The sequence below is a fragment of the Drosophila suzukii genome, chromosome Y (assembly GCF_043229965.1).
Source record: "Drosophila suzukii chromosome Y, CBGP_Dsuzu_IsoJpt1.0, whole genome shotgun sequence".
Classification (NCBI taxonomy): domain Eukaryota; kingdom Metazoa; phylum Arthropoda; class Insecta; order Diptera; family Drosophilidae; genus Drosophila; species Drosophila suzukii.
Window position 1 is genome coordinate 5,269,070 of NC_092085.1, and position 72,089 is coordinate 5,341,158.

The following is a 72,089-nucleotide window of genomic DNA, read 5'->3' on the forward strand; positions in this document are numbered from 1 at the left end:
CGATATTTATTCGCATATCGATACCGACGGTGCGGCGTTGCCACCTGCTCGTTTGCGATATTTCCACCTTGGCCGATATTTCCATTGTCGTGTGCCCATCGATCGCACTATCGTCCAGTGCCAATCGATCGCCTATCGAGGCGCCCCCTTCCCTGGCTCATGGTGATTTTGCAACTTTCTAGGTAAGTTTTCGCATTTCCTCACTCCTTTCTATTTCATACTTTCTCTCTCCACACGACCTCTCTCGCCTCTCGTCTCTCTCTCTCGCCCTTCAATCGTCCTCAGCCGGCTGAGCCTGGCTTTACGCTGGCAACACTCGAACGCTGGTGCGGAGAGGACTTCGCATTTGCTTCGCTGCAGGTAAGTATTTTGGTGTCGCTTGGCTGCTTCCTGTATTAACCCAATATTGATTTCAGGACGGCGTATGCCCCTTACTTCTGGCCCCTGTTTCAGCCGCGTTTCCCGTTCTATGTCGATTTTTTTCCTTTTTTTTTTCTTTTAAACTCTGTTTTTCGGTTTATTTAACTTTTATTTTTGCTCCTCGAACACTCTCATGCCCGCCAGCCCTAACCGGACGCGGAACGCGCGCCTCTCTCTCCACACGCGCACGCTGCGCCTGCCGCCCAGGATGCGAGCCTCCTGCACCACCGGTGTCTCCGCGATCCCTTCGGGCCACTCCGTCTCCGCGATTTCTCGCCATCGCTGTCCTTCCGGCGCCGACACCGTCCGCGACAACTTCGGCCGGGCCACCACCTCGGACACTTCGGGCGCCGAGTGCTGCCGCTTGAGCGGAGGACGGCCGTTTCCCACGGGCTCAGGCCACACCCAGGGTCCTCGCTCCAGATGCTCCGCGGTTCCTGCGCTCCCGGTAGGCGTTGGCGTCGATGGCCCTGTCCTTGGCGTTGCTGGTCCGGTGCTCGGCGTCGGTGGTGCCCACTGCTCCGGTCTGCCACGGGTCCTGGGGTCCAGCGGGCTCACCCGGGGACCACATTCTTCCCAGATCCGGGGTTCCTCCGCCGCTGCCGTCTCCTCCGCGGGTCCCTCCGGCCAGGTCCAGACGACCGTCTGCTGTCGCCACCTTACCCCTTCGGCCACGAACGTCCGGGTGCTGTGGCTCACGTGGGCCGCCGGGATATCTGTCCGGATGTGTTGCTGCTGCGGTGGTGGCTGCCGCTGCGGTGGTGGCTGCTGCTGTGGTGGCTGCTGCTGCTGTGGTGGCTGCTGCTGCGGTGGTGGCTGCTGCTGCGGTGGCTGCTGCTGCTGCGGTGGCTGCTGCTGCGGTGGCTGCTGCTGCGGTGGTGGCTGCTGCTGCGATGGCTGCTGCTGCGGTGGCTGCTGCTGCGGTGGTGGCTGCTGCTGCGGTGGCTGCTGCTGCTGCGGTGGCTGCTGCTGCGGTGGCTGCTGCTGCGGTGGTGGCTGCTGCGGTGGTGGCTGCTGCTGCGGTGGTGGCTGCTGCGGTGGTGGCTGCTGCTGCGGTGGCTGCTGCTCGTGCCTCGGCGTGGGCGGTCGCGCTGGCGTCCACCGTGGTGACCCCTCGTACCGCGGTGTGGGCGGGATTTCGGGCAGCCACCGCGGAGGCGAGGACGCCCAATCGTCTGCCACTTCTTGCGGCGTGGTGCAGGGTTCGGGCGCATACCTCGGCGTAGGTGGGTACCCCGGGTTTTCCCACAGCTGCGCCTCCTCCTCCTCGGCCATCCGTAGTTGGGCCTGCCACTCCGGCGTCTCCTCCATCTCCTTCAACCGCCGCTCCTCGTCTCGCCTTCGCGCCTCGCACTTGCGCCGAAATTCCCATGTGGCCGCTACCACAGCCTCGGCATGGCTACTGAGAGCCAGCTGGTCCTGGGGCGGCTCTTCGCTGGCCCACTCTACCTCCGCCGCGCCAGTCGGGATGCGGCCGTCGGCCCTGTTGACCGCTTTGCGAAGCCGCCATCGCCTTTGCTCCACCCGTGGGTCCTCCACCAACTCGACGTCGCTGTCGGAGCTGATTACCGGATCGGGGACGCCCCGCCCGGAGATCCGCCGCGAGGTTCGGGTAGGCCGGGCTGCCGACCATCCTTGCCCCGGGCTAGATCCTCCGGACGGCTGGTGGGCAGCCATCATCCTGCGCGCTTCGCTTCTTGTCACACGTGTGCTCATGATTGCTCGTTGATTTTGATTGTGCAGCTGGAGCCTGGGCTCCGAGCCTTCCTTTTTGCTCAATCCCGCTATTTCCATCGGCCTCTCCTTCTTACTACCCAGATCTACGGTACAGCTCTCTGCTCTGTACCGTCTTCCCTCTTCCTTCGGCAGACTTTTGATGCGTGTTTTTTTTTTTCCTCCGATCAGTCCCAATCGAGACCTTAGACGCTCTGGTTCGCTCCCTTTGTGTTAACGTTCTCCTGATGTCCTTTATGTGTTTCATTGCGCCTTTGTAGATGACCTGTAGTATCCTTGGAGGTATCCTTGGAATTTGTTCGTAGTATCCTTTGGGAATCCTTGCAGGTATCCTTGGACTCTTTCCGTAGTACCCTTTGGGAATCCTTGGACGTATCCTTTGACTCCTTTCGTAGTGTCCTTTGGTCATCCTTGGAGGTATCCTTGGACACCCTTCGTAGTATCCTTTGGGCATCCTTGGGGGTATCCTTGGACTCCTTTCGTAGTATCCTTTGGGCATCCTTGGAGGTATCCTTGGGATCCTTTCGTAGTGTCCTTTGGTCATCCTTGGAGGTATCCTTGGGCACCCTTCGTAGTATCCTTTGGGCATCCTTGGAGGTATTCTTGGACACCCTTCGTAGTATCCTTTGGGCATCCTTGGAGGTATCCTTGGGATCCTTTCGTAGTGTCCTTTGGTCATCCTTGGAGGTATCCTTGGACACCCTTCGTAGTATCCTTTGGCCATCCTTGGAGGTATCCTTGGGATCCTTTCGTAGTATCCTTTGGTCATCCTTGTGGGTATCCTTGGACTTTTAATGTTGTTTTGCATCTGTTGTGTCTGCTTGCTGTAGCCGCTCGCCTGTGTTTTCCGTTTGTTGCTGTTTCAGCTCGCTTACGTGGATGGTCCGCTCTTTCTTTGTGTTTATGTGTCTTATTTTGCAGATTACTGGTGACGCAAAACCTATGACTTGGTAAGGTCCGTCGTATCTTGGGGCCAATTTTGCTGCGAACCCCTCGGCCGCTTTTGATAAATGGTGTTCCTTGGCCCACACGACGTCACCCACCTTTGGCGTCCATTGCCTCCTCCTTAGGTTATAATGCCTAGCCTGGTCCTGGGATGCTTTCTCCAGGTTCCGCCTTACAATCTCGAAGATTTCCCTGAGTTTGTTAGCATTCTCTTCCGGGGTCTCTGTCGGTCGTCCGGTCCCTACGGTTTCTCTGTCGTATAGGGCGCTCGGTAGTCTTGGTTCTCTGCCTTGGGTAATGAACGACGGTGTGTAACCTGTGGATTCTGAAACGCTCGTGTTTACTGCCAGCATGATTTCTGGCCATTTTTCGTCCCAGTCTCTTTGGTTCTGCCCTGCGAACTGCGCAATCATTGTTTTCACCGTCCTATTGGCTCTCTCAGTCGGGTTCTCCTGTGGGGTGTATGGAGCTGTGAACTGTTGCCTGGCTCCCATTTCGGCCAGGAAACTCTTGAAGGTTTTGCTGGTAAACTGGACTCCGTTGTCCGTTATGACTATTTTGGGGACCCCATACCTCGCGATTATGCGTTCTTTGAAAGCTTTCTTTAGGAATTCGGCCGTCGCGCTTCGCAGCGGCACCAACTCAGTCCACTTGGAGAACCTGTCTATCAATACCAGCAGCATTTGGTTGCCGTGTTTCGAACGCGGCAGGGGTCCGACGAAGTCCGCACATACCGTAGCCCATGGTTCCTCTGGCACCTGCGTAAGCATTTTCCCAGCCATTTGCATCTGATTCGGCTTGAACCTCATGCATGTCTCGCATACTCGCACGTGGGCTCGGGCGTCTCTGTGCATTCCTGGCCAGTAGTACCGGGCTGCCAGACGTGCTATTGTCTTTCGGCTTCCTACATGGCCAGCCGCCGGTGAGTCGTGGTTCTCCTTCAGCACCGTTTCCCGCAGCGCTTTCGGGACGCACATCTTCCATGTTGCAACATCTTCGCTGCCCGCTCTATGAGGTATATTCCTGTACAGGGTGTTACCCTCCATCACGTAGTCTGGATACTTTTGCGGCTGGGTCCTTATCTTTTCGCGCATTTCCAGAATCCAGCTGCATGCTGCAGAAGCTTCCGCCGCCGACGTCTCCTTGATCCCTCGAAGCGTTTCCGGCAGTGGCTGCCTTGACAAAGCGTCTGCCACCACGTTGAGTTGCCCTTTCCTGTACGCTATTTCGAAGTCGTACTGCTGCAACTCCAGGGCCCATCTGGCGATCCTCCCTGAAGGGCTCTCTATGCTGTTGAGCCACTTCAGTGCCATGTGGTCGGTTACTACTTTAAAGTGGTAACCTTCCAGATACGGCTTGAGCTTTCGGATTGCCCAGACGATTGCCAAGCACTCCTTCTCGGTTGTTGAGTAATTCTTCTCAGCGCCGTTGAGCGTTCGGCTTGAGTACGAGATTACCTTTTCGCCTCGTTCAGTTTCCTGGGTCAAGATTGCCCCGATGCCGTAGTCGCTTGCGTCAGTTTGCAAGATGAATGGTTTGTCGAAGTCCGGGCATGCCAGTACGGGGTCTGCGACGAGTCTTGCCTTCACCTCTTCGAACGCCGTCTGATGTTCCTGTGTCCACACCCATTTATTGCCCTTGCGTAGCAGATCGTTCAGAGGTTTGACTATTTTTGCGAAGTCAGGTACAAACCGGCGGTACCATGATGCTACGCCCAGGTACTGTCGGAGCTCTCTTACTGTCGATGGTGGTTCTAGTTCGGCGATGGCTGCTACCTTTTCCGGATCCGTGCCTATTCCTTCGCTAGTCACTCGATGACCGAGATATAACAGCTCTTTCTTGAAAAATTGACACTTCTCCGGGTTTAATCTCAGATTTGCCTCCTTTAGTCGTCGGAAAACTTCCTTTAGGTTGGCCTTATGTTCTTCCAGCGAGCGCCCGATCACTATGATGTCGTCCTGGTAAGCAAATGCGTGCGGCGACATTTCTGGGCCGATCACCCGGTCCAGCACCCGTTGAAAAGTCGCAGACGCCGAATGAAGTCCGAATGGCATTACTTTCCATTGGAATAAACCTTTCCCCGGCACTGTAAATGCCGTATACTGCCTGCTGTCCGCTTTCAGTGGGATTTGCCAGTACCCATCCTTTAGGTCCAAGCTGCTGATGTACCGTGCTTCCCTCAATTGGTCGAGAATATAATTTATTCGGGGCATCGGGTAGGCATCCTTTACAGATTTAGCGTTTATTTGCCTAAAGTCGACGCACAGTCTCCATTTGCCCGTCTTTTTTTTAACCATCACGATGGGAGAACTGTATGGGCTTGTTGAGTGTTCTATGTATCCCATTTGGAGAAGCTCGTCCACCTTCGCATTGATCTCCCCTTGAACTTTCGGATTCTTGGGATAGTATCGCTGCTTTATTGGTTTGTCGTCTTTCATCGTGATCTGATGCTCTGCCATGTTTGATGTTCCCTTCATGCTGCTGAAAGTCGATAGCTCTGCCTCCAGGAATTTCGTGGTGTCGTCATCTTCGCTTGCCCGTTGTACGACTGCCACCGACAACTTTTCCTCGAGCCATCCCTTGTGACGATTCCTGGCCGGTATTATCACTTCGTGTCCAGCGCACTTAATTTCGGTACCGACTTGTGTTAGAAAGTTCCATCCCAACACCAATGAATCCACTACTCCTGGTAGTATCAGCAGGCTCATGCTCAGTCGCTTGTTCCCGAACGCAATTTCCACCTACAGCTGCTCATCGATTCCGCCACATCTTCCGTCTGCCAACCTAACTTGCCGTCGTATCCTCGTAATCTTTCCGAGGGCAGCCAGGTCGTCCGCCAGCTCTTTGCTTATAAAGCTTGCTGTTGCCCCGGTGTCGATTGTGGCCTTGTATGTGCCCCCACCAATCGTCACCGCTGCGGACAACTGCTGCTCCTCCTCGATCAGCTTTCCCGTTAGTTTGGAGAGGTAGCATCTTGCGACCCCCGCTCGCCTCTCTGCGGCTGAGATCGCTGGGCATTTCCCGCCTGCTGGCAGCATTCAACGCTCCTGACGCCTACTCTCCCGCACACCCAGCAGAACAACAGGCGTTGGTGCCGACATCCCCGCGCCCAGTGTCCATGACCGCCGCACTTTCGGAAGGCCTCCTGGGGGTCTGTGATGTGTGTCGTTTCACGAGGCCTTTGTGTTGTACTTGGTGGCCTCCAAACATTGTTTGCTGGTTGCATCTGTTGCTGTTGTGGTGGTGTCCGTTGGCCTCCGCGTGGTGCTCCTGTTGCCTGCTGCCGTGGTACTCGGTTAGGTGGCGACCATTGGTCGTTTCCCCGCGTCTCCTGGATTCCTGTCTCTTCGCATCTTCTGCATGTTACCTGCGCTGGCGATGACGACTTGTTCTTCGAGAATTTGTTTTCTTGCGCGAACGCTTCCCGCTCCTTTTCCAGTTCTTCATACTCGTCTGCTAATATCATCAGCGTGTCCAGGTCCGACACTTTGTATGCCCTTAGGAAGATCCTTAGACTGGGGGTGCAGTTCTCTTTAATGACCCTTAACGTCTCTTTCGTAGAATAGTTAAGTGGCCTCACCATCGTCTGCATGTCGATCATGTAGTCCTTGAACGACTCGCTGAAGCCTTGCTTCCTTTGTCGGACCTGGTCCGCCAGCCTGATGAAGAAGTCTCTTGGCAGGAAATATGTGTGGAAGCTTTCAATGAATTCTGCCCATGTTCTCCATTGCTTATTGTTGGCGATGAACCATTTCAAGGCCCTTCCTTTTAGCAACTCCGGCATCGCTCGAGGGATCATATCAAGCTCCAAACCGTACGTGTTGGCGGACCATTCTACCTGCTCCAGGAACTCGAATGGTTTTTCCGCCCCGTCGAACCTGAACGACCATTCGCGGACCTGCTTAGCGACCTTTGCATAGTCCGACTGGCTTGGTCTCGGGATCAGCGCTGCTGCTTTCTTTTCTTGGCTTGACTCTCTCCTGTGGGCCTCTTTCTGTATGTTGTCAACGCTCAGGCTTGCCACCAGGTTGTCCCCTTCAGCGTTCGTTAACGTAATGCTTGGGCCGGCTCTGTCATAGTATGTCGCCTCTAGCTCGGCCCAGATGTCGACGAGTTGTGGATCGTTCTCTGTTTCGGAGTAGTATTCCGATAGTGCCTTCCTCATGTCGTCTAGCCTGCCCTCCAGGGCGACGTTGAGCCTCTGTGCGACATGGGCGAAGTCTTCCTTCTTGAGGCGGTAAATCCACTTCTTTTCCATTTTTACTGTGCTGTTCTCACTGTTGGGACAATCACGTTGGGCGCCAGATGTAACGAACTGATTTTTATTGTCTGCTCGCTACGAGATTCGTGCGGCTAGCTCAGTATATTGTGTGTTCGTCCCACCAAATTTATATTAACGTGACCGCCCAGTAGCTCAGTGAGAAAGCACAGAATTCACGGGTTCGTATTGGGTTTTATTGCGGGTATATTATTACAAGTGTCTTAGTCGCTTGGTTGGCTTTGACTCGTTGCTGGTGACCCTCGGTGCTTCCGACGGTCCTGGATGACTCTACGACCTCGCCTTGATGACTCGGTGCTCCAGTCCTGTAGCTCCCTGAAGATACTTGCAGCTCCCTGAAGATCCTCGCCGCTCCCTGAAGATCCTCGCAGCTCCCTGAAGATCCTCGCAGCTCCCTGAAGATGCTCGCTCGCGGTTCACTTCTCACGCGTGACTTGGTGACTGCTGGTAACGACTCGGACTCGCGAGGGGTATCGGCCGTACGGGCTTAGGGAAGCGTCACCGTTCTCAGACTAGGGTGAACAGAAGCTGCGCTCTCCAGGATCGCTCCTTTCGACACACCGCCGCCTGTCCCTTGCTCTGTCCCGGATGGTCCCACTGGGGTTTCTGCTCAGCCCGCGCGGACAGTCAAGGCGGTAACGCCAGGAAGCTGCCTCGCGCCTTACTTCGCTTCCACGCCTAGTGTAAACGAACGTTCCACCCTAGCCTCACCCTTTTGCTTTTTGTCCGGGACGTTTCCGTGTGGCTTTTGGTACTCGGGGTTCGGGCACGCCGCTCCGGGACCTCGCAAGTCGAATCCGTAGGGCTCTCCTGGATAATTCCACTCGAGACCGTACCGATCGACCGCTCTCCCTTCTGGCTTGTTATATTCGTGGTTCGGGCACGCCGCTCCGGGACCTCGCAAGTCGAATCCGTAGGGCTCTCCTGGACAATTCCACTCGAGACCTTACTGATCGACCGCTCTCCCTTCTGGCTTGTTATACTCTTTCCAGGCGTAACGCCAGGACTTTGTGGACAGGGTTAATCGACCGCCTTGACCTAGCCGTGTGATGCCCTCTGGATCTCAGCTACCTGCGTCTCAATTCGGAGATTCCTGGTATCCCAATCCCGAACGTCTCGACGTAGCAATCTCGCTCCTTGTAGGCTCCCACGGCGCTGCTTCTCTGGCGACTCGACTTGCTGCTGCTCCCTTGTAGGTTATCTGGTTGTTTGATTGTTCACTTTGGTATCTGAGTGATCTTGACGGTTTGACTCCTTGTGATCGACTGATCCAGCTGCCAGCGCTCTGCGGCCTTATATAGGGCCTCCAAGCACCGTTATTCCCCTATTGCGCACGGCCCGCTGGATCTCTCCACTTTGGGTCCAAAGTCCGTGCCTCCTGGATGACCCACTTGTCCTTTATGTACCGCTTCCAATGGATGTTCCGCCCACTGCTGCCGTTCCGCTGATTCCCGTGCCGCTTGTGGCACACCTGTGTGCCGCTCCACTGCCGAGATGTGGCACTTCCTCTCCCGGTCCCAAGTTCACGGGAGAGTCCAAAGTCCAGAGGAGTTCCGTTATCCCCTTCTGCATACGGCACTCTTGCTCTGCCCGCGAAGTCTTCATTCTCTCTCGATCTCCATCCTTGGTCTCCAATCTCTCTCGCTCTCCTTCATTGGTCTCCAACTCTCTCGCTCTCCATCCTTGGTCTCCAATCTCTCTCGCTCTCCTTCATTGGTCTCCAAACTCTCTCGCTCTCCTTCGTTGGTCTCCAAACTCTCTCGATCTCCCCGCCGCGCCGTTACTACGCGAATTCGCCGCGTATCTGGTAAGCGGCCGGCCATCTGCTGCTGCTTCTATTTGTGGGGAGTTATTCAACTCCTCACAGTACATGTTTATAGTTTAGTGTAATGATTAGTGAATGAGCTATATTCTAAAGTAGGTAGGTAGGTAGGTCAGGGAGTTTTGATTATGGTAGCAGTTTGTGTAGTTGGCTCGGCAGACACTGCAAAATGTGCTGACTGCATTGGCCGGTCAGTGTGCCGTTGAGTCGGTGAGTTAGTGAGACATATAATATGCTGATCAGCCATTCTTATATGCAGTGGGTGCTACTGAGCGCCTGGTACTGTTTCCAACTTGGCTACTGCTTGATTTGTTGGGTGTGGTCATGTTGAGTACCTTTGGGTACGAACAGAAAGATTGAGGATTGTGTTGGATGTATTGACTGCAGCGGGATTCTCTTTTAACATAGCAAAATGTGGATTCTTAAAAACTACTGTACAATACTTGGAGTATGAGTTGAGGCCCCATGCATTTCGATGGTCAGTAATAAATCAAGTGCACGAGTCCATCATGCATTTGGGATGGAAAAAGACTCTTGACAAAACTTACCAATATTATTGGTTTGCTAAGATAAATAAATATGTTAGGAAGTTTGTCGATATCTGCATTACATGTAAAACTGTTAAGGGTTCATCTGGGAAGATAAAAGCCGAGTTACATCCAATTCCAAAAGTGAATGTGCCATGGCACACGGTGCATATCGACATCACTGTGATAGTACAAATAGTACAAATTGTGATAGTACAAATTGATGCCTTAACAAAATTTGTTTATTTGTTTCATACTTTAAGATTAGATTCTGACAGTTGTATTCAGGCAATGAAATCATCTATCTCTTTGTTTGGAATACCGCAGCGTATAATAGCTGATCAGGGTAGATGTTTTACTAGTAAGAAATTTTCAGAATTTTGTACATCACAGAAGATTAAGCTTCATCTTATAGCTACAGGAGGAAGCCGTGCAAACGGTCAAGTTGAACGTGTGATGAGTACCCTTAAGAATCTACTGTCAGCGGTTGAATCAAGTCACCGATCTTGGCAACATGCTTTAGGTGAGGTACAACTTGCCTTGAATTGCACACTTAGAAGTACAACCAAAGCAAGTCCCCTATAGTTACTTGTCGGCAAGGAGGCTCGTCCTTTAGGTTTGATTCCACCGTATGATACGGAGATGGAGGTAGATAAAGTTAATGCTAGAGATAGGGCCATTGAAAATATGAACAATCAAGCTAGTTACGACAAAATAAGATTCGATAAAAATAAAGCAGCAGTTGAACGACATAAAATTGGAGATTTTGTTTTACTGAAAAATGAAGAACGGCATCAAACTAAATTGGATGTAAAGTTTAAAGGACCATTTTTATTTAGTGAAGTTCTAGGAGATAGATATATCTTGAAGTCATTGCATAACAAGAGAACTTATAAATATTGTAATGAAGATTTGAGAAAGATGCCAGATGGTTATGTTCCGAGTGAATTGGAGTGCCCGCCCGAGACTTGTTGAAATGGTTATAATATATCCGTGTGAGAGGATATGTTATGTGAAAACAAAATGTTCATATAGAGTATGGAATGGTTGAAATGAAGTTGCAATAGACTTCGATAAGAACATGTTTGTGAATGGCGGATGTGTTTGAGAATTCAAATGGAAATAACCTGGCGGATGCAAAGTTTATGTATGGTTGATATATGACAATATTTGATTGAAATGTATGAGTTAAAGGTATGGTTTTGAGATTTAAGCTATCTGCGTCATTGAGCAAGCACAAGTGAAAGACGAAAGTTGGAACATGGCGTGTGGCGTTCTTGACGGGACTAAGCTCTTAATCAAAAGGAAATCATAGTGACGATAACTAGAGTCGAATTTTGAAATGCTGAGAAGTAAATGAAATGAATTAAATGTTAAAATGAATTTGATTATACAATGAGAATAAGAATTGAAATTTGTTTATAACGTTGTGTAGAATGTAAAATATTGAAAGATTATGAAATAAGAGAAAAATGTTAAGTGTAAGATAATATATCGAATAAATAAATGATGTTCGAAATTGATGAGTAAAAGAAAACACAAGCTATAATCACGGATTTACAAGTCATATTTAAAATGTTAAGATTACAGTACACGAGGACGTGTAATTGTCAGAATGGCCGTGTCGGATCTTAAATTATGGTAGTCAGTGTAAAAGTATTAAATCAAATGCGTGTACCAAGTGACAATTCTCGTCTCTGCACTCTAACGGTTGTTTGTTAGTACGCTTTGTTCCGTCTATTCGCCAGATGGTCAGTGTAGTTCGATGCGAACATGAGAAAGAAAGTCGTGAGAGGTTAGAGGTTTGAGAGAGAGATGCGCACTACGATTGTTGTGCGTGTATTCTTGAGCCACTGCGAGAGACAGAGACACAAGTATGCTCGTTGCAGCATTTTCGGGAGGACTTTTTCGGTATGCAAGAAGGCTGGCGCGCATTCTCAAATCGACTGTGATGTGCTCAAGGATATTCGCCGTATAAAATCTGCGCAAAATATGGAAAATCAAATCCATAACCCGACATATACATCTATTAATAGCTCATAACAGTTAACAACAGGTAGTAACTAAAGTCCAAGCAGCTCAACCGCCATCATGAATCACGTAAACCAGATGAGTATTGTTATCAAAGAGTTTATTAAAATTATTCAAAATCTTAGACCTAACTCATACAAATAGTATACAAATAAAATAGAACTAGACAAGGAAGAACGCTATAGTCGAGTACCTCGACTAGCAGATACCCGTTACTAAGCTAAAAGGAACCAAAGGGAAATGGAGATATGTAAGCAGCAAAGCGAGATTAAAATACGCCACCTACCGGCGGTAAACAGATTTAAGCGTTATGGGCGTTAGAGTGGGCGTGGAAAATTTTTTTTTTGTCAATCGATAGGTATTGACGAGACCAATACAATTCAGTTAAAATTTGTTATCTAGCATGAAAACTGTGGCCGTCACAGGTTTGGGCGGTTTGTGGGCGTTAGAGTGGGCGTGGCAAACTGTTTTTTGGGTCACTCGATAGGAATTGATGAGAACAATACATTTCAGTTAAAATTTTTATTCTAGCATCAAAACTGTAGGAGCCACAGTTTTGGGCGGTTTGTGGGCGTAAGAGTGGGCGTGGAAAATTGCTGAAAAAAACTTGCGCTGCGTTAAAAGCTCAGGAATCTGCACGCCAAATCTCAATAGCCTAGTTCCCATAGTTTCGGAGATCTCACCGTTCATCCGGACATCTGAGAACTATTTTACATCTATCTATGGGAACCAAGGGAAAATATGCGTTTGGAACGAAGGTTAACAACTCCTACATTTCTTACAGAGGGAGGAGTCAGAAAATTAAATACTTAAAAATATATATAATATATATATATTTATGAACTAAATAAAATATGTTTACAATAATAAAATAAACAAAATAATATTAAATGATCGTATAAAATTTGTTTCTGACTGAACAAATGAATGCTTTAAAAATATTCCAACATCTGAAAAACATTAAATTGTGAGAACTGTTTTACATCTATCTATGGGAACCAAGCGAAAATATGCGTTTGGAATGAAGGTTAACAAACCATATATTTATGACAGAGGGAGGAGTCAGAATATTAAATCTTTAAAATATATATAATATATATTTATTTATGAAATAAATGAAATATGTTTACAATAACAGAATAAAAAAAATAATATTAAATGATCATATAAAATTTGTTTCTGACTGAACAAATGAATGGTTTAAGAATAATCCAACATCTGGGAACATTAAATTGTGAGAACTATTTTACATCTATCTATGGGAACCAAGCGAAAATATGCTTTTGGAACGAAGGTTAACAACCCACATGTTTCTTACAGAGGGAAGAGTCAGAAAGTTAAATATTTAAAAATATGAAATAAAATAATAAATGAAATATGTTTACAATAATAAAATAAGCAAAATAAGATTAAATGATCCTATAAAATTTGTTTTTGAATGAACAAATGAATGGTTTAAGAATAATGTAACATCTGAGAAACATTAAGTTGTGAGAACTATTTTACATCTATCTATGGGAACCTAGTAAAAATATGCGTTTGGAATGGAGGTTAACAACCCATATATTTCTTACAGAGGGAGGAGTCAGAAAATTAAATCTTTAAAATATATATAATATATTAACAGAGAGTAGGCAAGCAGTTCTAATAAAGGCACACTGGATAACAGCAGCAGAAGGCGAACACCAGAGTAACAGCAGCAGAAGGCGAACAGCAGAAGGAGCAGAAGAAGTGGAAGTAGCAGCCAAGCAGTAGAGTAAGCAAGAGGGAATTGAAGCAGCCGAACGTGTATGAAAAGTCAGCAGAAAGCAGCAGCATGTATCCAGCAGTTTAATAAAAGCCAATTGTTCTATTCATTACCTGTGCACCCTTGGTCCAAGGAACTTGTGAGATGGTTCCGAGGACGCCTAGCTGGAGGCGACCAAGCGGGTCGCAGGTTGCGGATAGCGAACGACCTATAAGGCCAGCTGTGAATAGCAGTAGGCTAGGTCACACGGATTCCGTCAGACCGAAACCTCTGTAATAAACAGCCCCAAACAGCCAGCGGGTATCTGTCGCTGTTTAGCGGCAGTACCGTCGATGCGAATTGTTCAGCCGCATTTAAATAGTTGCTCTACACAACTCTTTTTCCCCAAACGCACAACCTACCTCCTTCCTATCCCACACAACATCTCACCTCGGGCCGGACTAAGGTGTAAATCGGACCGTGCCGAGAGTCAGCCTGGCTGAGGGCCCGGGTTAAAAACTAGCTCAGTCTCTAACGGTGGGCTCAGGGAGATGGCGGCCCCCTGCTCTATTTATCGCCTTACCCGGGCATCGCGGATCTCTGCCCGGGTGGACCTTCTCTTTCTCCGCAACTCGTGGGAATCAAATATGAATGCCAACAAAAATAAAAATAAAAACACAATGGAGCCGGGCACTCCTAAGAAACCCGTGACGGAGGAGAAGGTGGGTGCGACAGGATCTGCGAGCGTTGGCTCCGCCTGTGCTGGCACCAGCTCGGGGGCTATCCCAAAAGGGCCCCACCCCAAACTGGGGGTGATAGGTGGAAGACAGTCGGCCGCCAGCACCTCTGCAAAGTGCGCGCCGCCGCCAAAAACTGCAGGAGGTATGACTAAGACGGTCGCTCCAACCACCGAGCAAAATAAATTCACCTATGCGGAGAAGCGGACTGCCGCGCAGACACTCCGCTCACATAACAGGAGCAAGATTGCCAACCCCTCAGCTGAATGGCTGAAGAAGGTGGAATGGGCGAAGACGGTGCTCCCCAACTACGGGCAAGAGAAGCCTAATGCTGTAAGTGCACAGCCAAAGAGACAACGATCTCTAGAGTTGCCTGGACCTGCGGCAAATAAATCTGGGTCCAACTGGACTGGTTGACAAGGGAAACCCCGGAGGCCGGATCCCAAGAAACCAGTGGAAGGCGGTCGAGGAGCAGCTAGCGGTCATCTGCATGGCTTTGCTCCGGGACTTCCCCCAACCGACGCCATGTTGCAAGGACGCAGGCTGGTTCCAGGACAGCGTCAAGGTGGTGTCTTGCGACAGTCAGAGATCAGCTGACCTCTACAAGAAGGCGACGGAGAAGCTCGGAGAGGTGTATCCTGGGGCGAAAATCGTTGCACTAGATTGGTGCGACGTCCCCAGCAGACCACGAGCGAGGATATGGCTGCCGTCGTCTATCAAAGCACCGGAGGACATCCTCTTTATGTTGCAAAGATGCAACCCCAATTTGCCCACGCACGACTGGAAAGTCGTAAAGGTGGAACCTCACGAGGGGCCGATCAGCCAGGTCATCGTGGTACTGAATAAGGAGTCAGTATCCCCAATAGAGGCCGCTCACGGGGAGCTGAACTTCGGATTCAGTGCCATCCGCATCAAAGTCTATAAGGGAGACTCTAACTCGAAGGAGGACCCGACCGGCAACCCAGCCGAGCAGGTCATTCTGGAGATGATGAACCGGAAGATGGCTACTCAACCGACGCGTCGCTAAGCAGAGGGATGCAGGCGATGAATCCGGCGGACGAAGACGACGGCGACCTCAGCGGCAGCGAGGAAGCGGACGTCACAGTGGTGGAGGGGAACTCGGCAGATTTCGCTAAGACTACTGCAAGTGAACCTCCATCACAGTAAAGCAGCGTCGGCTGCCCTCCTGCTCCGCCTGGCTGACGGCGGGGCAGACCTAGTACTCATACAGGAGCCTTGGGTGGTAGGAGGCAAGGTTGCTGGACTGGGTACCAAAGATTTCAAGCTGCTGCTTGATCCAAAAGAAGGTAAAATTCGAACCTGCATTTTAGCCAAAAGGCACCTTAGCATATTTCTGATTCATAATTACAGCAACGGAGACAACACCGTAGCAAGTCTGTAACTTCCAGCGGCTACAATCAGGGTGGCTTCAGCTTACATGGCCTTCGAGAAGGAAGACCCCCAGACGAGCTTGTCCGGACACTGGTCAAAGATAGCGAGGCGCTCAAAATAGGACTGGTAATCGGCTGCGACGCAAACGCTCACCACACTCAGTGGGGAAGCGCAACAAGCAACAACAGGGGTGAGTCTCTTTTTAACTTCATCCTTGGCTCAAATCTATTTCTATGCAACAGGGGTAATACCCCCACCTTTATCACAAAAAATAGCCAAACAGTCATTGACCTTACCATGGTGTCAGGTAATCTGCTAGAAACAGTCAGAAACTGGGAAGTCTCAAACGAACACTCTTTCTCTGACCTTAGATTTATAGAAACCACTTTATCACTAGACCCTCCTACTCCAGCTGAATTCGTCAACCTTAGACGTACCAACTGGCGCGCTTATAGGGAAGCCCTACTAAACATTCTTCCAATAGAACCCCCAAATGACAACAGTGATATACTCAGTCTTGATAACATAGTATGGATGTTCACGAATGCCTGCAACTCGGCTTTCGAAGCAGCCCACCCTAAACGCAAACCGAGAGGAACCAGAAAGCCCCCTTGGTGGACACAGAAACTTTCAGAACTCAGATCCAGTTGCAGAACCCTTTTTAACAGGGCAAAAGCAGGAAATGAGGATCTAAAATGGCAACAGTACAAGTTAGAACTAGCCTCCTACAAGAAGGCCATAAGGAAAGAAAAAAGATCAGCTTGGCAGACCTTCTGCTCAAACATAGAGGAAACAGCCGATGCAGCTCGGCTTAGGAAGATCCTCTCCAAAACAACCCCCTCCTTGGGGTACCTTCAAAAACCAGATGGCTCGTGGACAGACTCTAGTGAGGAATCCCTAAGCCTACTACTAGACACCCACTTTCCGGGTAGTCTCCCGGTAGAACGTATCCCAGAAAATCATGCAGGTCTAAGCATTGACTTGGAAACGCTTCTTTCCGAACGCAACATAAGTTAGGCCATAAACAGCTTCAAACCCTTTAAATCACCAGGACCCAATAATCTCTCACCTGCGCACATCCAACACGCAGGTCAACTTGCCATCAACTGGCTAAAGACAATTTTCCGTACCATATTTAGTATAGGAACGTTGCCATCAACATGGAGGGAAACAAAGGTAGTCTTTATACCTAAAGCGGGCAAAGCCTCGCACACGATGACGAAAGATTTTAGGCCCATAAGTCTGACAGCTTTGAGCGACTGATTGGACTGCACATCAGGTCAGTCATGGACTCCAAACAGTTATCAGCAGCGCAGCATGCATATTCAAAAGGCAAGTCCACCGAATCAGCTCTACACGCGGTAGTCAGCCAAATCGAAAAGTCACTCAATCACAAGGAATACGCACTTGCTGCATTTCTGGACATAGAGGGCGCTTTCAACAATGTTCTCCCTACAGCCATAACCAAATCCCTCACCGACCTGGGTGTTGAGATCCAAATCGTGGAGTTAATCCATAAATTGCTGAAGAGCAGAATGGTAACCTCCACCCTAGGAATCTCAACACAAACAAGGTTCGTGAACAGGGGAACCCCTCAGGGTGGTGTACTCTCCCCCCTGCTATGGAACATCGCAGTAAATAAGCTGTTGTGCTACATGGAAGGGGGTGGATGCAAGGTTGTGGCATATGCGGACGATGTAGCCATTATTTTCTCAGGAAAATTTCCTCAGACACTATGCGATCTAATGACCGCCAAACTTAAAATACTCTCTGGACAACAGAAAGAGGTCTAGGGGTAAACCCCTCGAAAACGGAACTTGTGCTGTTTACAAACAGATACAAGATTCCTCAACTAAACCCACCAATATTAAATAACTGCTCTCTCTCCTTCAGTGACAACGCCAGGTATTTGGGGTTAGTATTAGATAAGCGTCTGACATGGAGACTAAACAGCCAAGAGAGAACGAGGAAGGCAACAATTGCCCTCTACTCCTGCAAAAAGGCCATCGGAACGAAATGGGGCATGTCCCCAAAAATCGTCAACTGGATACACACAGCGATAGTTAAGCCTATTCTGCTCTACGGAGTGTCAATATGGTGGCCCGCGCTAATGAAGCAGACAACCACAACAAACCTAAACAAGGTACAACGAATGGCATCCTTATGCATAAGCGGAGCCCTTCGCACCACTTCCAACGAGGCGCTAAATGCTATTCTGAACCTTCCAAGTCTGGACTTAGCCGGCATGGAACGAGCTAAGATAGCTGCGGTTCGGATGAGGGACTTAGGGCAGTGGAAACCCCAAATATACGGTCATGCCAGGATACTCCAGCAAGACACAACGATCCCACCCAGTACAGATCTCTGCAAACCTATTGAATACATCCACACCCCCTTTGAAGCATTGCTCCCAACCAGAGAAGACTGGGAACAAGGCCAGCCGGGCCCTACAGAGGCAGTCAATTTCTACACTGACGGCTCAAAATTAAACAATGAAGTCGGAGGAGGTATATACTCCGAACAACTTAATATCAGGAAATCCTTCAGACTTCCGGATCACTGTAGCGTCTTCCAGGCGGAAGTATTTGCCATAATTGAAGCTTTGATGCTTCTGAACGATGCAAACTGTCAGAATAAACTGATTAACATCTATAGTGATAGTCAGGCGGCTATCAGGTCGATTATCTCGACCAATACAAACTCCCACACCATATCAAACTGCCGCAAATCTCTGCACGAGATGGCTCTGCAGTTTAAAATTTACCTCCTTCTCTCTCCTTCCGGACAAGGAGAACATTGGTATGCCGATGGCCACCTGCAAGCTTAACATTAAAAACCAATATAAGAAACTTGCGAGCCTAGCATGGACACATGTTAAGCACTGTCCCATTTCTCGCCAGACATGGCCAAACATCGACGCGAAGAGAACTTCGGAACTATTAAGACTAAACCGTACCGAGTGCGGAATGGTAATATGAGTGTTAACAGGCCACTGGTTGGTTGGCACACACGCAAGCAGATTGGGCGCGCCCCGAAACGATTTCTGCAGAAGCTGCAGGGTCGAGGAGGAAGAGGAAACGGTGGAACACCTGTTCTGTTCCTGCCCGGCCCTGAGCAGATCTAGACTGTACCACTTAGGGAACCCCTTCATGAGCAGTCTATCTGAACTGGCGAACATAAGCCTAAAACGAATAATAAAATTCATTAAAGCAACCGGATGGGAATTATGCTAAGCCAGCTGCAGTAAAGGCAGCAGATTTTTAAGAAAGGGGATACAGATCCACGCTGTACCACAATGGACCTTTTAAGGACTAAGTGTGTCAATGATTGGCAGCCGCTCTAACCTAACCTAACCTAACCTACCTGTGCACCGCGAAATAATATTAATAAACAATATCCAATAACATCTTATTATGAATTATGTTATGAATTAAATGAAATATGTTTACAATAATAAAATAAATAAAATAATATTAAATGATCCTATAAAATTTGTTTCTGACTGAACAAGTGAATGGTTTAAGAATAATCCAACATCTAATTGTGAAAACTATCTTACATCTATCTATGGGAACCAAGCGAAAATATGCGTTTGGAACGAAGGTTAACAACCCATATATTTCTTACAGACGGAGGAGTCAGAAAATTAGTTATATAATAATATATATAATATATATTTAATTATGAATTAAATGAAACATGTTTACAATATTAAAATAAATAAAATAATATTAAATGATCCTACAAAATTTCTTTCTGACTGTAATTAAAACTACAAGTACGGATGAAGGGAAAGTATTTTGTTCAATGAGGTACGTCGGCTACCTGCGAGTTGGTGCACGGTCGGAACATCATCCCTTATCAATGGTCTTGAGATGTATCATCTTATCAGACGTCCTGCTCCTTAGGTCTTGGGCTTGTGACTTTAATGACGGTCAGGTAATTATAGTTCACGGTAAGTTGGTTTGTATGCTTTGATAATTCTTAATAAGAAACTATAACAACTCATAACACTGGTTAAAAGTTAGTTACCATCTAAAACATAGTACTTTACAGATACTATACAAAAAGTAATCATCCAAAACCAAGTACTTTACAGGTACCATAGCGCTAGGTAACAACTAAAGGTATTCCAGCTAATCCCAAAAAGTGTTGAGGGAAAATTGTTAAATTTACTCCAATAAATATATAAAAAAAAAAAAAAAAAAAAAATAATAATAAATTGACTTTTTAATTACATAGCATTTAATGTTAATCCAGTAAATAAAGGGTATCAATGAATAAAGCCTGCCATAATAGCAAATACAGCTCCTATAGATAAAACATAATGAAAATGAGCTACTACATAACAAGTGTCATATAAAATAATATCAAGTGATGAATTAGCAAACACTACTTCAGTTAATCCTCCTACTGTGAATAAAAATACAAACTCTAAAACTGCAATAATCATAGTTGCTGAAGTAAAATAAGCTCGAGTGTCTACGTCTATTCCTACTGTAAATATATGATGAGCTCATACAATAAATCCTAATAATCCAATTGCAAGTATTGCGTAAATTATTCCTAAAGAACCAAAAGTTTCCTTTTTTCCAGATTCTTGACTAATAATATGAGAAATTATGCCAAGTCCTGGTAAAATTAAAATAAAAACTTCAGGGTGTCCAAAAACTCAAAATTAATGTTGATATAAAGTAGGATCTCCTCCTCCCGCTGGGTCAAATAATGAGGTATTTAAATTTCGATCTGTTAATAATATAGTAATAGCTCCAGCTTGTACTGGTAATGATAATAAAAGTAATAAAGCAGTAATTACAACTGATCAAACAAATAAAGGCATTCGGTCTAATGTAATACCAGTTGATCGTATATTAATTACAGTTGTAATAAAATTTACAGCTCCTAAAATTGAAAAAATTCACGCTAGATGTAATGAAAAAATTGCTAAATCTACTGAAGCTCCCCCATGGGCAATTCCAGCAGAAAGAGGTAAACAGTTCAACCTGTTCCAGCTCCGTTTTCAACCATTCTTCTCACTAATAATAAAGAAAGGGCAGGAGGCAGTAGTCAAAATCTTATATTATTTATTCCTGGGAATGCATTACTATAAAAAAAAACAAGGAAGAACGCTATAGTCGAGTACCTCGACTATCAGATACCCGTTACTCAAAGGGAAATGGAGATATGCAAGCAGCAAAGCGAAATTAAAATGCGCCACCTAACGGCGGTAGACAGATTTAAGCGTTATGGGCGTTAGAGTGGGCGTGGCAAATTTTTTGGCAAATTTTTTTTGGATCAATCGATAGGTATCGACGAGACCAATACATTTCAGTTAACATTTTTTATCTAGCATGAAAATTGTGGGCGTCACAGGTTTTCGCGGTTTGTGGGCGTTTAAGTGGGCGTGGCAAACTTTTTTTTAGGTCAATCGATAGGTATTGGTGAGAACAATACATTTCAGTTAAAATTTTCTATCTAGCATCAAAACTGTAGGAGTTTCAGTTTTGGGCGGTTTGTGGGCGTTAGAGTGGGCGTGGCAGTCTACTGAAACAAACTTGCGCTGCGTAAGAAGCTCAGGAATCTGTACGCCAAATCTGAATAGCCTAACTCTCATAGTTTCCGAGATCTCAGCGTTCATCCGAACAGACAGACGGACAGACGGACAGACGGTCAGACGGACAGACGGACAGACGGACAGAAGAACATGGCTAGATCGACTCGGCTAGTGATCCTGATCAAGAATATATATACTTTATGGGGTCGGAAACGCTTCCTTCTGCCTGTTACATACTTTCCGACGAATCTAGTATACCCTTTTACTCTACGAGTAACGGGTATAATTATAGTAAAAGCATGTGCAGTAACAATTTCGTTATAAATTTGATCATCTCCAATTAATCCTTCTGGATGACCTAATTCAGCTCGAATTAAAATTCTTAGAGATGTTCCTACTATAAAAAATTGTTCCAATATCTTTATGATTTGTAGAAAATAATCATTGTCGCGATTGGATTAAGTGGCTGAAGTTTAGGCGACAGAGTGTAAATCTATTTATAAGAGTTATTCTTCTTAATGAAATCAATTAAATTGGTCTTATAGTCAATAATGACATCAAACTGCAATTTTGAAGGATTAAAATTTTACTAAGGCTTAAAGGAACACCCTTTATTTACAGCTTTGAAGGCTATTAGTTTAATTAACTTAAAACCTTAGAATATAAACAAAATAAATAAATTAAGAATAATCCAAAAATTGAAAAAAAAATTATAATTAGATATAAACTAGTATTATTACTATTTATATTTATTTCTATGACTCAATTATTTTCGAAATAATTTAGTATAAAAGCTGAGTAACAAATCCGGAGAAAAAAAAATATTGTAATTAAAGTTGAGGTTATTATTAATGTTAATAAAAAATATTGATTACATAATGTTAATTGTTGAATTACCAATCATTTAGGTAAAAATCCTAAAAATGGGGGTAACCCACCTAAAGATAAAAAATTTATAAATAATGAAAATTTTAAAAATTTTCTATTAACAATTCAAAAAAATAATTGATTTAAATGAAATAATTTAAAAATATTAAATATAAATTTTAAAATAAAAGATAAAAATGAATAAAAAAACAAAATTAATCAAATAGGCTCTCTAATTATTAAAGATCTTAATATTCATCCTAAATGATTAATAGAAGAAAAAGCCATTCATTTTCGTAATGAAGTTTGATTTAACCCACCAAAAGCTCGAATAACTACAGATCAAACAAGGAAGAACGCTATAGTCGAGTACCTCGACTATCAGATACCCGTTACTCAGCTAAATAGAGATATGCAGGCAGCAAAGCGAGATTAAAATGCGCCACCTACCGTCGGTATACAGATTTAAGCGTTATGGGCGTTAGAGTGGGCGTGTCAAATTTTTTTTGGATCAATCGATAGGTATTGACGAGACCAATACATTTCAGTAAAAATTGTTTATCTAGCATAAAAATTGTGGGCGTCACAGGTTTTCGCGGTTTATGGGCGTTAGGGTGGGCGTGGCAAACTTTTTTTTAAGTCAATCGATAGGTATTGATGAGAACATTACATTTCAGTTAAAATTGTTATTCTAGCATCAAAACTGTAGGAGCCACAGTTTTGGGCGGTTTGTGGGCGTTAGAGTGGGCGTGGCACTCTACTGAAACAAACTTGCGCTGCGCAGGAATCTCAGGAATCTGCGTGCCTAATCCCAGTATTGTAACTCTCATAGTTTCCGAGATCTCAGCGTTCATACGGACAGACGGACAGACGGACATGGCTAGATCGACTCGGCTAGTGATCCTGACCAAGAATATATATACTTTATGGGGTCGGAAACGCTTCCTTCTGCCTGTTACATACTTTCCCTTTTACTCTACGAGTAACGGGTATAACAACTCATACAAAATACATTTAAAACCGCCTAAAAAACCTACGCAACCGCTTTTAGTAGCTACTAACGTGCGACCAATTGGCCGCCTTAGTGGACTCGGTGATCTTCGTCACCCTGTTGGCAACGAACGTAGTCCAATGGCACGCTGGTTTTGCTAACCATGCTAGCACAATCGTGGAATCGGTCCAACAATGGAATTTTGAGGTCAGCCTCGGCATATTTGGAAGAATGGCTTCGGCCACCTCGGACAAAAGGAGAGCCCCACATAGCTCCAGCCTGGGAAGGGACACCGTTTTGACTGGCGCCACACGCGTCTTGGCCGTGAGCAAGTGCACCATCGTCTTATGGCCCACTTCTACGCGCACATAGATCGCAGCGCCGTATGCCTTTTGCGAGGCGTCACAGAATCCGTGATGCTCTACGCGGAACCCATCTGGGTATTCTGACCTGGTCTAGGACCGAATAGTTTTGGAGAAAGCTGTTCCACCTTTGGCACAGCTCACTTGGAAGTTTATCGTCCCAGCCTAGATCCTGAAGCCAAATCTCTTGCATAAAGATTTTGGCACACACAACAAATGGAGCGAGCCAGCCTGCTGCATCAAACAGCTTGGAAATTTGGGAAAGGACTTGGCGTTTCGTGTGGGAGATTTCCGTTGCTAAATCTGGTGGGACGAAAAAGAACTCATCGGACGTCGCCTTCCATCGTACGCCGAGAGTTTTGGCTGTGCTCTCAGTGTCGATCTCGAGGAAGTCGGTTGTCAGAAGATGATCGCTTTGGATATGAGCTAATATTTCTTTGTTGTTGGAGGTCCGCAGAATCTAGAGCACTTTGTAGCTCGCGAACAATGGACTTAGCGTCCTCGGCGGAGTCAGCTCCCGAAAGGACATCGTCTACATACATATGATTTCGAATGACGTTGCTCGCTCTTGGATGGCTGAGCTGCACGTCAGTTGCCAACTGTTGCAGGACTCGAATGGCCAGGAATGGCGCGCAATTGACTCCAAACCGTCTGTAATTCGAAATCTCGAATGTGCCCCTCGCTGTTGCGGAATAAGATGCGCTGGAACGGGGAATGCTTCGGATCTACCCATATCTGCCGACACATTTTCTCGATATCGGCACTGTAGACGTATCGGAAATATCGCCACTTCAGGATCTGGATAGTTAGATAGGACTGTACGACTGGGCCAGCATGAAGGATATCATTTAAACTAACCCCATTCTCTGAAGGGCTGGAGGCATTGAAAACCACACGTAGCTTAGTGGTTGTACTTTCCGGCTTGAGCACGGCATAAAGCGGAACGGACTTCTTTCATGTGATTGAGGTCAAGATACTCTTTCAGCTGACAGTCCCTCTTTAGGCGTTGCTCGGTTCTTAGGAACTGCGACAACTCGGAGGATATGGAGTGACCGAGGGCGGATTTTACGTTTTGAGTATCACGAAACGGAAGACTTGCGACATACCTGCCGTTATCGTCTCTCGTAGTCGTTCGGAGAAAATTTTCCTCACATGTCAAATCGGAAGATTTTGTCACTTTTACTGGCAGATCCTCCACCTCCCAAAATTTGGTGAGAAGCCTATCCAGAGACGTGTCAACTGTGTGGGAGATTCGTGTGGAAAAAACGGAAATCTGATTTTCCCTTGGAGCAGGAACGGGTTTTGTTAGGATCCACCCGAAAATGGTTTCTTGTCCGAGGAGAGAGCCACAAATATTCGGCCGGGTGCCGCTTAGGAGAATGGATGGCAGTATGTCGGCCCCGACCAGAATATCTATCTGTGCGCTCTCGTAGAACTTTGGATCCGCTAGTGACAGTTCGGGAAGATCCCGTAGAAACTGTTGCGGAATCGGACAAGATGGAAGGTTTCCAGATAGTTGAGGAAGAACATAGGCCGTCGTGTTTATTTGCAAGCCAGGCCTGGTCGGCGAACGGATGGTAAACTGACAGAGCTTTTTGGATTCAGCGGATACTGTCTGGTTTAAGCCTGATACTTCGGCTCGGATTACCTGGTGAGGCAACTTAATTAGTTTGAACAGCCGCTCAGAAATAAAGGTTGCCTCTGATCCTGAATCTATCAAGGCACGAGCTTTAAAAGTCGACCCCAGGTGACATATGTCAATTATGGCGGTGCCCAGCAAGACGGATCTATACCCCGTCGCGAAGTAATTTTGGACTGTAGAGTCCGTGGACCGGGATGCGGTGGCAACTGGTGTACTTGGTCTTGATCTGGGTCTTGGGGCGGGATTTGAAGGCGAATGGGAGGAGTTGCCTCTGTGTAGTAAGGTGTGATGCCGGCCGCGGCACGTAAAGCAACTATGAGTGATTTCACAATCACGCAGCTGATGCCCTCGTGCGAAGCAGTTTAGACACAGCTGCTTCCTCTTTATGTATGCCGAACGCTCGTCGACCGTCATCTGGAGGAACCGTGTACATGTGCGGACAGGATGGTTTTCCTTCTTACAAAGGTCACATCCTTTTGGCTTGGGTGCTACCCTTGTCTCGTAAGAATTTATTCTTCGAAGCGCTGAAGTGGGGGCGGATGTTTTTGGCAGAGATTGACTCGAGCCTGACGGCCGTACGTCGTCTACGGCTTCTAAGGTCCGGTGACGCTCCGTAAGGAAGGCGTTCAGTTCCTGCCACGTCGGAATCTCTGCCTTATTGTGCAGGGACTGTTCCCACAAGGATAACGTGAGCCTAGGAAGTTTGGAGGAGCACATGTACACTAGGAGACAATCCCAATTTTCGGTTTCAATTCCGGACATTTCTAAAGCCGTAAGGCAACCCTGGATGGTACGTTGAAGTTCACGGATAGCTGACCCAGATTCCTGATTAACGGACTGCACATTGAAAAGTATTTTCAATTGGCTATTTACTAACAACCGCTTGTTTTCGAAACGCTCAGTTAGGTTAGCCCAAGCTGAGCGAAAGCCGTCGTTAGTAAGGGGGGAGTTCGACACTATCGTGTGTGCATCGCCGCTTGTTTTGACATTTGGGTGAAACAATTTTTCGACTGGCGTCAGCCTTGGATGTTTATATAAATGGCCGTAAACAGATCCCTAAAGGTCGGCCACCGCAGATAATCTCCGGTGAAAACCTCGGTATCGCACGGAGGCAGCCGACATCCAGAGGGAATGTAAGTCTGGGTAGGAACAGCTTGAACTTGGGGATCCTGGGCTATCATATCCGCGATCTGAGCCCCACATCTCTCGTAAACGGAATATCAGTAGCCGTATTTAGCCTTGAGAACTGGCAAACTATCAGCTGCACTGTCTCCGGCTTCTGCTATGCACCCGGTGCATTCTTTGTATTCTGCCTTGATGCGGTCCCAAAACGCGCGTATTTCTTCGCGGCGGATGCTCAGCATGGACAGAGTAGGAGGGATCGGCGAAGGAGTGTTTGCTCTGGATTCAAACTCACTCAGCCGATCTGAGACCTCAGTAAATTTGCTTAAAGCGATTTGTGAAGGTGTTAGTGCCATTTTGACGTTTGCACGGGTGACCCTTTTTCTGGGCGACGAGGTCTTGGCGGTTAGTTCGGGTGTGGGCGGATCTACGGATATGCCTGGGACTACGGCAGGTGGAATAGACAACTTGTTGTTATCACTTCCAGCGGACATTTAAAGAGAAATTACCTTTTTTTGGGTCAGAATCTGCTCGCCTTTGTTTATGTCGGATAAATAGGAAACCTGGCTCACTTGTTGAACAGTGGAACGAGGTGTCGAGAAGAAAAAGTAGTGGATCGGAGAAATAGAAAATGGAAGCTAGTACCGACCTGGTTACTTTGCGGAATTAAGCCCAATGATACGGATTAGGTACGGTGAGTAAGGAGTTCGAATATCACCCGTTGAGAAGTAATACTATAATATTTAACCCTTTTGGTATATGTATTATGGTGGGGATCAAGTTTGGTATATTTTTGCTGGTATTTTTTTGCGTTTGGATAAATTGAGGTGGTAAAATACCAACTATGTGTATATATATAGACCCCGTTGGAGTAATTGTAATATTTTCGCCTTTACTTAAACTTCTGAATGAAGAATAAATACCAACATTTGTTGGCCGGAGGATGCGATCGGTTGATTATTTAATATTGGAGTATTGCTTTAATTTAATTTAATAATCCGAGGGAAAAATACTGAAAATATACCAAAAAAGTTGGTGGACGGAGGATGCTATGCATGCAGTGGAGTACTGGTATTTTTCTAGTTTAAATAAAATAAATTTTACAGAGTAAATGCCAAATACCGAAAAAAAATACTAAAAAGTTTGATGGTAAATAAAACACAAAGACCAAAAAATTTTCACGTCGGTTGGTGTAATTTTATTTTTATTATTTTTGACCGGATGGCCGACGGAAAACTTTAATTAGTCAAAACGGGATGGTGGAGTAAAAAATTATATGTGACTGTATATAGATGTGTATATATATGTAAATATTTGTATGGATATAGATATTTATATGTATGTAGATATTTGCATGCATATATATATTTGCATGTATGTAATTTTCGCCGGTTTCAAATTTATTAAATAATTATTGCCGGCGGGGTATGTGTTGTTGTGGAAGTTTTCGATTTATTGTGTGTGGACTGTATTTGGAAAAACGAAAAAATATGTGCAAGTATTTTAGCGGCTGCGGATATACAGTGAGAAAAATCTTGAAAAGTTTTGGGGGCCTGAATTGGCGGAACACTAGAAATTTAATAGTTCTCACTGTATGCTTAACTTATATTTGCACAATATTTTTTCTAAGCTTGGAATTTTTTCTCGATTTTGTATATGTGTATGTAATTATGGATGAGCGGCCAAATGCAATTAAAACAAGGAAGAACGCTATAGTGGAGTACCTCGACTATCAGATACCCGTTACTCAGATAACAAACTTTAAAATAAGTTAGTCGCGCACTATGTTCTGTCTCCCTTGCTCTCATTTCTCGGCTCTGGTTTTGTTTCAGCCAGCGCCAAGAATGAGAAAGCAACACATAAAATACACAATTTTAAGGCACATTCTGTATTCCAAAATATTTGGTTGAATAGCTTTGTTTGAAAGAATTCTATTTGCCGCGGATATTAGATTGCAATTTTTTACATCCACACATGCATAAACACATACATGTATGTATGTCGTTTTCTGGCTCTAGTGTCAAGGCTTGTCCTAACTACTTTGGTTTGAGAGCATTGGACTGAAAACGGAAATGTTTTTTTGGGACAATCTATAGGTATTTATTAAGCTAATTCATATTCTTTAAAAGAGATAAATAAAGATGTACAGATCTTTAAAGGTTTTTGCCCGTCAATGGGACAAATAGATAAAGGGTTCATTATTCAATAGAATAAGTTAGCCGCGCACTTTGCTCTCTCTGAGCGCCGGCAGGGCTTTTTTCTTTGCCGCTAAGTTCGGCCGGCAACAATTTACATACACACACATACACGCGTAAAAACATTTCGCATTGTCTGGCTCTGACGTCATAGCTTTTTTCTTTGGAGGTTTGTGGGCGTTAGAGTGGGCGTAGCAAAATTTTTGGTCAATCGATAGGTATTGACAATACTAATACATTTCAGTTAAAATTTTCTATCTACCATCAAAACTGTAGGAGCCACAGTTTTGGGCGGTTTGTGGGCGTTAGAGTGGGCGTGACAGTTTACTGAAACAAACTTGCGCTGCTTAAGAAGCTCAGGAATCTGCACGCCAAATCTCAATAGCCTAGCTCTCATAGTTTCCGAGATCTCAGCGTTCATCCGGACAGACGGACAGACGGACATGGCTAGATCGACTCGGCTAGTGATCCTGATCAAGAATATATATACTTTATGGGGTCGGAAACGCTTCCTTCTGCCTGTTACATACTTTCCGACGAATCTAGTATACCCTTTTACTCTAGGAGTAACGGGTATAAAAAGGAGTCGGAAAAAATTGGCAATATGGCCGCACGTAGCAAAAGGAAAATCGAAGAAAAAAATGGCGAAGTAATTATTAATTGCCGTTGTCTCATTTAATCGGACTAGGATTTTGGACAAATCGTACAGAAAGTGAAACGAATTATATTTTCGAGTGGCTGACTGCAATCCGGCAATTAATAAGACGAAAAGCTTTACTTATCTTATCCGGCTCGAAGGACCAAAATGTACGCCGGGGGGTACCGGGGTACCGTGGTGGCGCTGGTGCTGCGGAAGCTGTAGGGGAGAAACCACTCGAACGCGTATTGCCCCTTAATCGAAAATAAGTACTCGAGAAAAAAGTTAACTTTGAAAGTAGGCGGGGGTGCGACCGCGGTTTATTTCAGTTGAACTCCAGAAATCGAACTAATTTAGTCTAAGCTCCGCTCTGCGCTCCAAAGCGCAGCGGAGACTTCATGGAGGGAGCTAGGAACAGCGCAGGAGAGCGGGAGCGCGAGAGAGCGGGAGAGCGGTAGAGCGGTGCAGCTGGATAGCGGGCCAGTCCAGATTCGCCGGACAGTGGGCCTGAACAGTATCGATACCTATCGATTGACCCAAATAAAAGATTGCCACGCCCACTTAAACGCCCACAAACCGCCCCCAAACTTCAAAAAATCGTAGATATGAGCGCGGTTATCTCGGATACTATCAAGGATAGAGAACTGGGATTTCAAATTTAGACTCCGTAGCCTTGATTGCAGTGCAAGTTTGTAACAACTTTCATGCTAGATTAAAAATTTTAACTGAAATGTATTAGTCTCGTCAATACCTATCGATTGACCCAAAAAAAAGTTTCCCGCTCATAAACTTCAAAAAATCCGTAATATGAACGTGGATATCTTGGAGACTATCAAAGATAGAGAATTGGGATCTCAGATTAAGATTCCGTTGCCTTGTAGGCAGCGCAAGTTAGTTAGGCGAATAAGCAACGCCCACTCTAACACCCGAAAAACTCACAAATCTGTAACGCCTACAATTGTCATGCTAGATTTGAAATTTTAACTGAAATGTATTGGTCTCGTCAACACCTATCGATTGGTCTAAAAAAAATTTTCCACGCCCACTCTAACTCTTATAATGCTTTAATCTGTCTACCGCCGGTAGGTGGCGCATTTCAATCTCGCATTGCTGCTTGCATATCTCCATTTAAGTTTGGTCCTAAGGAAGTATATCCGACCCCATAAAGTATATATATTCTTGATCAGGATCACTAGCGGAGCCGATCTAGTCATTTCCATCTGTCAGCTTCTTACGCAACGCAATTTTGTTTTTGTTTGTTGGCTTGCCCACAAACTGCCCAAAACTGTGGCTCCTACAGTTTTGATGCTAGAATAAAAATTTTAACTGAAATGTATTGTTCTTATCATCATCTATCGATTGAGCCGAAAAAAGAAGGGTTCCACGCCCACTCCGACGCCCACAAACCGCCCAAAACTGTGGCTCCTACAGTTTTCATGCTAGAATAAAAATTTTAACTAAAATGTTTTGTTCTGTACCTGTCGATACCTATCGATTGACCCAAAAATAGTTGGCCACACCCACTTTAACGCCCACAAACCGCCCTCAAACTTCAAGAAATCGTAAATATGAACGCGGATAACTCGGATACTATCAAAGATAGAGAATTGGGATTTCAGATTTAGCCTCTGTAGACTTAACCGCAGGACAAGTTTGTAACGCGAATATGCCCCGCCCACAATTTTCATGCTAGATACAAAATTTTAACTGAAATGTATTAGTCTCGTCAACACCTATCGATTGACCAAAAAAAAAATTTGCCACGCCCACTTTAACGCCCACAAGCCGTTCAAACCTGTGGCGACCACGATTTTCATGCTAGATACGAAGTTTTAAATTGAATGTATTAGTCTCGTCAATACCTATCGATTGACCTAAAACAAAGTTTGATATTCCCTTTCTAACGCCCATAACGCTTTACATAATGATGTATTGGGATCGCGGTAGTGGCGCATTTCAATCTCGCTTTCCTGCCTGCATATCTTCATTTCCCTTTGTCCCTTTAGTAGTAGGGAAACGCGGGTTCTGGGACAATTAACATATTAATGGCCCCCCGGCCCCCCTCCCCCCCCTCATTAACGTATGCGGGTTCTGGGACAATTAGCATAATCCAATAAATTAACTGATTTTAATGGGCTTTGAAGTCATAAAAATGTCGTGATCATGTCTATAAAGAGTATACTTAATTGCCCCCATCGCCCCCACATCCCCATGTGACAATATTGATCATGTATCCTTCCCCTCATTATGTGCAATTAATAGTCAGGTGAGAAAGGTGCACGTGAGAAAGGTCGCACAATCATAGTATCCAAAGGTTGTTATCTTAGAGGAACATATCCGATCATGTTGGGGAAAGGTGTGATCACGTACCCTTTTGCCTCATTATCACAGGTGTTGCTGTGCACGTGTGAAAGGTCGCACACCCAAAGTATTCAAAGATGGTTATCTTAGAGGAACATGTCCGATCATGTTGGGGAATAATGTTTCCTATGATTGTAAAACTAATTTAGAAATCAAAAGAACCCCAATAAAATAAATCTCACAAGTTAATGATTCTCAGATGTGGAATATTTTCAAATACACATTTTTGTTTCCGCCCCAGAACGTTTAACTGGTAAATTGTCTAAGATTCTCTCCTTTCCACAAATGGGTCATAAACATGTCATAAAAGGGATTCAAGCAAGAGCTACCCGAACATGCGCACCTGTCAATTACCTGACCGCAATAAAAGGGGCACATGCACAACCCAGAAGGCGCACGCTCATTGACAAGATCATGGGCCTCACGCCAACGACCTCATACGACCTCATACGACGTTCCCATAATAGGGGTTGAAATCACGACCGCGCAACAACTCGCAAGTAGCCGACATATCTCAGTCAAGGAAATATTTTCCATTCTCCGTACCTGTAATTTTAACTCGAAATAAAAAGTCAGAAGTTTATTTTGTAGCATAATAATACATTTATTCATTTATTTTGGTATTGCGAACATTTTTGTTATACATAGAAATTAATTTTCTGCTTTGATTCCGGCGATTTGCATAGAAGAAGCAGGCGCACGTTTCCAACGTCATTTCTGGATTACAAAATGTAAAGTGTTCACCATAATTCGTAGTTTTGAGATCATGTCCACCTCGATTCATGAACATAGATTTTGTGTTTAGAAGATATTGAAAATGCTGACCAGTTATCTCTCCTTTAAATTGTTCAATAAATTGGTCAATTTCCTCATGAAATTTCATTTTGTTAATTCTATTTTCTTGTAGGTCTTTACACATCTAGTCTCAACTTTAAAATGATGTATAACAATTATTTTATTGTTTTGGAGCTACTTTTAAAAAATGTCAAAATAATGTATGCATTGTTTAGAGCACAAACCCCGCCCTTAAGGTGTGTTTCACAATAGGGAAACCGGTTTCCTTTAAACCTGTTTAATGACGGACAGCCCATTTCCTCGATATTAATGAGCTGACGACTCCCAAAAAACTTCTGTAGAAATCGTTTCTTTTCCACACCTTTACAAATAATTTGTTTTTTGCTTGTAATTGTCCTTAGATACTTTCGAGTTTGTGGAAAACTGTTCTCTCCATCGTTCCAAAAAATTTTGTGATGTGTATTGGTTAACCAAATTGCAGTCTTTCGAGATTTTGTGTTTAGCAAAGTAAAATCATATGGTGGTTCTATTAAAATACTATTATTCAAGTTTGGATCTTTTTCGAATACAATTCCAATTTCCTTTAAAATAAAATTATTATTATTATCAAAGAAACCTTGAACATCAATCGAAACAGTATCATTCAACATTTTTCTAATGTTAAACAACTCGTTGTACTAGTCCGTTTAATGGGTTATATTCAACTAAACGGTCATGTATGAGGAGACAGTAAGCTTGGGTATTTTCATGACTTGGTGTCTTCAGTTCTATTGAAATTCTCACATCAATAGGACCAGTTTTCACTGATTCGTTTTGATATGAAAGATCAACCACAATAATAGGGGCCTTCAATTTAAATTCATTTTGGGTCAAAAATGCTTGTGATTCACGATTATAGTAACTAGATTGAAACCTTGTATACATTTCATATAGGTGAGCATACTGATTCTTACTAAAATCAACATTCAGATTATCATACGGATATGACTCAGAATTCAAGTGAACTTTCAAGTTTGATAAGTTATTTGTGATAAGTTCTCCATTTAGTGTAAATCCAATTATGGCAAATCTTGGTTTTTCGCGGTTACCCGACAATTTCACATTCCAGCTGTGTTGACTTCCATACCCCAATTTGGGGTTAACATATGAATCCCAACTCCGGAATGCGATTGGTAGGTTTACACCACTTTTAATAATATCGTACATCTTAATTTTTGCAAAATCGCTCGGAGTTACATGGGGAATTTTGCAGGTTATATTCGTCATTTCCAACTTAAAAGTTTGTTCATTTCTGGTTTGTTCAAACACATCACCATGATTCTTAGTTAGCATCAACACTAGTTCATGTTTACAATTTAAGAAAAACTTTTTTATAATCTTCAGCAAATCCCAATAAATTTTTTAATGGTACAGAAAAGTTAAAGTGGGGTCCGGTAGATATTTCATCCCCACTGCTCCATCCGGAATTTAATAGATTTTGACTTTTAAGATTATCCAGAGATATAAAATATTTTAGGGTAGTACTCATATTGATGGACATGGACTTGACACATTGGACACGTTGTGTTTAGTTGATATCTAGCAGTATTTTGATGCTTACTTTCTCTTTAGTCTTGTTTTTGGGATGGTTACTTTGTGTATGGTACCTGTAAAGTACTTGCTTTTGGATGATTACTTTTTGTATAGTATCTGTAAAGTACTTGGTTTTAGATGGTAACTAACTGTTAACAACTGTTATGAGTTGTTATAGTTTCTGGTTAAGAATTATCAAAGCATACAAACCAACTTACCGTGAACTATAATTACCTGACCATCATTAAAGTCATATGCCCAAGACCTAAGGAGCAGGCCGTCTGATAAGTTCATACATCTCAAGACCATTGATAAGGGATGATGTTCCGACCGTGCACCAACTCGGAAGTAGCCGACGTACCTCATTGAACAAAATACTTTCCCTTCATCCGTACTTGTAGTTTTAATTACAGTCAGAAAGAAATTTTGTAGGATCATTTAATTTTATTTTATTTAATTTATTATTGTAAACATATTTCATTTAATTCATAATTAAATTTTTATATAATTAATTTTCTGACTCCTCCTTCTGTAAAAAACGCATATTTTCTTTTGCTTCCCATAGATAGATGTAAAATAATTCTTACAAATTAATGTTTCTCAGATGTTGGATTATTCTTAAACCATTCATTTGTTCAGTCAGAAACAAATTTTATAGGTTTATTTAATATTATTTTATTATTGTAAACATATTTCATTTAATTCACAACTAAATATATATTATATATATTTTAGATATTTAATTTTCTGACTCCTCCCTCTGTAAGAAATAAATGGGTTGTTAACCTTCGTTCCAAACGCATATTTTCGCTTGGTTCCCATAGATAGATGTAAAATAATTCTTACAATTTAATGTTTCTCAGATGTTGGATTATTCTGAAACCATTCATTTGTTCAGTCAGAAAAAAATTTTATAGGATTATTTAATATTATTTTATTATTGTAAACATATTTCATTTAGTTCACAACTAAATATATATTATATGTATTTTAAATATTTAATTTTCTGACTCCTCCCTCTGTAAGAAATAAATGGGTTGTTAACCTTCGTTCCAAACGCATATTTTCGCTTGGTTCCCATAGATAGATGTAAAATAATTCTTACAATTTAATGTTTCTCAGATGTTGGATTATTCTTAAACCATTCATTTGTTCAGTCAGAAACAAATTTTATAGGATTATTTAATATTATTTTATTATTGTAAACATATTTCATTTAATTCACAACTAAATATATATTATATGTATTTTAAATATTTAATTTTCTGACTCCTCCCTCTGTAAGAAATAAATGGGTTGTTAACCTTCGTTCCAAACGCATATTTTCGCTTGGTTCCCATAGATAGATGTAAAATAATTCTTACAATTTAATGTTTCTCAGATGTTGGATTATTCTTAAACCATTCATTTGTTCAGTCAGAAACAAATTTTATAGGATTATTTAATATTATTTTATTATTGTAAACATATTTCATTTAATTCACAACTAAATATATATTATATGTTTTTTAAATATTTAATTTTCTGACTCCTCCCTCTGTAAGAAATAAATGGGTTGTTAACCTTCGTTCCAAACGCATATTTTCGCTTGGTTCCCATAGATAGATGTAAAATAATTCTTACAATTTAATGTTTCTCAGATGTTGGATTATTCTTAAACCATTCATTTGTTCAGTCAGAAACAAATTTTATAGGATTATTTAATATTATTTTATTATTGTAAACATATTTCATTTAATTCACAAATATTAAATATTAAATATTTAATTTTCTGACTCCTCCCTCTGTAAGAAATAAATGGGTTGTTAACCTTCATTCCAAACGCATATTTTCGCTTGGTTCTCATAGATAGATGTAAAATAATTCTTACAATTTAATGTTTCTCAGATGTTGAATTATTCTTAAACCATTCATTTGTTCAGTCAGAAACAAATGTTATAGGATCATTTAATATTATTTCATTATTGTAAACATATTTCATTTAATTCATAATTAAATATATATTATATATATTTTTATATAATTAATTTTCTGACTCCTCCCTCTGTAAGAAATATATGGGTTGTTAACCTTGGGTCCAAACGCATATTTTCGGTTGGTTCCCATAGATAGATGTAAAATTGTTCTCACAATTTAATATTTCTCAGATGTTGAATTATTTTTAAAGCATTCATTTGTTCCATCCCATAATAATATTGTAATATATTTCGAAAGTCTCGTTAGTTAGCATAGGAGCGTCTTTCAATTTAATTTCTGATTCAAGTTTATGATAGAGGTTTTGGGACCTGGTAATATCGGTTCTTGTTGTCAACTATTTTTCTAGTTCTAGTTTTCTAATTCTATTCTATTTGTATACTATTTGTATGAGTAAGGTATCATTGTCTAAGATTCTGAATAAGTTTAATAAGCTCTTTAATTACAATACTGATTAGCTGGTTACTATATATTTAGTAGATGTATACAAGTTGTTTAGTATCTGGTTTCTATATGTTTAATAGATGTATACAAGTGGTATACTAGATGTATACAAGTGGTTTACTAGCTGTTTAGTATCTGGCTACTATATATTTAGTAGATGTATACAAGTTGTTTAGTATCTGGTTACTATATATTTAGTAGATGTATACAAGTTGTTTAGTATCTGGTTTCTATATGTTTAATAGATGTATACAAGTTGTTTACTAGATGTATACAAGTTGTTTACTAGCTGTTTAGTATCTGGTTACTATATATTTAGTAGATGTATACAAGTTGTTTAGTATCTGGTTACAATATATTTAGTAGATGTATGCAAGTTGTTTAGTAACTGGTTTCTATATGTTTAGTAGATGTATACAAGTTGTTTACTAGATGTATACAAGTTGTTTACTAGCTGTTTAGTATCTGGTTTCTATATGATAAGTAGATGTATACAAGTTGTTTAATAGATGTATACAAGTTGTTTACTAGCTGTTTAGTATCTAGTTTATATATCTTTAATATCTGTTTACTTGATGTTTACTATTTATTATTAGCTGGTTACTAGTTGCTATTAACGTCTACGAGCTTTTATAGTCTTTTGTTAAGAATGATCAAAAAATCTTGATCACTAGACGACTTTCAATGTGAAGTAAAAACTTACACTCTGATTTTTAATGTGTTTGCTATGAAGAAAGAAGAAAGAATGCAAAGCCAAATTATCTCAAGATTAATATATAAATCTTAGAGGAAAATGTCCGATTATGTTGGGGGAAGATGTATCCTGTGATTGTAAAACTAATTAAGAAATAAATTGTTCACAAGTTGTCTAAAAGCTGTGTAGAAGCTGCTTTGATAAACAATTTTGATTCATAATTCCAGATATTAAGAATATATAATTATATCATCCACTTTCACTAGTATATTGTTAAAATAAAACATTTCCATTTTTCATGTTCTTTCATCTTATGTAGGTATAATAAATGTAATCTTAACTACAATAGATAGCCTTACATCCCATAACTATAGTTATTAACTACAATTAAATGTCTAGAAAGAACAAAATATATGAATGTCAAAAAACGATTTAAAACTAAGTATAATAGGAAAGTAATTAAAATCGCTCCGGCGTAATACAGTAAAAAACAAAAAACACTGTGATTATCCCATTTTCTATCACCATAACAAATGAGTATACTCACACCTAAATGACCAATTGTATCCTTTGTCCAAAATGTCTGTGACTTTCACTTATAAATTTGTCACCGATAATTTAAAACCACCCATTGCTAACCGTGCCATAACCCCAGAGTCAAGTTCGTTACCTACAATAAACACAGGTTATGGTGTAAAGGATTGCTAAAATGCCTCGACGCAGGCGCAAAGGTCAAGGCAATGGAAAAAATTCATGGAATATTAAAAAGGTCATAAAAAATATAATAAGGAAAGTATTTTTTATTTGCGAAACATTTATAACTGTTACCAACAACACAAATAGTTATGTTACAAGGGTTCCGAAAATGCCTCGAGGAAGGCACGTTGGGACCTGGTAATATCTGTTTTTTGTACTTTTTATATATTTCTTTTATTTATTATTTTTTATTTTTATAATTATTTTATTTATTTATTTATTTTTTTGTTTTCTAATTGCTTAATTTCCCTTAGAATGAAAATCGGCGGAATGTGCCTTCTCCCGGGAAGAGTGGCTCCTCCGCCTCTCTCTCAGCCGCCTGCTGTCTCCGCTCCTCGGTCGGGAATAAGCCCATACCTGGGCGGACGCTCCTCCGCCTGGTGACGGGAAAGCTCGGGAACAATGGGTTCCGGAACAGGACTTTGTACACTGCGGTGTACCAGTCCGCCTCTTCCTTTATCCTCTCGTGGGTCGCCATCCATGCTTCATAGTTTAGCATGTTTTGCTCCTGGCGATCTACCAGCGCGAGCAACCTATCCTCGTTTACCGGACGATTCGATAGAACCCTCCGGAGCTGAAACGCAGTGGTCCTCAACGCGTCTAATAGTGGGAGTTCCTCCCAATACTGATGCTCTGCTTCTTCCTGCAGCGCTTCCACCTCTTGGCGTGCCCATTCTTCTGTCGGGTAGGGCTCTCCTTTCGCGGCCCACTCGCGCCTTTGCTCGCTCAGGCGAGCGCGCATTTCAGTGATGTCGCTAGGAATTTTGGTCATCTTTCTGCTGTGATGTCTTCTGGTGTTCTGCCTGGGTTATCAAGCAGCAAACAGCTCTTTAAATACTGTTAGTGCTTATTCTATTGAATAATGAACCCTTTATCTATTTGTCCCATTGAAGGGCAAAAACCTTTAAAGATCTGTACATCTTTATTTATCTCTTTCAAAGAACATGAATTAGCTTAATAAATACCTATAGATTGTCCCAAAAAAACATTTCCGTTTTCAGTCCAATGCTCTCAAACCAAAGTAGTTAGGACAAGCATACATACATACATGTATGTGTTTATGCATGTGTGGATGTAAAAATTGCAATCTAATATCCGCGGCAAATAGAATTCTTTCAAACAAAGCTATTCAACCAAATATTTTGAAATACAGAATGTGCCTTAAAATTGTGTATGTTTAGCAAGCATACATAAATATAAATGTTTTTTGTCTATTTTATGTGTTGCTTTCTCATTCTTGGCGCTGGCTGAAACAAAACCAGAGCCGAGAAATGAGAGCAAGGGAGAGAGAACAAAGTGCGCGGCTAACTTATTTTAAAGTTTGTTATCTGAGTAACGGGTATCTGATAGTCGAGGTACTCGACTATAGCGTTCTTCCTTGTTTTATAATAGAGCCATCATATGATTTTTCTTTGCTAAATACAAACGATGGAGAAAACAGTTTTCCACAAACTCGAAAGTATCTAAGGACAATTACAAGCGGAAAACAAATTATTTGTAAAGGTGTGGAAAAGAAACGATTTCTAAAGACATTTTTTTGGAGTCATTAATATCGAGGAAATGGGCTGTCCGTCATTAAACATGTTTAAAGAAAACTGGTTTAAAGGAGAGATAATTAATATGGTGGTGGACATGATATTAAAAACCACGAATTATGGTGAACACTTTACATTTTTTAATCCAGTAATGACGTCGGAAACGTGCGCCTCCTTCTTCTATGCAAGTCGCTGGAATCAAAGCAGAAAATTAATTTCTATATATATCAAAAATGATCGCAATACACAAAAATAAATGAATATATGTATTATTATGCTACAAAATAAACTTCTGACTTTTCATTTCGAGTTAAAATTACAGGTACGGAGAATGGAAAATATTTCCTTGACTGAGATATGTCGGCTACTTGCGAGTTGTTGCGCGGTAGTGATTTCAGCCCCTATTATGGGAACGTATTAGAGCTAGCAGTCAGCCGTGAGGTCGTTGGCGTGAGGCTCATGATCTTGTCAATGAGCGTGCGCCTTCTGGGTTGTGCTTGTGTCCCTTTTATTGCGGTCAGGTAATTGACAGGTGCGCATGTTCGGGTAGCTCTTGCTTGAATCCCTTATATGACATGTTTATGACCCATTTTTGGAAAGGAGAGAATCTTAGACAATTTACCAGTTAAACGTTCTGGGGCGGAAACAAAAATGTGTATTTGAAAACATTCCACATCTGAGAATCATTAACTTTGAGAATTATTTTATTGGGGTTCTTTTGGTTTCTAAATTAGTCTTCCAATCATAAGAAACATTATTCCCCAACATGATCGGGCATGTTCCTCTAAGATAAACATCTTTGAATACTTTGGGTGTGCGACCTTTCACACGTGCACAGCAACACCTGTGATAATGAGGAAAAAAAGGTCCCCAACATGATCGGATACGTTCCTCGAAGATAAAAACCTTTGGATACTATGGTTGTGCGACCTTTCTCACGTGCACCTTTCTCACCTAACTATTAATTGCACATAATGAGGGAAAGGATACATGATCAATATTGTCACATGGGGATCTGGGGGCGATGGGAGCAACTAATTTTACTCTTTATAGACATGATCGTGACATTTTTATGACTACAAAGCCCATCAAAATCAGTTAATTTATTGCATTATGCTAATTGGTTGTGTGACATTTATGACGTACACAGCAAACACCTTGAAAATCAAAGTGTAAGTTTTTACTTCACATCGAAAGTCGTCTAGTGATCAAGAATTTTTGATCACTCTTAACAAAACACTATAACAGCTCGTAGAAGTTAATAACAACTAGTTACCAGCTAACGTCTAGTAAACAACTTGTATACATCTACTAAACATATAGAAACATTATCTACTAAACATATATTGTAGTAACCAGATACTAAACATCTAGTAACCAGCTAATAACATCTAGTAAACAACTTGTATATGTCGGATCTTAAATTATGGTAGTCAGTGTAAAAGCATTAAATCAAATGCGTGTACCAAGTGACAATTCTCGTCTCGGCACTCTAACGGTTGTTTGTTAGTACGCTTTGTTCCGTCTATTCGCCAGATAGTCAGTATAGTTCGATGCGAACATGAGAAAGAAAGTTGTGAGAGGTTAGAGGTTTGAGAGAGAGATGCGCACTACGATTATTGTGCCTGTATTCTTGAGCCACTGCGAGAGACAGAGACACAAGTATGCTCGTTGCAGCATTTTCGGGAGGACTTTTTCGGTATGCAAGAAGGCTGGCGCGCATTCTCAAATCGACTGTGGTGTGCTCAAGGATATTCGCCGTATACAATCTGCGCAAAATATGGACAATCAAATCCATAACCCGACATCAGAAGTGGGATCGGTGCCAACTCCTGAATTTTCTGAAGATCAGTGGCGTACTATTATGGAACTGCAGAATCGCAATTTCGTTTAAATGTGTAAAGCTATGCAAGCGTCTGTGCGTCCACAAAATCGAGTGGTTTTGTCAAAATTTAACCCAGATTTAACTGAAGCCGATGCGACTCAATGGTGTGCAACGGCAAGCAATATTATGGACGAACAGCAGATTGATGGCAGCGCACTTATCATGATGTTGAGTAGGTGCATGCAGGGTAGTGCTTCAGCGTGGCTTGCACAGATCTGCTATCCCGGCATTAATTGGGAGCAGTTTAAAGAACTATTTATACAGCGTTTCGAGATTAAGGAAACGCCGGCAGCTATGTTCCTGAATCTTCTGAACAGCCGTCCATCCCACAACGAGTGCCCTGCAGTGTACGCAAGCCGTATGGTGACGTCATTGACCACAAAATGGCGCAATATGAACGCCGAGCTGTATCCGCGGTACTTGCGCATATGGCCAATTTTAACAACCGTATGGTGTTTTCGTCAAATGTACAAACTAGAAGTCTACTCCAGATGGAACTGAGAGCATTTACATTTGACAAAAAGCGGAGTGCTGGAAGTACTGATGGTAATAGCGGCGACTGCAAGCGAGCCAAAATCGTGTGCCACTTATGCAAGAAACCAGGACATAAAATGGCGGAGTGTAAATTGAAGCGCTCTGGATCGGAGAATAAGCAGCATCGTGACTTGCAGAATGTGACCTGTTACCGGTGTGGACAACTTGGGCATCTTGCGAATCGGTGCACGAACAATGCAGCTAAATCTGGAGGAGTTACTGAGAAGAAATGTAACCAATGTTTTGTGGCTGAGCCAAAAGGAGTTATGACACACCAGGGTGAGATCTTTCCTATTTGCTTTGACTCTGGAGCAGAATGCTCGCTTATGCGAAGTAGTGTTGCCGATAAATTTGATGGCAAACTTATTAATAATATTGTCATCATACGAGGTATTGGCGACGCTGGCATTTCCAGTAAGCTACAAAAACTATCTAAATGCATTATTAATGGAAATATTGTAGAAATACTGTTTCATGTCATAGCAGATAAGCATCTCATAAATGATATTGTAATTGGTAGGGAAATCCTTAGTCAAGGACACAAAATCATCTTGACACCTGATAAATTTGAATTTGTTAAGTCTAAATCTGTAAAAGTCTGTAAAGTATCTGAGCCGTCTGCTTTGTTACTTAATGTTGATACTGAAATGAAAAGGAAAACTTAATTAAATTACTCAAAGACTATTCAGCTGCATTTATTGATGGAATCCCTTGCACAAAGGTTAATACGGGTGAGATGACTATTAGATTAATTGATTCAAACAAAACTTTGCAGCGGCGTCCATATCGTCTGAGTCCAAATGAAAAAGAAATTGTACGTGAAAGGATAACAGAATTGTTAAACTGTAACATTATTCGACCTAGTTGCTCTCCCTATGCTAGCCCTATACTCTTGGTTAAAAAGAAGAACGGATCCGATCGACTTTGCGTTGACTATAGTGAACTGAACAGCAATACTGTTTCTGACAGATATCCCTTACCACTTATCAATGACCAGATTGCTAGACTGGCGGGTGCAAAATATTTTACTTGTCTGGATATGGCTAGTGGATACCATCAGATACCCATTCATCCCGATTCTGTTGAATATACCGCGTTTGTTACACCTGATGGGCACTATGAGTATCTGACAATGCCATTTGGCCTCAAGAACGCCCCGTCTGTTTTCCACCGAGCCATTATAAACGCATTGGGAAATCTTGCATATTCTTATGTAATAGTCTATATGGACGACATAATGGTGGTGTCATCTACCATAGAATTATGTATGGAAAGTGTTTGTGCCTAACCGAAGTAGACACTTCCGGGTCACTCCGCGGGACAAGGGGGTAATGAGCACTTGTCGCTGGCACGGGGACGCTTTGCTGGCAGGACGATCGCATCGCGGCAATGGTAACGATGGTTACTGCAATGCCGGACCACAGGCGATGCGGAACTGCGCTGGGGTAGAGCTAACGTGGTTAGCTGCTAGTTGAGATAGTGTATTACGAGGCCTATTCCCAGATGTAGAAAGTAGAACCGCGGAGTTAAGAGGTGTGTTGATAACTGATTTATTCTTCATTTGGTACATGTTTATATACTACTTGGAACACGGAAGTTTAGTGTAATGATTAGTGAATGAGCTATATTCTAAAGTAGGTAGGTAGGTCAGGGAGTTTTGATTATGGTAGCAGTTTGAGTAGTTGGCTCGGCAGACACTGCAAAATGTGCTGACTGCATTGGCCGGTCAGTGTGCTGTTGAGTCGGTGAGTTAGTGAGACATATAATATGCTGATCAGCCATTCTCATATGCAGTGGGTGCTACTGAGCGCCTGGTACTGTTTCCAACTTGGCTACTGCTTGATTTGTTGGGTGTGGTCATGTTGAGTACCTTTGGGTACGAACAGAAAGATTGAGGATTGTGTTGGATGTATTGACTGCAGCGGGATTCTCTTTTAACATAGCAAAATGTGGATTCTTAAAAACTACTGTACAATACTTGGAGTATGAGTTGAGGCCCCATGCATTTCGATGGTCAGTAATAAATCAAGTGCACGAGTCCATCATGCATTTGGGATGGAAAAAGACTCTTGACAAAACTTACCAATATTATTGGTTTGCTAAGATAAATAAATATGTTAGGAAGTTTGTCGATATCTGCATTACATGTAAAACTGTTAAGGGTTCATCTGGGAAGATAAAAGCCGAGTTACATCCAATTCCAAAAGTGAATGTGCCATGGCACACGGTGCATATCGACATCACTGTGATAGTACAAATAGTACAAATTGTGATATTTGTTTATTTGTTTCATACTTTAAGATTAGATTCTGACAGTTGTATTCAGGCAATGAAATCATCTATCTCTTTGTTTGGAATACCGCAGCGTATAATAGCAGATCAGGGTAGATGTTTTACTAGTGGGAAATATTCAGAATTTTGTACATCACAGAAGATTAAGCTTCATCTTATAGCTACAGGAGGAAGCCGTGCAAACGGTCAAGTTGAACGTGTGATGAGTACCCTTAAGAATCTACTGTCAGCGGTTGAATCAAGTCACCGATCTTGGCAACATGCTTTAGGTGAGGTACAACTTGCCTTGAATTGCACACTTAGTAGTACAACCAAAGCAAGTCCCCTATAGTTACTTGTCGGCAAGGAGGCTCGTCCTTTAGGTTTGATTCCACCGTATGATACGGAGATGGAGGTAGATAAAGTTAATGCTAGAGATAGGGCCATTGAAAATATGAACAATCAAGCTAGTTACGACAAAATAAGATTCGATAAAAATAAAGCAGCAGTTGAACGACATAAAATTGGAGATTTTGTTTTACTGAAAAATTAAGAACGGCATCAAACTAAAATGTATGTAAAGTTTAAAGGACCATTTTTATTTAGTGAAGTTCTAGGAGATAGATATATCTTGAAGTCATTGCATAACAAGAGAACTTATAAATATTGTAATGAAGATTTGAGAAAGATGCCAGATGGTTATGTTCCGAGTGAATTGGAGTGCCCGCCCGAGACTTGTTGAAATGGTTATAATATATCCGTGTGAGAGGATATGTTATGTGAAAACAAAATGTTCATATAGAGTATGGAATGGTTGAAATGAAGTTGCAATAGACTTCGATAAGAACATGTTTGTGAATGGCGGATGTGTTTGAGAATTCAAATGGAAATAACCTGGCGGATGCAAAGTTTATGTATGGTTGATATATGACAATATTTGATTGAAATGTATGAGTTAAAGGTATGGTTTTGAGATTTAAGCTATCTGCGTCATTGAGCAAGCACAAGTGAAAGACGAAAGTTGGAACATGGCGTGTGGCGTTCTTGACGGGACTAAGCTCTTAATCAAAAGGAAATCATAGTGACGATAACTAGAGTCGAATTTTGAAATGCTGAGAAGTAAATGAAATGAATTAAATGTTAAAATGAATTTGATTATACAATGAGAATAAGAATTGAAATTTGTTTATAACGTTGTGTAGAATGTAAAATATTGAAAGATTATGAAATAAGAGAAAAATGTTAAGTGTAAGATAATATATCGAATAAATAAATGATGTTCGAAATTGATGAGTAAAAGAAAACACAAGCTATAATCACGGATTTACAAGTCATATTTAAAATGTTAAGATTACAGTACACGAGGACGTGTAATTGTCAGAATGGCCGTGTCGGATCTTAAATTATGGTAGTCAGTGTAAAAGCATTAAATCAAATGCGTGTACCAAGTGACAATTCTCGTCTCTGCACTCTAACGGTTGTTTGTTAGTACGCTTTGTTCCGTCTATTCGCCAGATGGTCAGTGTAGTTCGATGCGAACATGACAAAGAAAGTTGTGAGAGGTTAGAGGTTCGAGAGAGAGATGCGCACTACGATTGTTGTGCGTGTATCCTTGAGCCACTGCGAGAGACAGAGACACAAGTATGCTCGTTGCAGCATTTTCGGGAGGACTTTTTCGGTATGCAAGAAGGCTGGCGCGCATTCTCAAATCGACTGTGATGTGCTCAAGGATGTTCGCCGTATAAAATCTGCGCAAAATATGGAAAATCAAATCCATAACCCGACATATACATCATACAGTTAACAACAGGTAGTAACTAAAGTCCAAGCAGCTCAACCGCCATCATGAATCACGAAAACCAGATGAGTATTGTTATCAAAGAGTTTATTAAAATTATTCAAAATCTTAGACCTAACTCATACAAATAGTATACAAATAAAATAGAACTAGACAAGGAAGAACGCTATAGTCGAGTACCTCGACTAGCAGATACCCGTTACTAAGCTAAAAGGAACCAAAGGGAAATGGAGATATGTAAGCAGCAAAGCGAGATTAAAATACGCCACCTACCGGCGGTAAACAGATTTAAGCGTTAAGGGCGTTAGAGTGGGCGTGGAAAATTTTTTTTTGGTCAATCGATAGGTATTGACGAGACCAATACATTTCAGTTAAAATTTGTTATCTAGCATGAAAACTGTGGCCGTCACAGGTTTGGGCGGTTTGTGGGCGTTAGAGTGGGCGTGGAAAATTGCTGAAAAAAACTTGCGCTGCGTTAAAAGCTCAGGAATCTGCACGCCAAATCTCAATACCCTAGTTCCCATAAATTCGGAGATCTCACCGTTCATCCGGACATCTGAGAAACATTAAATTGTGAGAACTATTTTACATCTATCTATGGGAACCAAGTGAAAATATGCGTTTGGAACGAAGGTTAACAAGTCCTATATTTCTTACAGAGGGAGGAGTCAGAAAATTAAATATTAAAAAAAATATATATAATATATATTTAATTATGAATTAAATGAAATATGTTTACAATAATATAATAAATAAAATAATATTAAATGATCCTATATAATATGTTTCTGACTGAACAAATAAATGCTCTAAAAATAATCCAACATCTGAGAAACATTAAATTGTGAGATCTATTTTACATCTATCTATAGGAACCAAGCGAAAATATGCGTTTGGAACGAAGGTAACAACTCCTACATTTCTTACAGAGGGAGGAGTCAGAAAATTAAATACTTAAAAATATATATAATATATATATATTTATGAACTAAATAAAATATGTTTACAATAATAAAATAAACAAAATAATATTAAATGATCGTATAAAATTTGTTTCTGACTGAACAAATGAATGCTTTAAAAATATTCCAACATCTGAAAAACATTAAATTGTGAGAACTATTTTACATCTATCTATGGGAACCAAGCGAAAATATGCGTTTGGAATGAAGGTTAACAACTTATATATTTCTGACAGAGGGAGGAGTCAGAATATTAAATCTTTAAAATATATATAATATATATTTATTTATGAAATAAATGAAATATATTTACAATAACAGAATAAAAAAAATAATATTAAATGATCATATAAAATTTGTTTCTGACTGAACAAATGAATGGTTTAAGAATAATCCAACATCTGAGAAACATTAAATTGTGAGAACTATTTTACATCTATCTATGGGAACCAAGCGAAAATATGCTTTTGGAACGAAGGTTAACAACCCATATGTTTCTTACAGAGGGAGGAGTCAGAAAGTTAAATATTTAAAAATATGAAATAAAATAATAAATGAAATATGTTTACAATAATAAAATAAACAAAATAATACTAAATGGTCCTATAAAATTTGTTTCTGAATGAACAAATGAATGGTTTAAGAATAATGTAACATCTGAGAAACATTAAGTTGTGAGAACTATTTTACATCTATTTTACAGCTTGGGAACCAAGTAAAAATATGCGTTTGGAATGGAGGTTAACAACCCATATATTTCTTACAGAGGGAGGAGTCAGAAAATTAAATCTTTAAAATATATATAATATATTAACAGAGAGTAGGCAAGCAGTTCTAATAAAGGCACACTGGATAACAGCAGCAGAAGGAGAACAGCAGAGTAACAGCAGCAGAAGGCGAACAGCAGAAGGAGCAGAAGAAGTGGAAGTAGCAGCCAAGCAGTAGAGTAAGCAAGAGGGAATTGAAGCAGCCGAACGTGTATGAAAAGTCAGCAGAAAGCAGCAGCATTTATCCAGCAGTTTAATAAAAGCCAATTGTTCTATTCATTACCTGTGCACCCTTGGTCCAAGGAACTTGTGAGATGGTTCCGAGGACGCCTAGCTGGAGGCGACCAAGCGGGGCGCAGGTTGCGGATAGCGAACGGCCTATAAGGCCAGCTGTGAATAGCAGTAGGCTAGGTCAAACGGATTCCGTCAGACCGAAACCTCTGTAATAAACAGCCCCAAACAGCCAGCGGGTATCTTTCGCTGTTTAGCGGCAGTACCGTCGATGCGAATTGTTCAGCCGCATTTAAATAGTTGCTCTACACAACCCTTTTTCCCCAAACGCACAACCTACCTCCTTCCTATCCCACACAACATCTCACCTCGGGCCGCACTAAGGTGTAAATCGGACCGTTCCGAGAGTCAGCCTGGCTGAGGGCCCGGGTTAAAACTAGCTCAGTCTCTAACGGTGGGCTCAGGGAGATGGCGGCCTCCTGCTCTATTTATCGCCTTACCCGGGCATCGCGGATCTCTGCCCGGGTGGACCTTCCCTTTCTCCGCAACTCGTGGGAATCAAATATGAATGCCAACAAGAATAAAAATAAAAACACAATGGAGCCGGGCACTCCTAAGAAACTCGTGACGGAGGAGAAGGTGGGTGCGACAGGATCTGCGAGCGTTGGCTCCGCCTGTGCTGGCACCAGCTCGGGGGCTATCCCAAAAGGGCCCCACCCCAAACTGGGGGTGATAGGTGGAAGACAGTCGGCCGCCAGCACCTCTGCAAAGTGCGCGCAGCCGCCAAAAACTGCAGGAGGTATGACTAAGACGGTCGCTCCAACCACCGAGCAAAATAAATTCACCTATGCGGAGAAGCGGACTGCCGCGCAGACACTCCGCTCACATAACAGGAGCAAGATTGCCAACCCCTCAGCTGAATGGCTGAAGAAGGTGGAATGGGCGAAGACGGTGCTCCCCTACTACGGGCAAGAGAAGCCTAATGCTGTAAGTGCACAGCCAAAGAGACAACGATCTCTAGAGTTGCCTGGACCTGCGGCAAAGAGATCTAGGGTCCAACAGAACCTGTCATTTGCGGAGATAGCGCGGACTGATATGACTGGTTGACAAGGGAAACCCCGGAGGCCGGATCATCTGCATGGCTTTGCTCCGGGACTTCCCCCAACCGACGCCATGTTGCAAGGACGCAGGCTGGTTCCAGGGCAGCGTCAAGGTGGTGTCTTGCGACAGTCAGAAATCAGCTGACCTCTACAAGAAGGCGACGGAGAAGCTCGGAGAGGTGTATCCTGGGGCGAAAATCGTTGCACTAGATTGGTGCGACGTCCCCAGCAGACCACGAGCGAGGATATGGCTGCCGTCGTCTATCAAAGCACCGGAGGACATCCTCTTTATGTTGCAAAGATGCAACCCCAATTTGCCCACGCACGACTGGAAAGTCGTAAAGGTGGAACCTCACGAGGGGCCGATCAGCCAGGCCATCGTGGTACTGAATAAGGAGTCAGTATCCCCAATAGAACTTCGGATTCAGTGCCATCCGCATCAAAGTCTATAAGGGAGACTCTAACTCGAAGGAGGACCCGACCGGCAACCCAGCCGAGCAGGTCATTCTGGAGATGATGAACCGGAAGATGGCTACTCAACCGACGCGTCGGTAAGCAGAGGGATGCAGGCGATGAATCCGGCGGACGAAGACGACGGCGACCTCAGCGGCAGCGAGGAAGCGGACGTCACAGTGGTGGAGGGGAACTCGGCAGATGTCGCTAAGACTACTGCAAGTGAACCTCCATCACAGTAAAGCAGCGTCGGCTGCCCTCCTGCTCCGCCTGGCTGACGGCGGGGCAGACCTAGTACTCATACAGGAGCCTTGGGTGGTAGGAGGCAAGGTTGCAGTACCAAAGATTTCAAGCTGCTGCTTGATCCAAAAGAAGGTAAAATTCGAACCTGCATTTTAGCCAAAAGGCACCTTAGCATATTTCTGATTCATAATTACAGCAACGGAGACAACACCGTAGCAAGTCTGGAACTTCCAGCGGCTACAATCAGGGTGGCTTCAGCTTACATGGCCTTCGAGAAGGAAGACCCCCAGACGAGCTTGTCCGGACACTGGTCAAAGATAGCGAGGCGCTCAAAATAGGACTGGTAATCGGCTGCGACGCAAACGCTCACCACACTCAGTGGGGAAGCCCAACAAGCAACAACAGGGGTGAGTCTCTTTTTACCTTCATCCTTGGCTCAAATCTATTTCTATGCAACAGGGGTAATACCCCCACCTTTATCACAAAAAATAGCCAAACAGTCATTGAGCTTACCATGGTGTCAGGTAATCTGCTAGAAGCAGTCAGAAACTGGGAAGTCTCAAACGAACACTCTTTCTCTGACCTTAGATTTATAGAAACCACTTTATCTCTAGACCCTCCTACTCCAGCTGAATTCGTCAACCTTAGACGTACCAACTGGCGCGCTTATAGGGAAGCCCTACTAAACATTCTTCCAATAGAACCCCCAAGTGACAACAGTGATATACTCAGTCTTGATAGCATAGTAGGAATGTTCACAAATGCCTGCAACTCGGCTTTCGAAGCAGCCCACCCTAAACGCAAACCGAGAGGAACCAGAAAGCCTCCTTGGTGGACACAGAAACTTTCAGAACTCAGATCCAGTTGCAGAACCCTTTTTAACAGGGCAAAAGCAGGAAATGAGGATCTAAAATGGCAACAGTACAAGTTAGAACTAGCCTCCTACAAGAAGGCCATAAGGAAAGAAAAAAGATCAGCTTGGCAGACCTTCTGCTCAAACATAGAGGAAACAGCCGATGCAGCTCGGCTTAGGAAGATCCTCTTCAAAACAACCCCCTCCCTGGGGTACCTTCAAAAACCAGATGGCTCGTGGACAGACTCTAGTGAGGAGTCCCTAAGCCTACTACTAGACACCCACTTTCCGGGTAGTCTCCCGGTAGAACGTCTCCCAGGAAATCATGCAGGTCTAAGCATTGACTTGGAAACGCTTCTTTCCGAACGCAACATAAGTTGGGCCATAAACAGCTTCAAACCCTTTAAATCACCAGGACCCGATCATCTCTCACCTGCGCACATCCAACACGCAGGTCAACTTGCCATCAACTGGCTAAAGACAATTTTCCGTACCATATTTAGGATAGGAACGTTGCCATCAACATGGAGGGAAACAAAGGTATAGTAGTCTTTATACCCAAAGCGGGCAAAGCCTCGCACACGATGACGAAAGATTTTAGGCCCATAAGTCTGACATCCTTTCTCCTTAAGAGCTTTGAGCGACTGATTGGACTGCACATCAGGTCAGTCATGGACTCCAAACAGTTATCAGCAGCGCAGCATGCATATTCAAAAGGCAAGTCCACCGAATCAGCTCTACACGCGGTAGTCAGCCAAATCGAAAAGTCACTCAATCACAAGGAATACGCACTTGGGGCATTTCTGGACATAGAGGGCGCTTTCAACAATGTTCTCCCTACAGCCATAACCAAATCCCTCACCGACCTGGGTGTTGAGATCCAAATCGTGGAGTTAATCCATAAATTGCTGAAGAGCAGAATGGTAACCTCCACCCTAGGAATCTCAACACAAACAAGGTTCGTGAACAGGGGAACCCCTCAGGGTGGTGTACTCTCCCCCCTGCTATGGAACATCGCAGTAAATAAGCTGTTGTGCTACATGGAAGGGGGTGGATGCAAGGTTGTGGCATATGCGGACGATGTAGCCATTATTTTCTCAGGAAAATTTCCTCAGACACTATGCGATCTAATGACCGCCAAACTTAAAATACTCTCTGGCTGGACAACAGAAAGAGGTCTAGGGGTAAACCCCTCGAAAACGGAACTTGTGCTGTTTACAAACAGATACAAGATTCCTCAACTAAACCCACCAATATTAAATAACTGCTCTCTCTCCTTCAGTGACAACGCCAGGTATTTGGGGTTAGTATTAGATAAGCGTCTGACATGGAGACTAAACAGCTAAGAGGGAACGAGGAAGGCAACAATTGCCCTCTACTCCTGCAAAAAGGCCATCGGAACGAAATGGGGCATGTCCCCAAAAATCGTCAACTGGATACACACAGCGATAGTTAAGCCTATTCCGCTCTACGGAGTGTCAATATGGTGGCCCGCGCTAATGAAGCAGACAACCACAACAAACCTAAACAAGGTACAACGAATGGCATCCTTATGCATAAGCGGAGCCCTTCGCACCACTCCCAACGATGCGCTAAATGCTATTCTGAAACTTCCAAGTCTGGACTTAGCCGGCATGAAACGAGCTAAGATAGCTGCGGTTCGGATGAGGGACTTAGGGCAGTGGAAACCCCAAATATACGGTCATGCCAGGATACTCCAGCAAGACACAACGATCCCACCCAGTACAGATCTCTGCAAACCTGTTGAATACATCCACACCCCCTTTGAAGCATTGCTCCCAACCAGAGAAGACTGGGAACAAGGCCAGCCGGGCCCTACAGAGGCAGTCAATTTCTACACTGACGGCTCAAAATTAAATAATGAAGTCGGAGGAGGTATATACTCCGAACAACTTAATATCAGGAAATCCTTCAGACTTCCGGATCACTGTAGCGTCTTCCAGGCGGAAGTATTTGCCATAATTGAAGCTTTGATGCTTCTGAACGATGCAAACTGTCAGAATAAACTGATTAACATCTATAGTGATAGTCAGGCGGCTATCAGGTCGATTATCTCGACCAATACAAACTCCCACACCATATCAAACTGCCGCAAATCTCTGCACGAGATGGCTCTGCAGTTTAAAATTTACCTCCTTCTCTCTCCTTCCGGACAAGGAGAACATTGGTATGCCGATGGCCACCTGCAAGCTTAACATTAAAAACCAATATAAGAAACTTGCGAGCCTAGCATGGACACATGTTAAGCACTGTCCCATTTCTCGCCAGACATGGCCAAACATCGACGCGAAGAGAACTTCGGAACTATTAAGACTAAACCGTACCGAGTGCGGAATGGTAATATGAGTGTTAACAGGCCACTGGTTGGTTGGCACACACGCAAGCAGATTGGGCGCGCCCCGAAACGATTTCTGCAGAAGCTGCAGGGTCGAGGAGGAAGAGGAAACGGTGGAACACCTGTTCTGTTCCTGCCCGGCCCTGAGCAGATCTAGACTGTACCACTTAGGGAACCCCTATCCGAACTGGCGAACATAAGCCTAAAACGAATAATAAAATTCATTAAAGCAACCGGATGGGAATTATGCTAAGCCAGCTGCAATAAAGGCAGCAGATTTTTAAGAAAGGGGATACAGATCCACGCTGTACCACAATGGACCTTTTAAGGACTAAGTGTGTCAATGATTTGGCAGCCGCTCTAACCTAACCTAACCTAACCTACCTGTGCACCGCGAAATAATATTAATAAACAATATCCAATAACATCTTACATATATACTTAGTTATGAATTAAATGAAATATGTTTACAATAATAAAATAAATAAAATAATATTAAATGATCCTATAAAATTTGTTTCTGACTGAACAAGTGAATGGTTTAAGAATAATCCAACATCTAATTGTGAAAACTATCTTACATCTATCTATGGGAACCAAGCGAAAATATGCGTTTGGAACGAAGGTTAACAACCCATATATTTCTTACAGACGGAGGAGTCAGAAAATTAGTTATATAATAATATATATAATATATATTTAATTATGAATTAAATGAAACATGTTTACAATATTAAAATAAATAAAATAATATTAAATGATCCTACAAAATTTCTTTCTGACTGTAATTAAAACAAGGAAGAACGCTATAGTCGAGTACCTCGACTATCAGATACCCGTTACTCAGCTAAATGGAGATATGCAAGCAGCAAAGCGAGATTAAAATGCGCCACCTACCGGCGGTATACAGATTTAAGCGTTATGGGCGTTAGAGTGGGCGTGGCAATTTTTTTTTGGATCAATCGATAGGTATCGACGAGACGAATACATTTCAGTTAAAATTTTTTATCTAGCATTAAAATTGTGGGCGTCACAGGTTTTCGCGGTTTGTGGGCGTTAAAGTGGGCGTGGCAAACTTTTTTTTAGGTCAATCGATAGGTATTGATGAGAAAATTACATTTCAGTTAAAATTTTTATTCTAGCATCAAAACTGTAGGAGCCACAGTTTTGGGCGGTTTGTGGGCGTTAGAGTGGGCGTGGCACTCTACTGAAACAAACTTGCGCTGCGCAGGAATCTCAGGAATCTGCGTGCCTAATCCCAGTATTGTAACTTGTGAGGAGTTGAATAACTCCCCACAAATAGAAGCAGCAGCAGATGGCCGGCCGCTTACCAGATACGCGGCGAATTCGCGTAGTAACGGCGCGGCGGGGAGATCGAGAGAGTTTGGAGACCAACGAAGGAGAGCGAGAGAGTTTGGAGACCAATGAAGGAGAGCGAGAGAGATTGGAGACCAAGGATAGAGAGCGAGAGAGTTTGGAGACCAATGAAGGAGAGCGAGAGAGATTGGAGACCAAGGATGGAGATCGAGAGAGTATGGAGACTTCGCGGGCAGAGCAAGAGTGCCGTATGCAGAAGGGGATAACGGAACTCCTCTGGACTTTGGACTCTCCCGTGAACTTTGGACCGGGAGAGGAAGTGCCACACAGGCGTGCCACAAGCGGCACGGGAATCAGCGGAACGGCAGCAGTGGGCGGAACATCCATTGGAAGCGGTACATAAAGGACAAGTGGGTCATCCAGGAGGCACGGACTTTGGACCCAAAGTGGAGAGATCCAGCGGGCCGTGCGCAAAAGGGAAATAACGGTGCTTGGAGGCCCTATATAAGGCCGCAGAGCGCTGGCAGCTGGATCAGTCGATCACAAGGAGTCAAACCGTCAAGATCACTCAGATACCAAAGTGAACAATCAAACAACCAGATAACCTACAAGGGAGCAGCAGCAAGTCGAGTCGCCAGAGAAGCAGCGCCGTGGGAGCCTACAAGGAGCGAGATTGCTACGTCGAGACGTTCGGGATTGGGATACCAGGAATCTCCGAATTGAGACGCAGGTAGCTGAGATCCAGAGGGCATCACACGGCTAGGTCAAGGCGGTCGGTTAATCCTATCCACAAAGTCCTGGCGTTACGCCTGGAAAGAGTATAACAAGCCAGAAGGGAGAGCGGTCGATCAGTAAGGTCTCGAGTGGAATTGTCCAGGAGAGCCCTACGGATTCGACTTGCGAGGTCCCGGAGCGGCGTGCCCGAACCACGAATATAACAAGCCAGAAGGGAGAGCGGTCGATCGGTACGGTCTCGAGTGGAATTATCCAGGAGAGCCCTACGGATTCGACTTGCGAGGTCCCGGAGCGGCGTGCCCGAACCCCGAGTACCACAAGCCACACGGGAACGTCCCGGACAAAAAGCAAAAGGGTGAGGCTAGGGTGGAACGTTCGTTTACACTAGGCGTGGAAGCGAAGTAAGGCGCGAGGCAGCTTCCTGGCGTTACCGCCTTGACTGTCCACGCGGGCTGAGCAGAAACCCCAGTGGGACCATCCGGGACAGAGCAAGGGACAGGCGGCGGTGTGTCGAAGGGAGCGATCCTGGAGAGCGCAGCTTCTGTTCACCCTAGTCTGAGAACGGTGACGCTTCCCTAAGCCCGTACGGCCGATACCCCTCGCGAGTCCGAGTCGTTACCAGCAGTCACCAAGTCACGCGTGAGAAGCGAACCGCGAGCGAGCATCTTCAGGGAGCTGCGAGGATCTTCAGGGAGCGGCGAGGATCTTCAGGGAATTGCGAGTATCTTCAGGGAGCTACAGGACGGGATCACCGAGTCATCAAGGCGAGAGGTCGTTGAGTCATCCAGGACCGGCGGAAGCACCGAAGGTCACAAGCAACGAGTCAAAGCCAACCAAGCGACTAAGACACTTGTAATAATATACCCGCAATAAAACCCAATACGAACCCGTGAATTCTGTGCTTTCTCACTGAGCTACTGGGCGGTCACGTTAATATAAATTTGGTGGGACGAACACACAATATACTGAGCTAGCCGCACGAATCTCGTAGCGAGCAGACACACAAAATCAGTTCGTTACATCTGGCGCCCAACGTGATTGTCCCAACAGTGAGAACAGCACAGTAAAAATGGGAAAGAAGTGGATTTACCGCCTCAAGAAGGAAGACTTCGCCCATGTCGCACAGAGGCTCAACGTCGCCCTGGAGGGCAGGCTAGACGACATGAGGAAGGCACTATCGGAATACTACTCCGAAACAGAGAACGATCCACAACTCGTCGACATCTGGGCCGAGCTAGAGGCGACAAACTACGACAGAGCCGGCCCAAGCATTACGTTAACGAACGCTGAAGGGGACAACCTGGTGGCAAGCCTGAGCGTTGACAACATACAGAAAGAGGCCCACAGGAGAGAGTCAAGCCAAGAAAAGAAAGCAGCAGCGCTGATCCCGAGACCAAGCCAGTCGGACTATGCAAAGGTCGCTAAGCAGGTCCGCGAATGGTCGTTCAGGTTCGACGGGGCGGAAAAACCATTCGAGTTCCTGGAGCAGGTAGAATGGTCCGCCAACACGTACGGTTTGGAGCTTAATATGATCCCTCGAGCGATGCCGGAGTTGCTAAAAGGAAGGGCCTTGAAATGGTTCATCGCCAACAATAAGCAATGGAGAACATGGGCAGAATTCATTGAAAGCTTCCACACATATTTCCTGCCAAGAGACTTCTTCACCAGGCTGGCGGACCAGGTCCGGCAAAGGAAGCAAGGCTTCAGCGAGTCGTTCAAGGACTACATGATCGACATGCAGACGATGGTGAGGCCACTTAACTATTCTACGAAAGAGACGTTAAGGGTCATTAAAGAGAACTGCACCCCCAGTCTAAGGATCTTCCTAAGGGCATACAAAGTGTCGGACCTGGACACGCTGATGATATTAGCAGACGAGTATGAAGAACTGGAAAAGGAGCGGGAAGCGTTCGCGCAAGAAAACAAATTCTCGAAGAACAAGTCGTCATCGCCAGCGCAGGTAACATGCAGAAGATGCGAAGAGACAGGAATCCAGGAGGCGCGGGGAAACGACCAATGGTCGCCACCTAACCGATTACCACGGCAGCAGGCAACAGGAGCACCACGCGGAGGCCAATGGACACCACCACAACAGCAACAGATGCAACCAGCAAACAATGTTTGGAGGCCACCAAGTACAACACAAAGGCCTCGTGAAACGACACACATCACAGACCCCCAGGAGGCCTGCCGAAAGTGCGGCGGTCATGGACACTGGGCGCGGGGATGTCGGCACCAACGCCTGTTGTTCTGCTGGGTGTGCGGGAGAGTAGGCGTCAGGAGCGTTGAATGCTGCCAGCAGGCGGGAAATGCCCAGCGATCTCAGCCGCAGAGAGGCGAGCGGGGGTCGCAAGATGCTACCTCTCCAAACTAACGGGAAAGCTGATCGAGGAGGAGCAGCAGTTGTCCGCAGCGGTGACGATTGGTGGGGGCACATACAAGGCCACAATCGACACCGGGGCAACAGCAAGCTTTATAAGCAAAGAGCTGGCGGACGACCTGGCTGCCCTCGGAAAGATTACGAGGATACGACGGCAAGTTAGGTTGGCAGACGGAAGATGTGGCGGAATCGATGAGCAGCTGGAGGTGGAAATTGCGTTCGGGAACAAGCGACTGAGCATGAGCCTGCTGATACTACCAGGAGTAGTGGATTCATTGGTGTTGGGATGGAACTTTCTAACACAAGTCGGTACCGAAATTAAGTGCGCTGGACACGAAGTGATAATACCGGCCAGGAATCGTCACAAGGGATGGCTCGAGGAAAAGTTGTCGGTGGCAGTCGTACAACGGGCAAGCGAAGATGACGACACGACGAAATTCCTGGAGGCAGAGCTATCGACTTTCAGCAGCATGAAGGGAACATCAAACATGGCAGAGCATCAGATCACGATGAAAGACGACAAACCAATAAAGCAGCGATACTATCCCAAGAATCCGAAAGTTCAAGGGGAGATCAATGCGAAGGTGGACGAGCTTCTCCAAATGGGATACATAGAACACTCAACAAGCCCATACAGTTCTCCCATCGTGATGGTTAGAAAAAAGACGGGCAAATGGAGACTGTGCGTCGACTTTAGGCAAATAAACGCCAAATCTGTAAAGGATGCCTACCCGATGCCCCGAATAAATTATATTCTCGACCAACTGAGGGAAGCACGGTACATCAGCAGCTTGGACCTAAAGGATGGGTACTGGCAAATCCCACTGAAAGCGGACAGCAGGCAGTATACGGCATTTACAGTGCCGGGGAAAGGTTTATTCCAATGGAAAGTAATGCCATTCGGACTTCATTCGGCGTCTGCGACGACTAAAGGAGGCAAATCTGAGATTAAACCCGGAGAAGTGTCAATTTTTTAAGAAAGAGCTGTTATATCTCGGTCATCGAGTGACTAGCGAAGGAATAGGCACGGATCCGGAAAAGGTAGCAGCCATCGCCGAACTAGAACCACCATCGACAGTAAGAGAGCTCCGACAGTACCTGGGCGTAGCATCATGGTACCGCCGGTTTGTACCTGACTTCGCAAAAATAGTCAAACCTCTCAACGATCTGCTACGCAAGGGCAATAAATGGGTGTGGACACAGGAACATCAGACGGCGTTCGAAGAGGTGAAGGCAAGACTCGTCGCAGACCCCGTACTGGCATGCCCGGACTTCGACAAACCATTCATCTTGCAAACTGACGCAAGCGACTACGGCATCGGGGCAATCTTGACCCAGGAAACTGAACGAGGCGAAAAGGTAATCTCTTACTCAAGCCGAACGCTCAACGGCGCTGAGAAGAATTACTCAACAACCGAGAAGGAGTGCTTGGCAATCGTCTGGGCAATCCGAAAGCTCAAGCCGTATCTGGAAGGTTACCACTTTAATGTAGTAACCGACCACATGGCACTAAAGTGACTCAACAGCATAGAGAGCCCTTCAGGGAGGATCGCCAGATGGGCCCTGGAGTTGCAGCAGTACGACTTCGAAATAGCGTACAGGAAAGGGCAACTCAACGTGGTGGCAGACGCTTTGTCAAGGCAGCCACTGCCGGAAACGCTTCGAGGGATCAAGGAGACGTCGGCGGCGGAAGCTTCTGCAGCATGCAGCTGGATTCTGGAAATGCGCGAAAAGATAAGGACCCAGCCGCAAAAGTATCCAGACTACGTGATGGAGGGTAACACCCTGTACAGGAATATACCCCATAGAGCGGGCAGCGAAGATGTTGCAACATGGAAGATGTGCGTCCCGAAAGCGCTGCGGGAAACGGTGCTGAAGGAGAACCACGACTCACCGGCGGCTGGCCATGTAGGAAGCCGAAAGACAATAGCACGTCTGGCAGCCCGGTACTACTGGCCAGGAATGCACAGAGACGCCCGAGCCCACGTGCGAGTATGCGAGACATGCATGAGGTTCAAGCCGAATCAGATGCAAATGGCTGGGAAAATGCTTACGCAGGTGCCAGAGGAACCATGGGCTACGGTATGTGCGGACTTCGTCGGACCCCTGCCGCGTTCGAAACACGGCAACCAAATGCTACTGGTATTGATAGACAGGTTCTCCAAGTGGACTGAGTTGGTGCCGCTGCGAAGCGCGCAGGATGATGGCTGCCGACCAGCCGTCCGGAGGATCTAGCCCGGGGCAAGGATGGTCGGCAGCCCGGCCTACCCGAACCTCGCGGCGGATCTCCGGGCGGGGCGTCCCCGATCCGGTAATCAGCTCCGACAGCGACGTCGAGTTGGTGGAGGACCCACGGGTGGAGCAACGGCGATGGCGGCTTCGCAAAGCGGTCAACAGGGCCGACGGCCGCATCCCGACTGGCGCGGCGGAGGTAGAGTGGGCCAGCGAAGAGTCGCCCCAGGACCAGCTGGCTCTCAGTAGCCATGCCGAGGCTGTGGTAGCGGCCACATGGGAATTTCGGCGCAAGTGCGAGGCGCGAAGGCGAGACGAGGAGCGGCGGTTGAAGGAGATGGAGGAGACGCCGGAGTGGCAGGCCCAACTACGGATGGCCGAGGAGGAGGAGGCGCAGCTGTGGGAAAACCCGGGGTACCCACCTACGCCGAGGTATGCGCCCGAACCCTGCACCACGCCGCAAGAAGTGGCAGACGATTGGGCGTCCTCGCCTCCGCGGTGGCTGCCCGAAATCCCGCCCACACCGCGGTACGAGGGGTCACCACGGTGGACGCCAGCGCGACCGCCCACGCCGAGGCACGAGCAGCAGCCACCGCAGCAGCAGCCACCACCGCAGCAGCCAGCGCAGCAGCAGCCACCACAGCAGCAGCCACCACCGCAGCAGCAACACATCCGGACAGATATCCCGGCGGCCCACGTGAGCCACAGCACCCGGACGTTCGTGGCCGAAGGGGTAAGGTGGCGACAACAGACGGTCGTCTGGACCTGGCCGGAGGGACCCGCGGAGGAGACGGCAGCGGCGGAAGAACCCCGGATCTGGGAAGAGTGTGGTCCCCGGGTGAGCCCGCTGGACCCCAGGACCCGTGGCAGACCGGAGCAGTGGACAAGGACAGGGCCGTCGACGCCAACGCCTACCGGGAGCGCAGGAACCGCGGAGCATCTGGAGCGAGGACCCTGGGTGTGGCCTGAGCCCGTGAGAAACGGCCGTCCTCCGCTCAAGCGGCAGCACTCGGCGCCCGAAGTGTCCGAGGTGGTGGCCCGGCCAAAGTTGTCGCGGACGGTGTCGGCGCCGGAAGGACAGCGATGGCGAGAAATCGCGGAGACGGAGTGGCCCGAAGGGATCGCGGAGACACCGGTGGTGCAGGAGGCTCGCATCCTGGGCGGCAGGCGCAGCGTGCGCGTGTGGAGAGAGAGGCGCGCGTTCCGCGTCCGGTTAGGGCTGGCGGGCATGAGAGTGTTCGAAGAGCAAAAATAAAAGTTAAATAAACCGACAAAACAGAGTTTAAAGGAAAAAAAAGAAAAAAAAAACCGACATAGAACGGGAAACGCGGCTGAAACAGGGGCCAGAAGTAAGGGGCATACATGGCAGCTTCAGCGTCCTGAAATCAATATTGGGTTAATACAGGAAGCAGCCAAGCGACACCAAAATACTTACCTGCAGCGAAGCAAATGCGAAGTCCTCTCCGCACCAGCGTTCGAGTGTTGCCAGCGTAAAGCCAGGCTCAGCCGGATGAGGACGATTGAAGGGCGAGAGAGAGAGACGAGAGGCGAGAGAGGTCGTGTGGAGAGAGAAAGTATGAAATAGAAAGGAGTGAGGAAATGCGAAAACTTACCTAGAAAGTTGCAAAATCACCATGAGCCAGGGAAGGGGGCGCCTCGATAGGCGATCGATTGCCACTGGACGATAGTGCGATCGATGGGCACACGACAATGGAAATATCGGCCAAGGTGGAAGTATCGCAACGAGCAGGTGGCAACGCCGCACCGTCGATAGCGAATAAATATCGATCACGCACGAATGGTGTGACCAGGCGGAGGACACACGGAAAGGAGTGAGACGCAGCAATGAGCAGCGAGCTGGGGATCGATAGCCCAGGAGTATCGATGTCCCAGTGGGAACACAGGAAATATCGGCGCGGGAGATTTAAAGTTGCTACGAGGAGGATGACCCCGCTGTAGAAACTCAAGGGAGTTAGGAGCGTCGAGGGAGCATCGAGGGAGCAACGAGGGAGCGCCGCGGGAATCACAAGGACTCAAAGGCTAGAATAAGCAAGGAAACGCCGGAGAGTAGGAACCAGTCTTAAATGTTTCCCGAAGTAAGGGGGGAATGTGAGGAGTTGAATAACTCCCCACAAATAGAAGCAGCAGCAGATGGCCGGCCGCTTACCAGATACGCGGCGAATTCGCGTAGTAACGGCGCGGCGGGGAGATCGAGAGAGTTTGGAGACCAACGAAGGAGAGCGAGAGAGTTTGGAGACCAATGAAGGAGAGCGAGAGAGATTGGAGACCAAGGATGGAGAGCAAGAGAGTTTGGAGACCAATGAAGGAGAGCGAGAGAGATTGGAGACCAAGGATGGAGATCGAGAGAGTATGGAGACTTCGCGGGCAGAGCAAGAGTGCCGTATGCAGAAGGGGATAACGGAACTCCTCTGGACTTTGGACTCTCCCGTGAACTTTGGACCGGGAGAGGAAGTGCCACATCTCGGCAGTGGAGCGGCACACAGGCGTGCCACCAGCGGCACGGGAATCAGCGGAACGGCAGCAGTGGGCGGAACATCCATTGGAAGCGGTACATAAAGGACAAGTGGGTCATCCAGGAGGCACGGACTTTGGACCCAAAGTGGAGAGATCCAGCGGGCCGTGCGCAAAAGGGAAATAACGGTGCTTGGAGGCCCTATATAAGGCCGCAGAGCGCTGGCAGCTGGATCAGTCGATCACAAGGAGTCAAACCGTCAAGATCACTCAGATACCAAAGTGAACAATCAAACAACCAGATAACCTACAAGGGAGCAGCAGCAAGTCGAGTCGCCAGAGAAGCAGCGCCGTGGGAGCCTACAAGGAGCGAGATTGCTACGTCGAGACGTTCGGGATTGGGATACCAGGAATCTCCGAATTGAGACGCAGGTAGCTGAGATCCAGAGGGCATCACACGGCTAGGTCAAGGCGGTCGGTTAATCCTGTCCACAAAGTCCTGGCGTTACGCCTGGAAAGAGTATAACAAGCCAGAAGGGAGAGCGGTCGATCAGTAAGGTCTCGAGTGGAATTGTCCAGGAGAGCCCTACGGATTCGACTTGCGAGGTCCCGGAGCGGCGTGCCCGAACCACAAATATAACAAGCCAGAAGGGAGAGCGGTCGATCGGTACGGTCTCGAGTGGAATTATCCAGGAGAGCCCTACGGATTCGACTTGCGAGGTCCCGGAGCGGCGTGCCCGAACCCCGAGTACCACAAGCCACACGGGAAAGTCCCGGACAAAAAGCAAAAGGGTGAGGCTAGGGTGGAACGTTCGTTTACACTAGGCGTGGAAGCGAAGTAAGGCGCGAGGCAGCTTCCTGGCGTTACCGCCTTGACTGTCCGCGCGGGCTGAGCAGAAACCCCAGTGGGACCATCCGGGACAGAGCAAGGGACAGGCGGCGGTGTGTCGAAGGGAGCGATCCTGGAGAGCGCAGCTTCTGTTCACCCTAGTCTGAGAACGGTGACGCTTCCCTAAGCCCGTACGGCCGATACCCCTCGCGAGTCCGAGTCGTTACCAGCAGTCACCAAGTCACGCGTGAGAAGCGAACCGCGAGCGAGCATCTTCAGGGAGCTGCGAGGATCTTCAGGGAGCGGCGAGGATCTTCAGGGAGCTGCGAGTATCTTCAGGGAGCTACAGGACGGGATCACCGAGTCATCAAGGCGAGAGGTCGTTGAGTCATCCAGGACCGGCGGAAGCACCGAAGGTCACAAGCAACGAGTCAAAGCCAACCAAGCGACTAAGACACTTGTAATAATATACCCGCAATAAAACCCAATACGAACCCGTGAATTCTGTGCTTTCTCACTGAGCTACTGGGCGGTCACGTTAATATAAATTTGGTGGGACGAACACACAATATACTGAGCTAGCCGCACGAATCTCGTAGCGAGCAGACAATAAAAATCAGTTCGTTACAAACTCTCATAGTTTCCGAGATCTCAGCGTTCATACGGACAGACGGACAGACGGACATGGCTAGATCGACTCGGCTAGTGATCCTGACCAAGAATATATATACTTTATGGGGTCGGAAACGCTTCCTTCTGCCTGTTACATACTTTCCGACGAATCTAGTATACCCTTTTACTCTACGAGTAACGGGTATAACAACTCATACAAAATACATTTAAAACCGCCTAAAAAACCTCCGCAACCGCTTTTAATAGCTACTAACGTGCGACCAATTGGCCGCCTTAGTGGACTCGATGATCTTCGTCACCCTGTTGGCAACGAACGTAGTCCAATGGCACGCTGGTTTTGCTAACCATGCTAGCACAATCGTGGAATCGGTCCAGCAAGGGAATTTTGAGGTCAGCCTCGGCATATTTTGAAGAATGGCTTCGGCCATCTCGGACAAAAGGAGAGCCCCACATAACTCCAGCCTAGGAAGGGACACCGTTTTGACTGGCGCCACACGCGTCTTGGCCGTGAGCAAGTGCACCATCGTCTTATGGACCACTTCTACGCGCACATAGATCGCTGCGCCGTATGCCTTTTGCGAGGCGTCACAGAATCCGTGATGCTCTACGCGGAACCCATCTGGGTATTCTGACCTGGTCTAGGACCGAATAGTTTTGGAGAAAGCTGTTCCACCTTTGGCACAGCTCACTTGGAAGTTTATCGTCCCAGCCTAGATCCTGAAGCCAAATCTCTTGCATTAAGATTTTGGCACAAACAACAAATGGAGCGAGCCAGCCTGCTGCATCAAACAGCTTGGAAATTTGGGAAAGGACTTGGCGTTTCGTGTGGGAGATTTCCGTTGCTAAATCTGGTGGGACGAAAAAGAACTCATCGGACGTCGCCTTCCATCGTACGCCGAGAGTTTTGGCTGTGCTCTCAGTGTCGATCTCGAGGAAGTCGGTTGTCAGAAGATGATCGCTTTGGATATGAGCTAATATTTCTTTGTTGTTGGAGGTCCATTTTCTCAATGGAAACCCCGCAGAATCTAGAGCACTTTGTAGCTCGCGAACAATGGACTTAGCGTCCTCGGCGGAGTCAGCTCCCGAAAGGACATCGTCTACATACATATGATTTCGTATGACGTTGCTCGCTCTTGGATGGCTGAGATGCACGTCAGTTGCCAACTGTTGCAGGACTCGAATGGCCAGGAATGGCGCGCAATTGACTCCAAACCGTCTGTAATTTGAAATCTCGAATGTGCCCCTCGCTGTTGCGGAATAAGATGCGCTGGAACGGGGAATTCTCCGGATCTACCCATATCTGCCGACACATTTTCTCGATATCGGCACTGTAGACGTATCGGAAATATCGCCACTTCAGGATCTGGATAGTTAGATAGGACTGTACGACTGGGCCAGCATGAAGGATATCATTTAAACTGACCCCATTCTCTGAAGGGCTGGAGGCATTGAAAACCACACGTAGCTTAGCGGTTGTACTTTCCGGCTTGAGCACGGCATGATGCGGAACGGACTTCTTTCATGTGATTGAGGTCGAGATACTCTTTCAGCTGACAGTCCCTCTTTAGGCGTTGCTCGGTTCTTAGGAGGAGGGCGGATTTTACGTTTTGAGTATCACGAAACGGAAGACTTGCGACATACCTGCCGTTATCGTCTCTCGTAGTCGTTCGGAGAAAATTTTCCTCACATGTCAAATCGGAAGATTTTGTCACTTTTACTGGCAGATCCTCCACCTCCCAAAATTTGGTGAGAAGCCTATCCAGGGACGTGTCAACTGTGTGGGAGATTCGTGTGGAAAAAACGGAAATCTGATTTTCCCTTGGAGCAGGAACGGGTCCTGTTAGGATCCACCCGAAAATGGTTTCTTGTCCGAGGAGAGAGCCACAAATATTCGACCGGGTGCCGCTTAGGAGAATGGATGGCAGTATGTCGGCCCCGACCAGAATATCTATCTGTGCGCTCTCGTAGAACTTTGGATCCGCTAGTGACAGTTCGGGAAGATCCCGTAGAAACTGTTGCGGAATCGGACAAGATGGAAGGTTTCCAGATAATTGAGGAAGAACATAGGCCGTCGTGTTTATTTGCAAGCCAGGCCTGGTCGGAGAACGGATGGTAAACTGACAGAGCTTTTTGGATTCAGCGGATACTGTCTGGTTTAAGCCTGATACTTCGGCTCGGATTACCTGGTGAGGCAACTTAATTAGTTTGAACAGCCGCTCAGAAATAAAGGTTGCCTCGGATCCTGAATCTATCAAGGCACGAGCTTTAAAAATCGACCCCAGGTGACATATGTCAATTATGGCGGTGCCCAGCAAGACGGATCTATACCCCGTCGCGAAGTAATTTTGGACTGTAGAGTCCGTGGACCGGGATGCGGTGGCAACTGGTGTACTTGGTCTTGATCTGGGTCTTGGGGCGGGATTTGAAGGCGAATGGGAGGAGTTGCCTCTGTGTAGTAAGGTGTGATGCCGGCCGCGGCACGTAAAGCTTCCTCTTTATGAATGCCGAACGCTCGTCGACCGTCATCTGGAGGAACCGTGTACATGTGCGGACAGGATGGTTTTCCTTCTTACAAAGGTCACATCCTTTTGGCTTGGGTGCTACCCTTGTCTCGTAAGAATTTATTCTTCGAAGCGCTGCAGTGGGGGCGGATGTTTTTGGCAGAGATTGACTCGAGCCTGACGGCCGTACGTCGTCTACGGCTCCTAAGGTCCGGTGACGCTCCGTAAGGAAGGCGTTCAGTTCCTGCCACGTCGGAATCTCTGCCTTATTGTGCAGGGACTGTTCCCACAAGGATAACGTGAGCCTAGGAAGTTTGGAGGAGCACATGTACACTAGGAGACAATCCCAATTTTCGGTTTCAATTCCGGACATTTCTAAAGCCGTAAGGCAACCCTGGATGGTACGTTGAAGTTCACGGATAGCTGACCCAGATTCCTGATTAACGGACTGCACATTGAAAAGTATTTTCAATTGGCTATTTACTAACAACCGCTTGTTTTCGAAACGCTCAGTTAGGTTAGCCCAAGCTGAGCGAAAGCCGTCGTTAGTAAGGGGGGAGTTCGACACTATCGTGTGTGCATCGCCGCTTGTTTTGGCATTTGGGTGAAACAATTTTTCGACTGGCGTCAGCCTTGGATTGTTTATATAAATGGCCGTAAACAGATCCCTAAAGGTCGGCCACCGCAGATAATCTCCGGTGAAAACCTCGGTATCGCACGGAGGCAGCCGACATCCAGAGGGAATGTAAGTCTGGGTAGGAACAGCTTGAACTTGGGGAGCCTGGGCTATCATAACCGCGATCTGAGCCCCACATCTCTCGTAAACGGAATATCAGTAGCCGTATTTAACCTTGAGAACTGGCAAACTATCAGCTGCACTGTCTCCGGCTTCTGCTATGCACCCGGTGCATTCTTTGTATTCTGCCTTGATGCGGTCCCAAAACGCGCGTATTTCTTCGCGGCGGATGCTCAGCATGGACAGAGTAGGAGGGATCGGCGAAGGAGTGTTTGCTCTGGATTCAAACTCACTCAGCCGATCTGAGACCTCAGTAAATGCTTAAAGCGATTTGGGAAGGTGTTAGTGCCATTTTGGCGTTTGCACGGGTGACCCTTTTTCTGGGCGACGAGGTCTTGGCGGTTAGTTCGGGTGTGGGCGGATCTACGGATATGCCTGGGACTACGGCAGGTGGAATAGACAACTTGTTGTTATCACTTCCAGCGGACATTTAAAGAGAAATTACCTTTTTTTGGGTCAGAATCTGCTCGCCTTTGTTTATGTCGGATAAATAGGAAACCTGACTCACTTGTTGAACAGTGGAACGAGGTGTCGACAAGAAAAAGTAGTGGATCGGAGAAATAGAAATTGCAAGCTAGTACCGACCTGGTTACTTTGCGGATTTAAACCCAATGATACGGATTAGGTACGGTGAGTAAGGAGTTCGAATATCACCCGTTGAAAAGTAATACTATAATATTTAACCCTTTTGGTATATGTATTATGGTTGGGATCAAGTTTGGTATATTTTTGCTGGTATTTTTTGCGTTTGGATAAATTGAGGTGGTAAAATACCAACTATGTGTATATATATAGACCCCGTTGGAGTAATTGTAATATTTTCGCCTTTATTTAAACTTCTGAATGAAGAAAAAATACCAACATTTGTTGGCAGGAGGATGCGATCGGTTGATTATTTAATATTGGAGTATTGCTTTAATTTAATTTAATAATCCGAGGGAAAAATACTAAAAATGTACCAAAAAAGTTGGTGGACGGAGGATGCTATACATGCAGTGGAGTGCTGGTATTTTTCTAGTTTAAATAAAATAAATTTTACGGAGTAAATACCAAATACCGAAAAAAATACTAAAAAGTTTGATGGTAAATAAAACACAATGACCAAAAAATTTTCACGTCGGTTGGTGTAATTTTATTTTTATTATTTTTGACCGGATGGCCGACGGAAAACTTTAATTAGTCGAAACGGGATGGTGGAGTAAAAAATTATATGTGACTGTATATAGATGTGTATATATATATGTAGATATTTGTATGGATATAGATATTTATATGTATGTAGATATTTGCATGCATATATTTATTTGCATGTATGTAATTTTCGCCGGTTTTAAATTTATTAAATAATTATTGCCGGCGGGGTATGTGTTGTTGTGGAAGTTTTCGATTTATTGTGTGTGGACTGTATTTGGAAAAACGAAAAAATATGTGCAAGTATTTTAGCGGCTGCGGATATACAGTGAGAAAAATCTTGAAAAGTTTTGGGGGCCTGAATTGGCGGAACACTAGAAATTTAATAGTTCTCACTGTATGCTTGGCTTATATTTGCACAATATTTTTTCTAAGCTTGGAATTTTTTTTCGATTTTGTATATGTGTATGTAATTATGGATGAGCGGCCAAATGCAATTAAAGCAAGGAAGAACGCTATAGTGGAGTACCTCGACTATCAGATACCCGTTACCCAGATAACAAACTTTAAAATAACTTAGTCGCGCACTTTGTTCTCTCTCCCTTGCTCTCATTTCTCGGCACTGGTTTTGGTCAGCCAGCGCCAAGAATGAGAAAACAACACATAAAATAGACAAAAAACATTAATATTTATGTATTGTAAAGAACTGATTTTGTGTGTCTGCTCGCTACGAGATTCGTGCGGCTAGCTCAGAAGATTGTGCGTTCGTCCCACCAAATTTATATGACGTGATTGCCCGTAGATCAGTGACAAAACAAAGTGTTCAAATGGTAACAGTGGGATTTATTCTCGTGGTATTAGTACAGCGGGTGTGTGGCTGGGCTGACTTCGGTATCTCTTGGCTCTGGTTCCGCCGGCTGCTGGCGCTCCTCTTTCTGGCTCCTCGACGCGTTGACTCGTCCTCCTCTGGATCCTGGGTCTCGGGACGCTCGTAGTGGCCGCCTCTGCTTGCTTGCCGACGCGTTGCCTCGGGGTCGCTTGTTGCGCCTTAGACCCGCAGAGAGTTCGGCCTTGTGGTCTTAGGGAAGCGTCACCGTTCTCAGACTAGGGTGAACAAGCCTTGCTCTCCAGGCTGACGCCTTTCGAGGCAATACCTCTCCCTTGCTCTGTCCCGGACGGTCCCGCTAGGTTCTTGCTCAATTCGCGCTGACAGTCAAGGCTGCCGCCCGGAGGCTGTCTAGCGGTTCACTTCGCTTTACGCCTAGCGCAGACGAACGTTCCACCCGGCTTCACCCTAATGCGTGACGGTCGCTGCTCGGGAACTTCGCCGGTAATCGCAGGGCTCTCCAGGCTGCCGCCTCTTGAAACCGCAAATCGATCTACCGCTCGTCCGTCACGCCAGGTCCTGCTTGGTCGGGCAAGGTACGCTGGGTCGCAGACAACTTTCCTCCCCAAGCTGACGGCTCTTCGTCGTAGGACTCTTTTACTTGTCTCTGACAAACCCGCCGGGCGACTCGCCAGCGTGTGGTCGTGACAAAGTTAGAAAACAAACGCCTTGACTTAGCCGCGTGATGCCTTTCGGAACTCAGCCACCTGTGTCTCAATTCGGAGATTCCTGATGTCCTAATCCCGAACGTCTCGACGTGGCGATCTTGCTCCTTGTATGCTTCCCACGGCGCTGCTTCCGACGACTCGCTTGGTTGTAGCTCCCTCGTAGATTACTTGCTTGACTGACTGTTTACTCGGTACTTTAACTGATCTTGAAGGTTTGACTCCTCGTGATCGACTGATCCAGCTGCCAGCGCTCTGCGGCCTTATATAGGGCCTCCAAGCACCGTTATTTCCCTTTTGCGCACGGCCCGCTGGATCTCTCCACTCTGGGTCCAAAGTCCGTGCCTCCTGGATGACCCACTTCTCCTTCACGTACCGCTTTCAATCAATGCTCCGCCCACTGCTGCAGTCCCGCTGATTCCCGGGCCGCTTGTGGCACGCCTGTGTGCCGCTCCACTGCCGAGATGTGGCACTTCCTCTCCCGGTCCAAAGTTCACGGGAGAGTCCAAAGTCCGGTGGAGTTCCGTTATCCCCTTTTGCATACGGCACTCTTGCTCTGCCCGCGAAGTCTCCATTCTCTCTCGATCTCCATCCTTGGTCTCCAATCTCTCTCGCTCTCCTTCATTGGTCTCCAAACTCTCTCGCTCTCCTTCGTTGGTCTCCAAACTCTCTCGATCTCCACCCTTGGTCTCCAAACTCTCTCGTTCTCCTCGCCGCGCCGTTACTACGCGAATTCGCCGCGTATCTGGTAAGCGGCCGGCCATCTGCTGCTGCTTCTATTTGTGGGGAGTTATTCAACTCCTCATATTCCCCCTTACTTCGGGAACATTTAAGACTGGTTCCTACTCTCCCCCGTTTTTTTCGCTTATCCTAGCCTTTGAGTCCTTGTGATTCCCGCGGCGCTCCCTCGTTGGTCCCTCGATGCTCCCTCGACGCTCTTAACTCCCTTGAGTTTCTACAGCGGGGGTCATCCTCCTCGTAGCAACTTTAAATCTCCCGCGCCGATATTTCCTGTGTTCCCACTGGGACATCGATACTCCTGGGCTATCGATCCCCAGCTCGCTGCTCATTGCTGCGTCTCACTCCTTTCCATGTTTCCTCCGCCTGGTCACATCATTCGTGCGTGATCGATATTTATTCGCATATCGGTACCGACGGTGCGGCGTTGCCACCTGCTCGTTTGCGGTATTTCCACCTTGGCCGATATTTCCATTGTCGTGTGCCCATCGATCGCACTATCGTCCAGTGGCAATCGATCGCCTATCGAGGCGCCCCCTTCCCTGGCTCGTGGTGATTTTGCAACTTTCATACTATGAAATTCATAGGTAAGTTTCTTTTGCATTTCCTTCACTCCTTTTCATCTCATCCTTTCGTCCTCTCTCGCCCTTCACTCGTCCTCTGTTGGCAGCATCTGACTCCACATTGGCAGCTTTTGAGAGCGGTTGCGGAGAGGACTTCGCATTCGCTTCGCAACCAGGACAGCCGGTAAGTATTTATGATGTCTTTCTGCTTCCTGCATTAAGCCCCCTTTAAATTTCAGGTTGCTGGTGCGGCCCATGCATGCCCCGTTCCTTTTCTTGTTTTTAGTCAACTGTTGGTGTGGTGCGTGTTTCTGTTTTTTTTTTTTTTTTTTTGTGACCAGCTGGCTACGGTGTAGATCTGATTCTGCACCGTCCTCCCCTTTTCCTCGGGTAACAACTAGACGAGCTCGTCCGGCGCATTCCGTATAGAATCTCCGGATGCTGCGGTGCATGTCTGGACTGCGCGTCTTGTGTTGCTTGTCTCCTTCCGCGCATACTCTCTTCTACGTTACCCGTATCCTTGTGCCGTTTTGTAAGTGTCCCTTCCGCCTGGCGTTATCGCGGATGACTCTGGCAACTGCCCGACGCTGAATCCTGTTGCCTTGCGGTCGGGATCACCCTCCATCCATATCCACGTCCTTGTGCCCTACCCTTATGGTTGACCTTTCTGCGTGGCGTGTGGATGACTCTCGCTTCGGCCTGACGCCTAATCCTGTGGCCTCGCAGTCTGGATCAACGTGTGATCCTTATCCATGTCCTTGTTCTATCCTGATTGTCCTTTCCGTGTGGCGTATGGATGACTCTCGCTTCGGCCTGACGCCTAATCCTGCCGCCTCGTACCCGTTGTTAGACATCTGATGTTTCTGCTGTCTGCTCGTTTACTTGTTGCGTGAGCTCGCCAACGTGAACTGTCTTTTCTTTCTTCGACTGTGTGTGGCGAATTTTGCAGATCACTGGAGAGACGAAATCTACAACCTGGTAAGGGCCATCGTACCTCGGGGCTAGTTTTGCAGCGAATCCTTCGGCCGCTTTGGACAGGTGATGTTCCTTGGCCCACACTATGTCGCCCACCGCTGGTGACCATTGCCTCCTTCTCAGATTGTAGTGTCTGGCTTGGTCCTGGGACGCCTTTTCCATATTTCGCCGCACGATCTCGAATACCTCTTTTAGTTTGTTGGCATTTTCCTCAGGGGTCTCCGTAGCTCGTCCAGTGCCTAGTGTTTCCTTATCATATAGGCTGCTGGGTAGACGTGGTTCCCTTCCCTGGGTAAGAAACGCCGGTGTATGGCCGGTGGATTCCGATGTGCTCGTGTTCACTGCTAGCATAATCTCCGGCCACTTCTCGTCCCAGTTTCTCTGGTCCTGCCCTGCGAACTGCGCAATCATGGTCTTGACCGTTCTGTTTGCTCGTTCGGTTGGATTCTCTTGTGGTGTGTATGGCGCGGTGAATTGTTGACTGATACCCATCTCAGCCAGGAAATTTTTAAATATGCGGCTTGCAAACTGTACTCCATTGTCCGTTATGACCACCTTCGGGACACCGTACCTTGCGATTATGCGCTCCCTAAACGCCTTTTTGAGCGACTCTGCCGTCGCACTGCGTAGGGGCACCAGTTCCGTCCATTTCGAAAACCTGTCTATCAT

General features: G+C 45.3%; 1 protein-coding gene across 1 annotated transcript; it reads right to left on the reverse strand.

Annotated features, from left to right (window-relative positions):
- Positions 1–21,596: 21,596 nt before the first annotated feature.
- LOC139353704 (NADH-ubiquinone oxidoreductase chain 2-like) lies at positions 21,597–38,351 on the reverse strand. Its single transcript, XM_070998028.1, is given in 2 exon segments — positions 21,597–22,393; positions 37,937–38,351. Coding segments are annotated over 2 exon segments (999 nt in total). The 3' UTR covers positions 21,597–21,809.
- Positions 38,352–72,089: the final 33,738 nt, after the last annotated feature.